The 52,183-nt window shown below is 49.6% G+C and overlaps 1 protein-coding gene, 13 non-coding genes and 1 pseudogene across 14 annotated transcripts; all 15 read right to left on the bottom strand.

Annotated features, from left to right (window-relative positions):
- Positions 1-21,528: 21,528 nt before the first annotated feature.
- On the bottom strand, positions 21,529-32,464 carry LOC121048293. The gene is made up of 2 exons (XM_040504455.1): positions 31,400-32,464; positions 21,529-21,897 (listed from the first exon to the last, which is right to left on the bottom strand). Exons 1-2 carry the CDS (start codon positions 32,462-32,464, stop codon positions 21,529-21,531), a joined length of 1,434 nt encoding a protein of 477 aa, XP_040360389.1.
- On the bottom strand, positions 27,147-27,218 carry Trnaq-cug. Its single transcript has one exon. It is a non-coding gene; the product is annotated as a tRNA-Gln (tRNA).
- Trnae-uuc lies at positions 27,225-27,296 on the bottom strand. Its single transcript has one exon. It is a non-coding gene; the product is annotated as a tRNA-Glu (tRNA).
- Positions 27,370-27,441, bottom strand: Trnaq-cug. Its single transcript has one exon. It is a non-coding gene; the product is annotated as a tRNA-Gln (tRNA).
- On the bottom strand, positions 27,448-27,519 carry Trnae-cuc. Its single transcript has one exon. It is a non-coding gene; the product is annotated as a tRNA-Glu (tRNA).
- A 156-nt stretch (positions 32,465-32,620) lies between the features above and the next one.
- LOC121048292 lies at positions 32,621-38,922 on the bottom strand (annotated as a pseudogene).
- On the bottom strand, positions 32,767-32,838 carry Trnaq-cug. Its single transcript has one exon. It is a non-coding gene; the product is annotated as a tRNA-Gln (tRNA).
- Positions 32,845-32,916, bottom strand: Trnae-uuc. The gene has a single exon. It is a non-coding gene; the product is annotated as a tRNA-Glu (tRNA).
- Trnae-uuc lies at positions 33,068-33,166 on the bottom strand. The gene is made up of 2 exons: positions 33,130-33,166; positions 33,068-33,102 (listed from the first exon to the last, which is right to left on the bottom strand). It is a non-coding gene; the product is annotated as a tRNA-His (tRNA).
- Positions 33,240-33,311, bottom strand: Trnaq-cug. Its single transcript has one exon. It is a non-coding gene; the product is annotated as a tRNA-Gln (tRNA).
- Trnae-uuc lies at positions 33,318-33,389 on the bottom strand. The gene has a single exon. It is a non-coding gene; the product is annotated as a tRNA-Glu (tRNA).
- Trnae-uuc lies at positions 33,541-33,612 on the bottom strand. Its single transcript has one exon. It is a non-coding gene; the product is annotated as a tRNA-Glu (tRNA).
- Trnae-uuc lies at positions 33,764-33,835 on the bottom strand. Its single transcript has one exon. It is a non-coding gene; the product is annotated as a tRNA-Glu (tRNA).
- Positions 38,923-39,375: 453 nt separating the features above from the next.
- Positions 39,376-39,447, bottom strand: Trnae-uuc. Its single transcript has one exon. It is a non-coding gene; the product is annotated as a tRNA-Glu (tRNA).
- Positions 39,448-39,599: 152 nt separating this feature from the next.
- On the bottom strand, positions 39,600-39,673 carry Trnae-uuc. The gene has a single exon. It is a non-coding gene; the product is annotated as a tRNA-Glu (tRNA).
- Between the last annotated feature and the right edge of the window lie 12,510 nt (positions 39,674-52,183).

Below are 52,183 nucleotides of genomic sequence, written 5' to 3'. Positions count from 1 at the left end.
CTAGGCCTAAGGACGTACAACTACGTACGCGATTTCCTCACTGGCAGGCGCGCGAGTGTCGTCGTCGGCAACGCAGAATCTCCGGAATTCGAGACGGGTCCAACGGGCACGCCACAGGGCTCCGTCGTGTCGCCCATGTTGTTCAATTTGGTCCTTCTCGGGCTCCCAGCGAAACTAGCAGAAATAGAGGGGCTGCATCACAGCCTCTACGCGGACGACGTCACCCTCTGGGTCCCCGGAGGACGATGCGACGGCCATGTGGAAACAACTCTGCAGGCAGGCGTGCACGCGGTCCAGGAGTACTTGCGGGGTACTGGCCTCGAATGCTCGGCGGCCAAGTCCGAGCTCTTACTCTACAGACCCACAAGCAGGGGTCGTAAACCCTCCTACCTGAGGATGGGGGCCGATCGGAGATTCGAGTAGTAATGGCGGACGGGGTTCCCATACCGCGCGTGAACCAGATCAGGGTATTGGGACTGCATCTGCAGTCCAACGGACACAACGGCGAGGCAGTGCGAAGACTCGGGCGTTCGGTAGACGACACAATCCGACTCATTCGCCGCATAGCAAACAGACGCAGCGGCATGCGGGAACACTGCGCGATCCGCCTCGTACAGGCGTACGCGATCCGTCGCATAACCTACGTGGCCCCTTACTTAAAATGGCTGGCGTCCGAAAGAAACAAGGTCGAGTGCATGATACGTAAGGCGTTCAAGAGGGCGGTCGGCGTCCCCGTCAATGCGAGCACGGACAGGTTCCTCGAGCTGGGCCTGCACAATACCCTGAGTGAACTGATCGAGGCGGACGACGTGGCGCAGGACGAGCGACTGTCCAAGTCCAAGACGGGCCGGCGCATCCTCGAGTCGCTCGGCATAACCTACCACACTCAATGCGGGGAGAAGACGGCAGTCCCGACCCCGGTCCGCGACCGCCTGCTCGTCCCGCCGCTCCCTAAGAGCATGCACCCCACGCACCACGTCGGGCGCCGCAACAGACGAGCGAGCGACCTTCAGAGGAGGTTTGGTAACAGCGACAAGGCAGTGTACGTGGACGCCGCGCGATACGGAGAGAGAAGGCGCGCTCACGCGATCGCGGTGGTAAACCGAACTGGCAATTGCATCGCGAGAGCCACGGTGCGCACGGGATACACGGAGGCGGCCGAAGAGGCCGCGATAGCCCTTGCACTGGTCGCGGCACCGGACGCCGCAGTCGTGATCAGCGACTCGCAGGCGGCCGTCCGCGGCTTCGCACGCGGCCGAGTTTCGCGAGGAGCGGCCCGCATACTTCAAACTCGCTACGGCGGCGGGGACACAGGTGAGCCTCAAATAACGACGTCGTCAACGTCGTCGTCCTCGCATCCCCAACCCGAAAACGCGATGGTCTTCCTCCTGTGGACCCCGGCCCACGCCGGCGTCCCGTTGGCGGGCAACGAGGCGGCCCACGCCGCGGCTCGAGGTCTCACTCGCCGAGCCGCGGCCGATACGGTGGCCGCCTCCGCCCCCGAGAGCGGTGCGGTGGCGACGGTTGGCGCGGGACGTAACAGCAGAAGAACAGCAGCGACAACCGGAATGGTCGTGGGGCGATCGACTGACCACGTTCAGGGACATCACCCAACATCACAGATTAAACAGACGCAAATACCCGCCACCACACGACAAGCTAAACGAAACAGAGGCCGTAACCTGGAGATTGCTGCAAACGCACACCTACCCCAGCCCGGCGACTCTACGCCACTGTTGCCCGAGCCTATACCTGACGGACGCGTGTAAAACGTGCGGAAACAGAGCTACGCTGCGACACATGCTTTGGGAATGCGCCGGAAAAGAGAGTATCACGGCCACTGCTCACGTTGCGGCGGACGTTAGCCAGGGAGAAAATTCGAGCTCAATCGTCGCCGCCGCGGGTCCCCTCCGGCGGCGTCGCCGCCGCTGGGAGGAGGCCCTTACCAGCGACGACCTGGCCGACCAGCTTTGGGCAGCCCGGCAGGCCGAAGATGCCGCCCCGGTCTAAGGACTCCGAGCCGTCACCTGAGGCACCACCACCTCCATCATCGTCGACGGAGGGTGGGACGGGACAGGGGGTAATCTCATTCTCCCCCATCTCGCCCGAAAGCAAAACTGCTGGGCCGATTTCAATAAAGTTTATTCTCTCTCTCTCTCTTGAAGATAGGACGGGATGTCAGGATCTTCCGATGGTACATCTGTGAGAAATTCTCCAGGCAACCTAAGCGTAGCGCCATAGACCAGCTCGGCGGAGGTGCAAGCGATGTCTGTTTTGAAGGTAGAACGGATTTCAAGGAGGACGAGAGGACGGTGGCTAACCCAATGAGCACGATCTTCTTTCGTCATCAGTGCTGCCTTGAGTTGGCGATGGAGCCGTTCAACCATACCATTGGATGAAGGATGGTATGCACTGGTGTGTACGTGGCGCACGCCCAAGATGTTGGTGAGGACTGTGAAAAATTTACATTGAAACTGTCGGCCACGGTCGGTCGTGATGGTGGACGGACAGCCAAACCGCGCGATCCATGTAGATAGGAAGGTGTGGGCGACTGTCTCCGCTGTTATGTCGGTGAGTGAAACCGCTTCCGGCCATCGCGTAAACCTGTCCACACATGTCAAAACGTATCGGAAACCTCTTGACGATGGTAGAGGTCCCACAATATCAATGTGGACGTGATCCAATCTGGCATCTGGAGGTCGAAATGCATGCAGCGGTGTCTTCGTGTGTCGAAGTACTTTGAAACGTTGACATTTGCTGCATGTTTTGGTCCATCGACGGATTTCAGCATTAATCCGGAGCCAGATGTATCGTGCCGTAACGAGGCGTTGCGTTGCACGAATGCCCGGATGACTAAGATCATGAATGGAATGGAAGATGGCTTGTCGAAATCGTTCGGCTCGGGTATGTATGGTCTAGGTGTGCCGGTTGACACGTCGCAGATAAGTTCGCAGTTGGCGAGTGGCAGTGTGACGGGTTGGAGCTGCAGAGAGGTAGAGGACGCTCGTAGCTTTTGCAGCTCGGAGTCTTCCTGTTGTGCGGAGGCCAGTTCCGAAAAACTGACAACAGGAGGTGATGAAACACCGTCAATGCGTGAGAGTGCGTCTGCTGGTGTGTTGTCCGTTCCGGCGACATGGCGTAGATCAGTGGTATACTCAGAGATGTACGAGAGGTGTCGAATTTCTCTGGCGGAGTAGGAATTGTGATTTTCCACGAATGCGTAAATCAGGGGCTTATGGTCAGTTAGCACGTGAAAAACTCGGCCTTCCAAGAAATACCAGAAGTGCCGAATGGTCGCATAAATTGCGAAGAGCTCGCGTCCAAACGTGCTGTAGCGTGTCCCCGCAGGTTTGAGTTTCTGTGAGAAAAATCCTAGCGGCTTCCACCCATTTTCGCCGTACTGCTGTAAGGCAGCGCCGACAGCAAGATCGGACGCGTCTACCATGACACGCGTCGGGGCGTTTGACATAGGGTGCACGAGTAGTGTGGCATCGGCAAGGGCTTGCTTGGCCGCGGTGAAAGCCTCCAATGCGCTGGTGGTCCATTAGAGTTGTGCCGAGGACTTGCTCGGAGCTCGGAGCAAGTCTGTGAGAGGCTGAATGATTTGTGCGCAATGTTGGATGAAGCGCCGATGAAAATTAATGAGGCCCAGAAATTCCCGCAGCTTACGTAGAGATTTGGGTTGTGGGAAGTCTCGTATGGCTTCCACCTTAGATTGGAGAGGTTCGATGCCATCGGGAGTGATGCGGTGCCCTAAAAATTCCAGTGCCGTAGTACCAAAGGTACACTTTGCCACATTGATTGTAAGCCCGTAATCACGGAGGCGTTCGAAGAGCAGGCGCAGATGTGTTGTGTGCTCCTCGTGGGATTTGCTCGCGATCAACAAGTCATCCACGTAGGCAAATACAAAGGGCAGTCCATGAAAAACTTGTAGGATTCTAGTTTGCCCCAAAGTCCTCAGTGAGGCAAATACCCACTCCGTAACTCGTCGGATGCAATAAAGTAGGTTTCGACTTACCTTGCTGATCGCTGTGAGGCAACACCCACTCCGTAATTCGCTGCTATGGCGGCTACGGCCGGGTCCGACCGTTGACTGCCGTTAGGCTCCGGTGGACGGGAGACCACACCAAACACAGGGATACCGTAGAAACGTGTTTATTGAGCTTACGCCACACGCTTTGCGCCCGTAGGCGGAACAAAAGAGAAATGAGGTTGGCGCTGCCTTAATTGACAGGATCACCAGGAGAAAGGTCCGCGCTGCCGTAACTGGCAGGATCACGGAAAAGGGGGAGCAGTAAAATAACGATGAATACTCCGTCGAGCGTAGCCCCCCCCCCCCCCCCCCCCCCCCCCTAACCAAGAGCCCCGGCCACAGGTGGGTGGCTGGCTTATGTAGCCTGCGGGAAATAGACGCGCCCGGGGAGGCCGGTAGAAGGTCACTCGAAAACGGGACGCGTCCATAATCACTCCCAAGGGTGTGCCGATGGCGCGTTCACCCAAAAGGGCAAGGGAGAACCGGCCCCTTCGGGGAATTCGGCCTCGTGGTTCCTTGTATCCGGGAGGCCGACGCCATTGGTGACGACGACTCCCACGGCCTGCTTGAAGCTAGGCCTAGATAGGGATAGAGGGAACCCTATGGTTCCCACACTCCCCCCTTCTTAAGGCTTAGGTAGGACTTGAATAAAACAAAATGTCCTACCGGCTCTTAAAAGCAAAAAGAACTAAAAAAACGACCGCGTCCGGTGCCTAGCCCCACATGCCGGGGTTCACAAATACGGTCTGCTGCGACGTTCCCGGCGTTCGCTCACCGTCGTGGAGGTGGTTCGTGGAGCCCTATGGACGGGAACAGCCGGCCCCTGGACAGAGTGTCGTCCGTCGCCGCGCGGGTCCCGAAGTCGAAGGGCGGGCAGGACCCCGCGCAGCCGTCGGTCCCGGTGGCGCGCGTAGCCGGCGGGCCGCTGGTTCGGTCCCCTGGTCCGCTGGCGTCGCGGGGCTGCTCGAGGAATCGCCAGCACCCGTGGACCAAGAACGCCGTCGAAAACCCCGGAGCCAGAAAACAGGCTGACGCAGCCCCCGAACGGCCTGAAGCACCGTCCTGGCTGGAGATCCTCTTCGTGGATGTTACAGTGGAGGCGTACTGCGGCAGAATGACATCACAATCTCACCGCTTGTGACGACTGCTCTCGCCGTGCCCCTACGATGACGTAGTGACACACGTGAGCCTGGGCGGCAGTAACTGACCAATGGGCGTTACGCATACCCTTTCCCTCAGATGCCGTATGTAGGGAAATCCCCGTACGGGATGATCCGGGAGCGAACGTTGAGGTGGCCTTGTATTTAGGTCACGGCTTGCCAACAATGGTGGCTGACGCGTTCGCGAAGGCAGCTGGTGCATTCTTTTCCCCTGCACTTCCCTTAGTGTGACATTTTGACACTTATTGGGACTGCCTTTGCGAAACTCCGGATATTAGTTTCTCCGAGTTCGCAGATTGTAGCGGGGCGCCTCGTTTTTGGCGTCGTCTCGCGTTTCGCGTGCATTCTTGCGCAAGAGTGACTTCGGGTTTTGCTCCTCGTTTTCCCTTCTGTGGTAGGGTTTGAGATCGCAAATAGGCACTGGCCCTCCGACTTTTCGTGACTCTTGGTCAGTCAGCTTGTACACGAGCGGTGAAAGTATTTCTCGCACTTCGTACGGGCCCAGCCACTTTGGTGCCAGCGAAGCAGAAAAGCCTTTGCTGGCATCGCTCAAACCGTGGTTTCGTCTGAGCACGAGATCGCCTACTTTGTAGCGGAGATCTCGGCGAGAGCGATCGTACTGAGCCTTTTGTTTAGCTCGCGCTACCCCGAGATTGTGACGGGCCTCCGAGAAGGCTTCCGTCATCCGAGTTTGTAGCGAGCGCGCGTGTTCAGTCTGTGTAGACTGCGCGTCGTTTGCCCCGGCGTTCGCCCTTAGGACACGGTCCATGGGATTCGCCAACTCTCTTCCGAATGTGAGGAAGGCGGGGGTGAAGCCTGTCGAACGATTGACAGTGGAACGGAGAGCAAACCCAATTTCAGGAATGTATGCGTCCCAGTCGCGGTGCTTTTCGGCAAATGCTGCCAGCATGGGTTTGATGTTTCTGTTACATCGCTCCGTGATATTCGCCTGCGGGTGGTAGGGTGTGGTTGTTTTGTGCTTAATGCCCAGGGCTTTGCAAGCGTCCACAAATACCTTCCCGACGAAGTACCTTGCTCGATCTGTTAGGAGAGCTTCCGGGAACCCGCATCGGGTGAATACCTCCATGAGCTTCTCCATGATCGCTCGGGCTGTCAGCTTTCGTAGTGGGAAAAGTTCTACCCATTTGCTGAAGTGATCCGTGACAACCAACAAATATTGGTGTCCTTTGGGGCTCCTCGGCAAAGGGCCGACCACGTCGCAAGCCGCCAAAGACCATGGTTCTTGGCTGTGGGTCGGCTGCATTAGGCCCGGAGGTTTGCCACCTCTTGGTTTGAAGCTTTGGCAAGTGTGGCACGTGCGGGCGTAGCGGAAGACGTCCCTTTTCATGCCCGGCCAGGTTGCGATGTGACATAACTTTGTGTAAGTCTTGGAGCCGCTCGCATGTCCGGCCAAGTGCGAGTGTTGATAGTAACGCATTACTGCGCACCTCAGACTTTTTGGCACTACCACCTTGAACACATTATCTGTGTCCTTCTCAGATGGGATATAATTCAGCAGGAGCCCATCGGCGTTCAACAGAAATTGATCCAGCGTGTCAGTACCAGTACCAGATACATCCCGACACTCGGCGTTAACTGCAATACCAGCAGTCGTACGCCCGGCGGACGCACCGCCCGACTCCACGGAGTCCGACTCACTCGAGAGTCCGTCGATCACCTTTCAACAAAACGGATCATTCTGCTGAGCTTTCAGTAGCTCTTCTTTGCTGAACACGATCCCCACTGCGCTCACTGCGTCTACGTGGTTCACGCTCTCGTCCGAGGAGGTCAGTGGTGCCGCCTCCTTTTGGGACTGAATTTCGGCTTCGCCGGGCATTGCGTGTGCCGTTGGCTCGGCCAGGCTCCCCGCGGAAAGATTTGCGCAGTCTACGGGGGCTCGCGACAGTGCGTCGGCCACAACGTTTGTGCTGCCTTTCCGGTACCGCGCGACATAGTCATATTTTTGCAGTAGCAAAGCCCATCTCGCCAACCGGCCTGCGGGTTCGCGAAGTCTTGACAGCCATATTAGGCTCTGGTGATCTGTTTCGATCGTGAATGTGGTCCCGTCGACATAAATGTCGAAGCGCTTTAAGGCAAATACAATAGCCAAGCACTCTTGTTCGCAGGTGCTGTAGTTCACCTCTGCCGGCACGAGCGAGCGGCTAGCGAAAGCCACGGGACGAAGCACACCTTCGTGCTCTTGGAGCAGGACCGCTCCCAAGCCCAGTTTGCTCGCGTCCGTTTGGATCGCGAAAGGCTTGTTCAAGTCGGGAAGCTTTAGTTCCGCGGTGTCCGCGAGTGCTTTCGAAGTGCAGCGGAAAGCTGCCTCCTGCTCGGCACCCCAACTCCAGCTCATGGCTTTTCTTAGTAGCCGCGTTAGTGGCGCTTGGAGGGAGGCGCAGTTCGGGATGAATTGGCGATAAAAATTCACCATTCCCAAATAGCGACGGAGTGAGCTTACGTCCGTTGGTGCGGGAAACTCCCGGATAGCTTCTAGCTTCTCGGCGTTTGGCGCAATGCGTCCGCAATCGAGTGTGAAGCCGAGGAAGTTGATTCGGGTTTCGGCTATTGGAGCCTTTTCCGGGTTCAGCGTGATTCCCGCGGCTTTTAGCCGGTCGAACACATCCTTCAGGTCTCTGAGATGATCTTCGAAGGTGTTCGAGTAGACGACAATGTCGTCGAGATAGGCCATTGCATGTTTCCATTTGGCTTCTCCCAGTATGCGGTCGATCAACCGCTGGAACGTCATGGGCGCTCCGCACAGACCGAAGGGCATTCTTGTGAATTCGAAAAGCCCGCGGTGACAAACAAAGGCCGTTTTCGCCTCGTCACCCCTCTCCATTTGGACTTGGAGGTAGCCTCGGCTGGCGTCTAAGGTTGTAAAATACCGTGCGCTGCCGAGGTTGGACAGGATCGAGTCAATGCTTGGTAGCGGATATGCGTCTTTCCGCGTGACGTCATTTAGACGGCGATAGTCGATGCACAGACGTGAAGTGCCGTCCTTCTTTGGGACCAACACGACGGGGAATCCCCAGGGACTGTTTGACCGCCGGACAACTCCGGTGTCGATCATTTCATCCAGTGCAACGTCAATGGCTTTTCGTTTAGCGAAACTAACGGGTCGTGCGTTTTGCCTCCGAGGGAGCGCATCGCCCGTGTCGATCCGGTGTCGCACTACATTGGTGCACCCGGGTCGATCTGTGAACACCTTGTCATAATGTTGTAACAATGCCGTCAGACGGGCTTTTTCTTGCCCTGACACGCTGCATGACTCAGTCAGCAGGGGGTGCGTTATCTCCGACGCTACGGCGCTCGCTTGCAACCGCGTCGGAGAGGGTTCACCTTGGGAGGCTGTTGCCTCGTTTCGGCTGCTGCTGCCTGCCCCATTAACCAGTGGTTTTTCTGGGGTTGGGGGTTCGCAGAAAGGTTTCAGAGGAGCGAAAGTGCCCTCTCGGTAGCCACCGCTACTCACGTCGATCACGATCCCTGTTTTGGCGAGAAAATCTCTGCCCAGGATGATCGGAACGGAAAGACCGGGGAGATGAACGAAGCGTTGCCGTCTTGCTCGATTCTCCCATCTCGCAACCAACCGGACGGTACCGCTTGAATGTGCGGTGCCGCACGCAAGTCGAAAGGTCGTGCTTCCCTCCCTCATTCGGACAGAGTTTTGCCGGAGGTGGGTCAACACTTCGTCACCGAAAAGCGATGCGCTTGCGCCCGTGTCGAGCAGCGCCTTGAACGTCCGACCAACGATCGTCAACGCTATGAATGGCGTTGGCGTGCCTGTCGGAAAGCCTATTCTGTAGGCGGACGGCAAAAGAGTATCTTGCTCCGTGCCGTTTAGAGCCACCGGGTTGGTTATCGGCGGCTTTGCTCGTTTCCCGACCGCTGGAAACCGGGGTTCTGCCGTTCTGGGCATTGTCGAACCAGGTGGTCGGCGCTGTTGCAGCGAAAGCAGCGTGGTTGCGCAACCCTTCTCGAGTCGCCTCGCACGTTCTGCTGCGCGCCGGGCCTTTCGTCCTGTGCATTTGGACGCATTGGCCGCGTTTGCTCCCGGGGCGTCGGTAACTCTTGTCTGTTCCGATCTCGCCTTTGCCATTGCGGCGCGGGTTCTGCTGTTCGCCTCTCGTAAGAGTATGGGTCGAGCGCACGATCTGAGATGTCGTACGTGTTTCGACCCGGTCCGTCGGCGTAGTGCGCGGCTTCGTGCCTCCTGTTTCGGGGCGCCGTCTCCCCATTCCATGCGCAGCGCGGCTCAAGTGCCGATGACGCAGGCGGCGGAGGTCGCTACGCTCGGGCGGCTAGAATGTCTCCCTGGATCCGCCGAGCTTCCGAGGCTCAGGTCGCGGAAGCGACTGCCTCGGAGGTACGCCGCAAAAGTCGGGTGCGCCTGTCGAATGACGCGCTCTACCCGCTCTGCATGTGGCGCGGAGGGTTCTGCTAGCTCGAAGAGCTCTTGCATCGCCCTTACGAACTCCAACAGTGACTAGTCTGGGTGCTGGGTCCGTTGCTCGAGCTCTCTCCTCATCCTGCGCTCGTAGTCAGCGGGGAGGAATTCCTGGCGAAAAGTCTTTCGGAACTGCTCGATAGTCAGCAGCTGGTTTCCGGTTAGACGGAACCATCGCGCTGCTTGGTCCACCAACGAGATTGGCAGGATCCGTTCCAGTATCTCGTTGTCCGACATTCCCATGGCCTGTTGATAACTTTTCAGGTCCTCGAGGAAGTCCGTGGCGCTCACTCGGTCTCCGTATCCTCGGTATGTCGGGATAGGGATTCTGACCGGTGGCCGCGTGGGCGGCGGGGGCCTCGTCGCTGCTTGCAACGCTCCCGTCAAGCTCTCGATAACTCGTGCTGCGTTATCTAGCAGTGGCTGGAACGAGTTTAGCGCATTTTCTCTTTGATGAGATACGCTTTCGGCTGGCGAGCTGTACACTGGCTGTGTGCCGCCGTGTGCCGCCGTGTGTCGTGTTGCGCATAAAGCCGCTGAGCTGGGCCATTGCTCACAGACGGCGGCAGTGTCTTCCGTTTGTGGGGAAGCTGCAGGCCAGTCCGTGGTCTGAAGGTCATCGCAGTACGAGGCTATATTTGCCTGTTGCGTCGCCGCGCTTTGTGCGAGCGCGGGGTTGACCTCGACAAACGCAGGTGCGCTTCGCTCAGCAGAGTGGGCTGGAGTGTCGCGGAGGGGGATGCCTCGGGCGCATTCCGGACATGTTGGGTCGCCTCCGCTTAGAAGCGAGCTCGGCTCAAAAGACACTGTATTGTGTCCGTGCGTGGCTGACCTGGCCACTAAGCCGTTGGGTGGCGTCGGGTTTCGGGCGTTCGCCTCTCCCTCCGTCCACGAAGTCCAAGGCCGGAAATTGACCTGGTTCGCTGTCATTGCGAACGTTCTGCTTTGTTTGCAGACACCGGACGGGCCGCACGTTGGGGCGCCAGATGTGGGATTCTAGTTTACCCCAAAGTCCTCAGTGAGGCAAATACCCACTCCGTAACTCGTCGGATGCAATAAAGTAGATTTCGACTTACCTTGCTGATCGCTGTGAGGCAACACCCACTCCGCAGTTCGCTACTATGGCGGCTACGGCCGGGTCCGTCCGTTGACTGCCGTTAGGCTCCGGTGGACGGGAGACCACACCAAACACAGGGATACCGTAGAAACGTGTTTATTGGGCTTACGCCACACGCTTTGCGCCCGTAGGCGGAACAAAAGAGAAATGAGGTTGGCGCTGCCTTAATTGACAGGATCACCAGGAGAAAGGTCTGCCCTGCCGTAACTGGCAGGATCACGGAAAAGGGGGAGCAGTAAAATAACGATGAATACTCCGTCTAGCGTAGCCCCCCCTAACCAAAAGCCCCGGCCACAGGTGGGTGGCCGGCTTATGTAGCCTGCGGGAAATAGACGCGCCCGGGGAGGCCGGTAGAAGGTCACTCGAAAACGGGACGCGTCCATAATCACTCCCAAGGGTGTGCCGATGGCGCGTTCACCCAAAAGGGCAAGGGAGAACCGGCCCCTTCGGGGAATTCGGCCTCGTGGTTCCTTGTATCCGGGAGGCCGACGCCATTGGTGACGACGACTCCCACGGCCTGCTTGAAGCTAGGCCTAGATAGGGATAGAGGGAACCCTATGGTTCCCACAAACTTCGTGGACGAATCTCTGAAAGGTTTGCGCGGCGTTTCTCAATCCGAAAGGCATGCGAACGAGGCCAAATGGTGTTGTGATGGCTGTCTTCGGAATATCTGCAGGCTCGATCGGGATGTGGTGAAACGCCTTCACCATGTCGATTTTGCTAAATATAGAGGTTCCTGCCAGGTGTTCGGCGAAGTCGTGTATGTGAGGCAGTGGGTAGCGATCGGGTTGTGTATGGGTGTTTAGCGCCCTGTAATCACCGCACGGCCTCCAGTCCCCTGGGTCTTTCTTAGGAACCATGTGGAGTGGTGATGCCCAAGAGCTGTTGGATGGTCGAATTATGCCTAGTTCTAGCATATGCTCGAACTCTCGTCGTGCTACTTGCAGGCGTTCGCCAGACAGACGACGAGGGCGAGCAAAAACGGGAGGGCCGGAGGTGACGATGTGGTGTGTCACTGCATGCGGTGGCGGCTCTGCCATGTTGGAGGACTTCGTGATTTCAGGAAATTCTTTAAGAATGTCTGAGAATCTTGAAGGAGGCAGGATGTTCCGGATGCAAAGGGGAGGTAGTGTTGTGGACACGCCGTTGACAGCCAGATGAGTCTTCCTGTCAATAAGGCGTCGATGGTGCATGCTGACGTCCAGATCGAAGTGTGAAAGAAATTCTGAGCCTAAGATGGAGTAGGTCACGTCAGCAATGATGAAAATCCATCGAAAGATCTTACGAAGCCCTAAGTCCAGGGTCAGAGATTGTCTGCCATATGTTGAAATGTTTGAGCCGTTTGCCGCGACGAGATGCGAACCGGGCAATGGACGTCGCCTCTCTGCATCTGTAGGTGGAATTACGCACATTTCAGCTCCTGTGTCGACGAGGAAACGGCGGCCCGTTATTCGGTCTGTGATGAAAAACAGACGGCTTGTTGTTGGGCCGATGTCACTTGCCGCCTCTACCCTGCCATTCGCACGGCTGTTGGCAGTTACGTGCGTCGCTACCGAATTTCTGGTGGTACCAGCAGAGGACGTCAGTCCGTCGTTGTGAAGGACTGCGACGTCGAGAGGATCTACTTCTCCGACGAAGTCTCGAGTCGTTTCTCTTTGTGCCGAGTGCTGTGACGGCGGTTGTCAGGGCGTCGATGCGGGCTTCAAGGGCTCGCATGGCGGAACAGTGATGAGCGTTATCCGTGACGCTTGACAGGGCGGGCGCAGCATACTCCGCGACGCGGTCAGCCATCTCGGCAAGGCGATCGAGTGGAAGATCGGTGGCTGGTGCAAGCGTCATGCGAATGCCTTGTGGCAAGCGCTGGAGAAACAACTCCCGTGGAATCGGAGTGTTCGTGTCCGAAGCTTGCTCACCTAACAGCTGGCGCATGCTATGAAGTAGCTGAGAGGGTCGACGGTCACCCAGCTCCTCTGTGTTCAGGAGCTGCTGTAGCCTTGAAGCCTCTGACTCCGTCTTCCTAGCGAGGATCGTCCGCTTGATGTATTCGTTGGCGTCGTCGGGAGGGGGAGACGCCAGCAGGGTTGGGCAGAAATACTCAAAAATGTATTTGGAAATACAAATACTGGGATACATTAAAATAGTAGCTAAAATACTGATACTGATATATATCTGTAAAGGTGTATCGCGATACGTATCGGAAATACATTTTAAATAGAGGCAAAAAGTATTTTGAAATACAAATACAGGAATACATTTTAGGGAGGGCAGAAATACAAATACAGAAATACTGATACTGCAATACATTTTTCAAATTTATTGGAGACCAAATTAGATGAAGCTTGGAGTTGGAAGTGGAATATTTTTTTATCCTGAAATTACTTTCCCGTAGGCTTGGCACTTCGCCTTGAAGGTACTGATTTCGGACGACGAGGAGTCTTCAGTGGGCTCAGAAAAACGTTCCATCAAGGACTGACCGTGGTCCCTTCCCAGACATCATGTCTGTCTGACAAGGAATGCGAAAAGACTTCAACATCTAAATAAATTCCATGCCATCTTAAATCCCATCAAGGCGTCACCACGACCCTGTCAAATAAGGACGCCCCTGTCAACATTTATCACAGGGCGTCACGGTGGAATGAACTGGTATTCTTTATCTGTAGGTCTGGCCTTGAACATGAAACTTTAACACGTTGTTGTATGAAAGGACAATACATACTTTCGTTGTAGGTTACCTCGTTGAAGATCGTGCAGGATTTTCGTCCTGGAACACATGTCTTATCTTCTGTTACGGTTGAGAAAACGATACGGTGGCATCCCTGTTGTGAAGGTCCTTCCTAATGACCCTCCGCCACCGACGCATGGATTACTATCATCGAGTTTCGCCTTCCATACTCCAAATAGAGACCTCGTGGAATGCGACCTGATATTGCCGGCAGAGGTGCGAGCTCTCCGAGAAACAGCGCGCTCGAGCCGAGTCGCAGGTGCACTAAGTCTGGGTCGGCACAGCGAGGCCACGTCTGACCTCCTTCCTGGATTTCAGATCACCAGAGCAGCGGGTCAACTTCACGTGGGCTGATGACGTACCCTTGAACCGCGCAATATTACGGGCGCAACCGCAGGCACATTCGAATATCTGTTGAGCTTCACTGCGCGAATTATCCTACTATTTCAAGTCAACCACCGGCAGGCTCGTGCTGCAACGGACTGTGACTCAGCTTTGCCGGATGGGTGTACTTTGTACGATAAGGCAAGAGAGACGGTTAGCAGCGGGCTTCCGATGCCCGCAAACAATGACTCAAGAAACATCCACCTAAGCATCTGCGGCACAAGATGCTCTGACTCCACTCCCGGCACGCCACGTGGTTCGAGTCCCCTGTGCACATCAGTTCTCAGAAGAGAGAAGAGGGTGCATAGAAAAATAGTTTGGAGAATCGGAAGGAACTTTGGTCAGCATGGTAACAATGCCCCAGCATCTCCTTGACCCTGCACTCTAAGAAAAAGTGAGCACCCCCCCTCGTCATCGTGCGTTTGGATGGCTGTAACTACCCCACAGGCTTACTTAACTACCCACTGGGCTCGAGCCATTGAGAGTTAGCACCCTGTTGGCAGGTGACAAGCATGGGGTAGTCACGTTTTATAAACTCTTGAATTGAACATTCAAGTGCATGCAGTCGTTCAATAGTAAAAGTCACTTCAAAAATCTCAAAAAGTACTTGAAACTTGTTTTCTTTGTGCGTTGGTTATCATTTATTGAAATTTAAACCGGTCGAAACAAGCGTGTGGCTCAGTTCGCCCAAACTGGCAGAAAACAGACAAGTACAGGCAACCTTGGTAGGCACCTGCTAAAACCCGAGGCAGATAAAAAGTATCGCGGTTGTCCTTTTTGGTTCCGTCGCGGGTTTTACCATGTACAGCAGTAAACAGCTGGCAGCTGGCGTCGTGCTCGAGGAATTTAACCAAATCTCTAGAAAAGCACAGGAAGCTACGCACAGGCGTGAGTTGACTTGAATGTTCGCCGGACGAGATACTCTCGTCGTCTTTTATTGTGCGGTTCAGTAAAGAGCGTGCTCTCAATAAAGGTGTGATCGGGCAGTTCTGCGTGCAGATCAGTTGCAACTGGCCTCCTTGGTTCCGCCGAACTTGCGCGCCTGTCGTACCCAATTTTTTTGCTTTCAAGTGCAGTAAAGTATAAAGCATTGAACACCACGACTGAGGCCGGACAGGACGAACGTACAGAGATATCTGGGATCATGTCCGTGTATTTCACTATTTCTCTGTCTCGAGGTACAGGATTCGCCTTCTCTGGTTCATTTGGCACATTTCATCGAGCATACTCGATAAAAAAAAATGCTTCAAACAAGGCCGGTTCAGACACTAGCGTTTGACAGCGTTGCGTCGAGAACCGAAAGCCACTCACCGGCACGTCTGCTGTGCTTCGTATCAAGCGTGGAATCCAATTCAAGGAATCATCTTGGCACGCGATATAAGCAGCAGGGATGTCCTGATTTCTTGCTGCCGCAACGCAGTCAGTCGCACGCAGTCAAACATTACTGTCTCAACCAGGATTTAGATAATTTAGCATACGTATTTCGCGTTCGTTGCAGGTGAAGGCACGGGCCCGAAAGCAGCAATTCTGCTCTGTCCTCTTGGCGCGAGCGCGAGCGCATAGAACGGATATTTAGCGAAAAGAAGAAAACTGAAATAACGCTTCGGGGAGGACCGGCGGACGGGCTTCGCTAAAATCACCTGCGCGTGCTCAGTGTACTCAACGTGTACCCAACCGCCGCTAAAGTCAGTCTAGATATGTAAAAAGAGAAAAGAAAATGCATCAGTGTGTTCAGAAAGTTGTGATTGCAGAAATTGGTTTCGATAATTAATACAATTAATTAAACAGGCTTCAGTATACTTAAAGTGTAGGCAAACGAGAAAACGAAACTGTTCAAAATTTGACGTGTAGCAACTATTCAAATTTATTTATAACCTGCAATTCACTTTTGCAATGGCCCTACATTAGAGATACGAGCGCTTTCCTAAGGGCAGTAGAGGAAAAGAATATATACGGCTAAATCTTGCACAGTCTTTTCGTATTTATGCAAAATATGACAGTGGTCACCATCCTAATCGGTCACATAAAATACAGCAGTATATAAGCTGGTACAGCTTATATACTGCTGTATATAAGCTGTACCAGCTTATATACAGCAGTATACAGCAGTATATAAGGTGTCGACTACACGTGTGTATAGGAATGTAGAGTGTCAATATGTGATGTTGTATCTTGTGATGTTTCTGAACGCGTTAGTGTATAAAATGCTGTGATGTCTGTATGTCGCGTATGAGTGAAGTCTGGCGTGGGATATGTACATACGGCATTGTCTGACGAGGCGCTGAAAGCAAGAATTGCTGGTTTCTTTTTTTCTTTAGTTTGAGCGCTGTCCGTTAGGTGGCGCGTGTCACCGCCCAATTCAAGGAGTCGCGCGTTTATGTGTCTACTTATTTGAGTGAAAAACATGGAGGCGTTCCATGGCTCCACGTCGCAGCCGTAGCAGCCACAAAGGGTTCGGTCTGGTTCGGTTCTCGGCCTCTCGTCCAAATGGGATCAGTCCCATAGCCAGTTGAATGGGTGTTCCGTGCGGTGAATAGCGCCAAGTGCGTGCACAGACGCGGTGAGGATTACCAGGGACTTGAAAGTGGATAACGAATGCTAACAGGTGAGCAGGAGCGTTGAACGATCGGAACCGACGCCGCTTAAATCGGTGATGCTTCGCCTCGCCGCTGTCAACCGAAAATGCCGGATCACTTGCGGCGAGCACAGCAAGCAGATGCTCTGTTCAATAAAGACATCATTCCATTTGTCGCTATTTTGTTTCCTTCTTTGAATGTTTTCTGGCCGCGAAGTAAATGCAGCCGGCCTCGCGAAAGCAATCGCGGACAAACCTCCTGGAATGCGCCCCCCCCCCCCCCCTTCCCTCACATCGTCGCCCATACTCATACTAGGTGCGGTGCCGGTGCTTCGAGGCGCGTTTCGGAGTGCTTTGTGCGCACGGAAGGCAGCGAACGGGCGTACGCACTTGAGAATCGTATTTTAGCAAAAAGCAGTCCAGCTCGCTAGGCCTTACTCGTATTGCTCCACTGTCGCTTGCCAGCCGCCATGTTGCTTTTGGGGGTGCTCATGTGAGCACCTGCTGATTGCGTGCCGTGTGACTGCCCATGGGGTTGTTAGTATAACGAAGGGGGGGTAGCGATATCTGTGACGGCTTCTGACTACCCCAAGTGTAGTACCCTAGGACAACCCTTTTGTTGAGAGTGTGGTGCCCTAAGAAGTAAAAAAAAAAAAAGCGTTCGGATTCTTTTTTCGGGGGGGGGGGGGGGGTGAGGGAGGGGGAGGGGGGGGAGGGGGGGAGGGGGCGGAGTATTTCTCAAGAAATGTAACGAAATACATTTCACCCTGATTGTATCGCGATACAGAGGAACATTCAAAATGTATTTCGATACAGAAATACAGATACTGGTGAAAAAAAAATGTATCGCGATACAGAAATACAGATACGAAATGTATTCCTGAAATAGTATCGCGATACATTTTTATCGCGATACTGCCCAACCCTGGACGCCAGTACGTCGTCCAGCTCATCAGCTACCTCTGGGGGAAGAGCGGAAACCACATGGTAGTAGCGGGCGGTCTGGCTTGTGATATGCCGCAGGTGGAATTGCGCTTCCACTTGGGAAAACCAGGCCCGAGGGTTTTTCGCCCAGAAGGCTGGAAGGCGGAGGTGGACGGTGGAGAAAGCTCCGTCGCCGTTGGAAGAGGTGCCAGCAGCACTCTGGTTCATGTTGGTCGGACGTTCGGAGTCACCAGTTTGTCGGCGGTGTTCTATAAACACCGGAGGAAAAATGCAGGCGTGCGAACCAGAGCTTTGGCTAGAGTCAACTTCTTTCTCTTTATTTTCCTGGCTCCCAAGCCTCGAGCGCTAGCAGAGGCTGGCGCTCGTGAGAACCAGCATTGCGAGTCTAGCGCATCTGTCTGTGTCACTATAAGCTCATCAAAAAGAGGTCTCACCGAGATTTGAACTCGATTGCTGGATTCAGAGTCCAGAGTGCTAACCGTTACACCATGAGACCCAACCCTTCCGACGCCCGGAATCGAACCCGGGCCTCCTGGGTGAAAGCCAGGTATCCTAGCCACTAGACCACTTTTTTTTTTTTTCTTTATTGGACACAATGTGCAGCATACAAATGCCATGTCAATATTCATACAAACCGCCCAAAAACTCATGGGCTAACTAAAAGTCCTTCATATGTTTACACAATTCAAACAAGTGTGCCCAGTCAGGCGCTGTGTCAGGAGTCCTGCAGTACACAGACTGGACCTGAGTTACCACATCAATAAAATGAAAACGTGCCTGTTTAACTTGCAGGTCTGCATGACGCAGTTCCATTCGGGTTTTCCATAGACTCAACAGACCCAGGACTATAAACATATCATAGGGGACCGTGTCCCCTTTATCGACTGGAAGGAAACGAATTGTTTCATGCGTTATAACCAAGTCCTTTTTCAACGTTCTCTGTAGTATGTCCCAAAAGAAGACCGCGTCCCAACAATAAATGAAAATGTGCTCTATTGTTTCTGGCGTCTTGCACAGGAGACAATCAATCGACCAAGGAACGAAAAGACCCTTTTCCTCCAACCATGGTTTGACAGGCAATGTACCGCTATGAAGTTTAAAGAAAAATGATTTGACAACGGGCGGGACAGCCATCTTTTTGACGCGACACAACACATCTTGTCCCGGACAATGGCTAAAAACTGAGCGGTACAGGGGCGTGGGAAAAAGAATTTCAACTAAATCCCTTGACAACTTCTTTTTCTTGACGCTATTAAGGTATTCCATAGAAAATCGCGATTGTAAAAATAAAGCAGCATCCTTCACTTCTTTCAAAAATCCAACCAGACTCAGAGGTTTACCACAATCACTGGTAACTAACATGGCGGGCAGGGAATTAGCTAGTTTCATCTGGATAACAGTGCGCAGAAACGGGTGGTTCTGATCACGCAGAAAACAGAAACGTGAAACTAGTTGTCTAACGTACAAGTGCGTGAGTCCCAGTCCCCCGGTCTTGACGCGGCGAAAGAGGTTGTCTCTTCGCATCCTCTCCCAGCTGGATTTCCATATAAAAGTGGCAAAAACTCTATGAAACTTTTGGATGCTTATGCGTTTACACGCCAGAACCTGTAAAACGTACCATAGCTTCGCTATGAGGAAGATGTTGCATACCGTGGCACGGGTGAAAATAGATATATCCCGAGTAACCCACGTGGCGGTCTTTGATTTTAAATCCTCCAAAACTTCGGTCCAATAGGGTGTGCTGTCCTTGTAGTGTTGTAACGGCACCCCGAGATAGGTGGTTGGAGTGCTTGTCCAGTCAATTCTTGCAAAAGACAATGGCTTTGAGGTCCAATTGCCGTGCCAGAACCCGCAACACTTCCCCCAGTTGACCGCGGCTCCTGTGGCATCACAATACTCATTTGTGATCTTCACAGTTTCCTCTATGCTTTCTTTATCACTGCAAAAAACGGCAACATCGTCCGCATATGCTGATACTTTAACTTCCACCGTGTTTAAGGTGAAGCCTCGAATACTTTTGCAGGCTGCAATTTTCAGGCAAAAAGGTTCTAAGTATAATGAGAAAAGTAGAGGCGACAAAGGACAGCCCTGTCGCACCGATGTCTTGACTTCTATGCGTCTTGATAAAGAATTGTTTATTACCAGTCTTGTACCACAGTTATCATAAGCCATGGTCACGCCTTCCAAGATTAGGTCCCCAACATTTACGTGTGATAAAATCCGCTTCAGCACGTCGTGCCGAACCCTATCGAAAGCTTTTTCGAAATCCAACTGAATCATGGCCACGCGGCTACCCCCCACTGTTTCTAAAATACTCCTTGCTACGTGTATGTTTGTTTGTATAGACCTCCCTTGTATGCCACAAGTTTGGTGATCTCCAATAAGGTCAACGATGACTTTCTGAAGGCGGCGCGTGAGGACTTTTGTAAATATTTTATAGTCTGTGTTGCACAACGAAATAGGCCTATAGCCTGTTACACTGCGTTTTTTGACTTCGTCGTCCGACTTCGGTATAAAAATTGTATGGGCCTCAGAAAATGAACGTGGCAATTTATGTTTTTTGTAGGCTTCTTGAAATACCGAAAGCAGTAAGGGGCTGACAGATTTTTTGAAACATTGATAAAATTCCGCACACAGGCCATCGGGCCCCGGCGTTTTCTGTCGCGCTAACGAATCAATAACTAGCTCGATCTCTCCTATGGTTATGTCTCCTTCTAGCCATGTTTTCGCGTCCTCGCTTAGTTGGGGCATGAGAGCAAGGAAGTCATCTAGATTTTGAAAACCTTTAGGAGGCGACCGTTCGCCAAAGAGCTTATTATAATAGTCGACAAAGCCTTGCTGAATGACCTCTTTATCCCTGCTTATTGCCCCATTAACCTCAATTTCACGGATTTCCTTTGACAACGCATATTTCTTTTCATCGGACAAAGCTCGCTTGGTGGGCTGCTCCCCCAATAGGTACTTCTCAGACCGTGAACGTATTACTGCCCCTTTGTACTTTTCTTGGTATATGTTGTCTAGCTCTGCCTTAATGTTTCGTATATCTTCCATGCTTGTTCCTGGTTTTTGGCTCTCTAAGCGGTGAAGTGCTTCCAGGTTCCGTTTTAGTTGTTTTTCGCGCTCCTTGCGTTGAAAAAGAATGTTGCTCAATCTTTCGATCGCTACCAATTTCACTTCCTCTTTTAATACTTCCCACATTTCGCCTAAGTCGCCGTCCCTTTTGCTAACGTCACGCAGTAGTCCGTCTACAGTATCAATGAACTTTTCGTCCTTAAGTAGTGTTCTGTTGATCTTCCAGAGGCCCCAATTGAACTTTGAGGCTGCGCTTTCTTTTTTCTCTATTTTAAAGCTTACGAGGCAATAGTCCGAGAAAAAAAACTGGTTGGACGCTATACTCACGCACTTGTAATAGGTCACACGATAAATAAATACGGTCAAGACGAGCGTGGGAAGAAGCTTGAAAATGGGTGTAGCGCAGACTATGCGTTGGTGCGCACGATCCGCCTACGTCATCCAGGCCACAAGAGATTACCATGTCTCTCAAAACGCTCACGCTGTTATTACTTATCGCTGTCTGCGAGGACTTATCGCTCTCATCGCAAACACAGTTAAAATCACCCATCAGAACAACTGTTCTGTCACAGTATACGTAACTGTGTAGAGACTGAAAAAACTGTTCTCTGTCTCCCGCATTATTCGGTGCGTATACACATATAACCCGCCACTGAACACTTGCCAAATTAAAATCGCATAAAATAAAACGTCCGCGATCATCTGTAGTAACATGTAAGTTCGAAAGATTGATGGATTTTTTCAGAAAAAGGAAACATCCCGCCGAAAAACCAACCGCCTGACTCACGCACACTTCATATTTGAAAAGAAAAGGCTTTAGCGCAATCGCAATGTCATTATCACTTTCCATTTTAGTTTCTTGCACTGCAAGAAAATCCGGATTCGCGTCAGATAACAAGCGTTGCAACTGGTACTGCTTCTTCCTCGAATTTAAACCACGTATATTGAGGGTGGCAAATATGAGGGCTATATTAAAATTGGCGGAGATTAAAGCAAAAACCGTGCAACTACACTGTCATTCTGACATAGAAAAAAACCCACTCACGACCCTAGTGTTCTTTTTTCTGGTCACCTCACCGCGGTTCTTCCCGAGGCTTGACCTCCACCGAGGTTCGAGGCCTTCCTCCTTGGTATTTGCCCCTCTTGGACATGACCGTTCTCCACCTTTCGAGCACCGTGTTCTGGAGCTCCGCTGGGTGCTCGTCGTCCGGTGTAGCTGATGGCGGGAGAGGCCGCTTGGCAGAGCCGTCCACGGCCTCCATTTGGACGCCGTCGTCCTCGTGGTCCGCCTTTTGGGCGGGGGCTACTGACGCCCGGTGTGCCTGGTGTTCGTCTTCTTTGCCGTCGGGTTCTTGGGGCGGCAGAGGGTGAGTAGGCCCGCTGCCTGCCGTTTCTCGCGTTGGAGTGACGTTCGCTTGGGTTTTCACCTCAGCTGGGGGTACCTGGGGTTGGGCTGAAGAAATACTTGCGGATGTTCCACCCTGACCCCGAGGTTCCGGGTTGATGGTGGTCCCTCCGGCTTCTGCCGTCGCCGCTTCCGCCTCGACCTGGTCCATGATGTGTTCCGCCAGGTCTTCTTCCGCCCCCGCGTGAGCCACGACGGCGTATGTCCTGACACACTCGCTTCTAGTGTGCCCGAAGCGTCGACAGCCTTCACAGCGGGGCACACGACACTCCTTCCGGATGTGGCCGGTCTTGCGGCACCGAAGGCAGAGCGGTGCCCGTCCTGGCGCCAGGACCAGCGCAGTGCAGCCAACGAGCCGGAGCTGATGCGGCAGGTGCTCAATGGTGACGCCCACTTTTAGGGTTAGTCTCACCGTCCTCGTGGTCGACTGGACTCCCTCGAATCCGCCGACGCGCCAGGTCTCTCGGGAAACTTCCTCGACTTTGCCGAAAGGTTCCAGGGCTCGCTTTACGCAGTCGTCGGGCAGGTAGAACGGAATCCAATGCAACTTGAGGCGCACCTCCGCCCGGTCCGGGTCGAGGATGATGCACTGTCTGCCTTTAACTTCGAAGGCCTTGACGTCAGCCAACTTCTTTTTGGCAGCGGGTGTCTTCAGGGTCGCCAGCCATACGTGGTTCATCTGAAATGAACCAAACGCAGCTATGTCCTTGAGCACTCCTGCGTTCTCCAGCCCGGCCTTGAAATCTTCGATCCGGTACGGTCTTGCTCCGATATCGGCGTGCAAAAAGACAGAATTTAGCAGATGCTCGCCCGCCGGGATCGGGGGCATGATAATCCTGTAGTCCTCGCTGCTGCGTTCATCCTTGAAACCACGGCTATCAGCGGCCGTTGATACCGCTCCGACGGAGCTCATTGCGATACGTCTGCTCGCCTCGAAAGCCAAACGACGAATCCTAGCCACTAGACCACGCCGGAACGGGAACACCTGAAAGACATTTGCTTTATATCCGAGTCGGCACGAACCCGGGGAGTGGGCACGGCGAAAATGCTACGACAATGACACCTAACATACCACTCCTGTTTGCTTTGCAGTTTCTTCTCGAGGCGAGTGACAGTGGCCTTCAATCCTTCTACCCGAAAGCGACCAACGCAACGTCCGTGATGACAAAGACAGCACCGCTGATTACCCTGGCCACCCCCCTCGATGGCGATGAATTCACCGTTGGAGCGATACCAGGATTTCTGCCGCCAGTGTCGCCTGACACGCAAGCCCCACCAGCATCGACATCAAGCACACTGCCTTCAAAAGCTTTCTCGCAGGCGTTTTCGACCAGTGGGCACGGCGAAAATGCTACGACAATGACACCTAACATACCGCTCCTGTTTGCTCTGCAGGTTAGTAGGCAAAAACTGTCGCACTCCGTTAAGGGCAATTACGTTTGTCTTGTTTTGCCGTGCCCACTGATGTGTCTGAAGCGGTCTCTTGAATTGTTGTTACTTCTTAGTGGAGACATAGAGCGTAACCCTGGTCCCATGTCTAAACCTGAAACCGATCGAGTCACTAGCGAAAATAGGGTCGCTTGTCAGCGAAATGCATTCCGGCCAAGCAAGCGTGTTGCTTCAGCTGAAAGAAATCAGGGACGAGCAAAAACGAACAAATGACTCGATAACCACTCTCACCGCGCGTGTTGAAATGATTGAAAGTGATCTCGCAAGTTGCAAATCGAAAATGAACTCGACAGACGAACTTGAGGCGAAATTCGAGTGTGTACTTTCGGAATTGGCCATTCTCAAGCGTCGTTCCGATGACGCAGAGTGTCGTTCCCGTCGATCCAACTTGCTTTTCTTTGGCATTAATGACTCGGCTAAAGAAACGTGGGCTCAATCGGAAAAGCTGGTTTTGGATGTGTGCTCAGATAAGCTTGACGTACGAATTGACCCTGCTACAATCGAACGGACTCACCGCATCGGGAAGTTCGACACCAGCAAGAAAAGGCCTATTGTTGTAAAGTTTTCCTTCTTTGAACATAAGGATGCAGTGCTGGGGTCGTGCTACAAGCTAAAAAATACGGGTATTTCTATCAGCGAGGATTTTTCACAAAATGTTCAACTTGCCAGAAAACGGCTGCATGAATTTGCTCATACCCAGGGGGTTGTTATAAACTTCGTGTCGACAAATTGTATATCGGCAGTAAGCAATTGTTGTTCGCCCATAACACAAACGAAGTTTATGAAGCCGCCTCCTAACTAACTAGAGATAGCGCGTTTGAATCTGTCCCCTCTGAGCTAAAAAAAGACGCCGGTAAGCACACGCGTAGTCTCCTTTCTTTGCCAAATGAGATTTCAGTTCTTTTTACTAACATAAGAAGCGTAGTCCGTAACCGCGATGACCTGTCAATACTTATTGATGCATCATCAAGCGATATTGTTGTTTTGACTGAAACGTGGCTGTTAAGTGCTGTCCGTGATAATGAAATTTTTGACTTTGTTAAATGCTACAATTTTTATCGGTGTGACAGAACAGATAGGCGTGGGAGAGGTGTTTTAATTGCAGTGAATAAAGCCATTGAATGTTATCACGTGAATATTGTTTCCCCGTTGGAACTTGTTTGCGTACGCCTACAGTGCGGTTATAGAAATATTATTTTGTGCGTTTGTTACCGTCCTTCCAACGCTCCTGCAAATTTTTGCTCGGATTTGCATGATGCTTTAATTATGATTTGCTCAACGTTCCCCTCGCACCCATGTTTTTACTAGGTGATTTTAATCTTCCCTTGATCAACTGGTGTGGACCGTTTCCCGCTGCATCTAGTAGCTCTCCTAATTAGTCGGATTTTATTAGTCTCTGTTCTGATTTTTCTTTTTCTCAATGTGTCACTGAGCCTACTCGGATTACTGATGCGACGGCCAATGTGTTAAACCTTATTCTTACAACTGACCCTAATCTCGCTTCTTCTATAACTTATTTACCGGGCATTAGCGATCATGCTATTTTGAATTTCAGAATGCAAGCTTCCTAGCATGTTGCTAACAAATCTACCAAACACTTTCTCGATTATAGCAAAGTAAATTTCGGTGCAATAAATAACGAGTTGGCTTGCTTTCTTAAAGAATTTCTGCCTGCGTTGTCAGAACGCACAATTGAGACTAATTGGAACATGTTTAAAAACAAAGTAAATTCTCTAATTAATTTATTCATTCCGTGTAGGAATATCGTATCTAACCATATGTGTCCCTCGTTTAATGTAACTCTTGAACGCCTTGCTAATAAGAAAAGAACGCCTTTTCCGTGCTGCAAAGTTGTCTGGCTTCGCTGACCGCTGGGAGCTTTATAAATCTGTTGGCATTGCTTATAAGGCAGCCATCAAGCAAGCAAAACTGACTTTTTTTTAATGTTACCCTTCCTTCAATGTTAGCAAATAGCCCTAAACAATTTTGGAGTGTTATGAACGGACCTAAAGGAATGGCTGTACCGCTCACTGATGTTGAGGGTATTGACATTCCCAAAGCTCAATGTGCATCCATTCTGAACGACGTCTTTGTCAAGGCGTTTACTGATAATGATGGTTTAGTTTATCTTATTTTTCCAGATTATGCTTTCTTTCCCATGGATCCGCTTCCTTTTGATTACGACGGGATTTTAAAGTTGATTGATAATTTGAAATTTTCTTCCTCGTGTTGTGTTGACAGCATTACCTCTAAATTTCTTAAGAACACTAAACACTACATGTCAATTTTTTCTTACAAAAATTTTTGAGCAGTCACTCAACCTTGGGGTCTTACCGGATGATTGGAAAAAAGGAAAGGTGGTTCCACTTTACAAGACAGGTAACAAACATACTCCTCTTAATTACAGACCCATTTCGTTAACCAGGACCCCCTGCAAACGTTTAGAGCACATTATTTATTCTCACTTAGTTAATTTCTTAGATTCAAATTCTTTCTTTTCACCCTCACAACATGGTTTTCGCAAATCTCTCTTGTGAGACTCAGCTTTTGTCTTTCACTAATGACCTACTTTCCATTCTTGACCGTGGGTCCCAGGTTGACTGCGTGTTTTTTGATTTCGCCAAAGCTTTTGACAAAGTTTCTCATAAATTGTTACTTTTTAAACTTAGCAAACTTAACATTGATCCCTATGTTTTGTCGTGGATTACATTTTTTCCTAACTAATCGATCTCAATATGTTTGTGCGAATGAAACTAATTTTTCCATTAGTCCTTTTACTTCTGGTGTCCCACAAGGTTCCGCTTTAGGACCTCTTTTGTTCCTTATTTTTATAAATGACTTACCACTGTGTGTATTATCCTCAATAAGTTTATTTGCCGATGACTGTGTAATTTATCGTGAAATAACTAACGATTCTGACGCAGCACTACTTCACTGTGTCCTGTGTGCTGTATCCGAATGGTGTAACTTATGGAAAATGACTCTTAACACTAACAAATGCAAATCCATGAGGGTTTCTCGTCGGAACACATTCCCATCACCATACTCAATTTCTAACAACCTACTGGAATCTGTGACGTCTTACAAATATTTTGGTGTTCACATTACTTCTAACGTTTCATGGAAATTACATACTGATCATATTATCGCTAACGCTAACTCTATGCTTGGATATCTGAAAAGAAACTTCTCTTCAGCCCCAATATTATTAAAATTGCTTCTGTACAAAACTCTAGTTCGTTCAAAATTAGAGTACGCCTCATCAATCTGGGACCCCGGTCAAACAACGCTTGTGACTAACGTTGAATCTGTTCAAAATCGTGGAGTACGTTTTATCTATTCTAACTATCATCGCACCGCTAGTGTATCATCTATGAAAACCTCATTGTCCCTGCCTCTTCTTTCTTTACGGCGAAAAATATCTCGTCTATGCCTTTTCTACAAAAATTTTCACTTCAACGCTTCACTAAAAGATAAGTTATTCCTTAACCCCGCATATATCTCTTCACGCATTGATCACCGTTTCAAGGTCGGCATTCCTCACTGTGAGACATCAGCATACAACGACTCGACCATACCAAGAACGTCTTCTGAGTAGAACCAACTTATGCAATCTTTAGCAGCTATCCTATCACTTGATTTATTTAAAGAAGCGATTAATCACTTTTGTTAATATTTTGTCGATTTCATTGTGTTTTAATCACTGCCTTTTACGTTTGTACTTTCTTTCGAGTGAATTCTTATATGCCCCACCCCCTCTTTAATGCCCTATGGGCCCTGAGGGTATTGAAATAAATAAATAAATAAATAAATCGCTCAAATGAGCTCATAAAAAAGAGGTCTCACCGAGATTTGAACTCGGATTGCTGGATTCAGAGTCCAGAGTGCTAACCGTTACACCATGAGACCCAGCCCTTCCGACGCCGGGAATCGAACCCGGGCCTCCTGGGTGAAAGCCAGGTATCCTAGCCACTAGACCACGCCGGAGCGGGAACACCTGAAAGACGGTTGCTTTTTATCCGCATCGGCACCAAACAGCTCAATTGAGCTCATCCAAAAGAGGTCTTACCGAGATTTGAACTCGGATTGCTGGATTCAGAGTCCAGAGTGCTAACCGTTACACCATGAGACCCAGCCCTTCCGACGCCGGGAATCGAACCCGGGCCTCCTGGGTGAGAGCCAGGTATCCTAGCCACTAGACCACGCTGTTTTTTTTTGTGGTTTTTTTGTGTTTTTTCTTTATTGCCGGCTTGGAATATAAACGTAGTTAAACAATCGCACAAAAATTGGCAGGTTAGAAGCATCCGGCCCGACCTAGCTGGCGCACATGGTTTAAAAGACTCTCAGGGCGACAAGACTGTCTAACACTGGCATCCAGTCAGGCTGCTCACTCTGTGCTTTGTACAATTCTCTTAAGTGAACAATATGCTCGATAAAGTAATCCCGCCCGGGGCGAGCATCGACGTCAGCATGTCGCACAGCCATCCTCGATTTCCACATGCTGTGCAGGGCCAAGGCCATCAACACCCAACCTTCCCGTAGAAAATGAAGGGAACGCCCCCTTCATTTTCTACGGGAAGAAAACGGATGCCATAGGGTGACACTAGGAGCCTCTTTTTTAAAGTACGCTGCATAATGTCCCAGTGGAATACCGCATCCCAGCAATCCAAGAAAATATGGTCGATAGTCTCGGGTTTCCGGCACAAGAGGCAGTTAATCGACCAAGGAACAAAAATGCCTTTTTCTTCAAGCCAGGGCTTGACGGGAAGCGTGCCGGTGTGCAGCTGAAAAAAGAAAGACTTCACGGCTGGCCTTACTGGCATCCGTTAAACCCTTTTGAGGACATCCTGGCCCGGGCCCTCACAGAAAAGAGACCGATACAAATGCACGAGGAAGACCACCTCAACTAAGTCTTTGTACAGGCGCTTTCGTGTAACTTCGCTTAAGTACTCCAACGAAAATCGAACCTTGAGAAAATAGAAAGCCAAAATCCCTTCGCGCAGAAAACCTCGCACCCGCGTACAACTGACATCACTCGAGGACACAACAAACTCAGACAATGAATTACCGAGCCTAAGATGTAATACAGTCCGCAGAAAAGGATCTCCCTGATCCCGCAGGAACATAAATCGTGACACCACTTGCCGCAGAAACAGATGAGCCCAGAGCTGGATGAGCCAGACCTAGCCCGCCACTTTTCACAGAGCGGAACAAATTTGTACGACCGGTGCGCTCCCACACCGACCCCCACAAAAAAATCGCGAACACTCGGTGGAACTTTTGAACGCTGACTCTAGACATACACAAAGCCTGGAGCACGATAAACAAATTACAAACTGTGGAGCGGGCGAACGTTGAAAGATGTACACCCCCCCCCCCCCCCCCCCTTTGCCGTTTTTTCCCGAGCCCCCTCGACTTCTTCCCTCCAGTAGTCAGTAGAATCGCGGAATCACGGTAGTGCTCAAGCGACACTCCGAGGTACTTGCCCGGCAAACAAGACCAAGTAATTATTTCAAAAACAGCTTGTGTACTTTCCCAGCTACCATGCCAGAAGCCCACGCATTTATCCCAATTAATAACACTGCCCCAAAAATTTACAAAAATTAAGTGCTTCTTTGACTACCTAGCAAACACTTTCTTTGTCGTCGCAGAAGACGGCAATGTCGTCTGCATACGAAAGTACCTTGACTTCGCTCGACAACAACCTAAAACCGCATATTCTTTCATTAAAAAGGAGTTTTAAACAAAAAGGCTCTAAATAGAGAGCAAACAACAATGGAGATAATGGGCACCCTTGCCGTACCGAGGAGAGAGCTTGAAAACTTTGAGTAACTTTCTCATTAACAATCATACTCGCAAAACACTCCGCGTAGGACATTTTAACCCATTCCAACAATAAAGACCCAACGTTCACGTGCTCTAAAATACAAGAAAGGACGTCGCGTACTACTCTATCGAACGCCTTATCCAAATCAAGCTACGCGACCTTCGAAAGCATCACAGCATTCCAAGATACTTCTTGCTACGTGTATGTTAGTTGCAATCGTTCGCCCCTTGATGCCACATGTTTGGTGGGGCCCGACGATAGATTGTATTGCACCTTGCAGCCTTCGCGCTAAGACCTTCATGACGATTTTATAGTCTACGTTTGTTAGGCTAATGGAACGGTAGGACTTAACAGACAAGAGTTTCGCGGGATCATCACTTTTGGGGATTAATACTATATGCGTTTTCCGGAAGGATGGAGGCACTGCTTTTCTATCGTACGCCTCAGCTATCGTGCAGTGCAGGACCTCCGCCACATCAGCTTTGAAAGCCTTGTAGAAGGCGGCACCTAAGCCGTCGGGACGGGGCGATTTCCCTGGATTCAGCTCGTCGATAGCCTTCTCTATTTCTCTCACGCTAATCGGTGCCTCAAGGCCGGCTTTAATTTCAACATCTAATTTTGGCATGAGTGGCAAAAGGACGCTGGCAAATCCTTCTTCCACGTGTCTGCGGCGACCCAAAAGATTTTGATATTCCACGAAGGCTAGTTCGATGGTCTTTTTATCGCGAGTCACCACGGCCCCACGCTCTATTTCTTTTATTTCATTTTGCGTCGCATATCTTTTTTCATTCCCAAGTGAACGCTTCGTCGGCGTTACACCCAACCACAGACGTTCGGCGCGGGCTCTTATCATGGCTCCTCTATATTTTTCGATATCGACAAGCTCCAGTTTACTTTTAACTTCTTTTATTTCCTTCGTAAACTTTCCGGGTTGTGCACATTCAACGCTTAACAGAAAATCTAGCTGACACTGTAGCTCTTTTTCTTTTTTCTTTTCCTGGCGGCGTAAGATACACGATCTTTCAACCGCGCTCTTTTTGACTTCATCTTTAAAGTGCTCCCAGAGTTCAACAGAGTTTCCCGACTCAGCCTCCAGCAATTTCCCAATGCTTTGTTTTACCCCGTCCATTAAAATCTCATCTCTTACTAGCTTATCATTAAATTTCCATAATTCCCAGTTGAACTGCGATTTTGTTTCCTTCAATCCGATTGAAAATATTACCAGGCTATGATCGCTGAAAGAAACGTGTTTCACTTCGTAATTCTCGTACAGGGGAACCAGGGCTGCGGAGATATACGCTCTGTCTAACCTCGCATGACTCTCGCGTTGGAAGTGTGTAAACTGGGGAAAATCTGTCTTCAACAAAACAAACCCGTCGTCCTCTAAATTGCACTCCTGCACTAACGAGTTCAAAAATAAAGCACTCTGGTCCCGAAGCGGCAGCTGTCGCGCCCTGTCTTCTATTGCGCAGACGCAGTTAAAATCACCAAAAAAAATAACGAAATCTTTCACAGTTTAGGTAAGATTCAACGCGTCAAAAAACATTCTCCTACCACTCTCCCGGTTTGGCGCATAAACGCAGATAGGTCGCCACTGCAACCCCGAAAAAGAAAAATCACAAACAATCAAGCGACCTGATTCACAAACAATCACTGTTTCTTCCACAATTCCCAAAGAATTGCGCAAAAAAAGAGCACAACCCCCTGATGTACCAACGGAGTGGCACACACATACATTGTATCCCGATCTGAAAGTTGCACCATGCGGTCCGTTTGCTCTTCGCCTTCCACCTTTGTCTCTTGGACAGCGACTACGTCAAGGTCGTTTTCCAGGAAAAGGCGGCTCAGCTGGTACTGCCGCCGTCTTGCTCCCAGGCCTCGCACGTTCAGCGTGGCGAGGCGAAGCGCTGTCTCAAGGCTTACTGCCATCAAAAACTAGATCAAACGGGCCGCATAATGCTCAGCTCAAGTCGCTGAAAAACGACGACAGACTCACAGTCCCGGTGTGCCGCCCGGTGGGTCCGACGAGAGGGTTCGCCGAAAGTTCGGGCCACAAAGCGGCGGCACGAGGATATCGTCCCCTCTGAGTCCTGTCGGTTTCCAGTTCGAGAAGAGGTGCCTAACAAAAAAAGAATCATCGCTCCTACGGGGGCGGTGTCGCCGGTGGTCGCCTCTCCGGAGGGATGTTGGGCTTAGGCTTGAGGCTGGCCCAACGCACAGGAGCCGCTTTTCGGGGCGGTTCCTCGGGAAGGGCCGCACTTACGATTAGACCTTCGTCGACGTCTTCGCGAGCCCGCTTGGGGACTGCGCCGCTGGAGCCTGCCTCCTCGACGCTCATGGCTTCCGACTCCTCGCTGGGCGTCGCCGCCACAGCCGAAACTGCGGTCTCTGTGACACCTTTCGAAGCAGGGGTATCGCCCACAGGCTGCGCCTCAGGCCGAAGGCGTCGCTCACCGCCGCTCCCGCTGTCGGCTCTGCCCCCGGTAGAAAGCTCGGTGGGCGTCGCCTCTGTGGGAGGCTCGCCACCTTCGCCGCCGGCTGCTTCTTGGGACTCGACCACATCCATGAGTAACTCGGACGTGTCCTCATTCCCCACGGGCCCCGTGACGCTTGCGTACGTCCTTACGCACTGGCTGTCTTCGTGGCCGAAGCGCCGACAAAGAGCATAACGCGGCACACGACACTCTGGGCGAATTTGGCCTTTCCCTCGGCACCGGAGGCACAGCGGCGCCCTGCCCGGTACAACCACGAGCGCCAGGTCCCCAGCGACGCGCAGCTGATGAGGGAGGGAGTCCACGGTGAGTACAGCCTTGAGCCTGATGGACACAGAGCGCGTCGTGGACCAGATGCCGGCGCACCCCTGGGCCCGCCACACGTCTCTGGCGACTTCCGTTACCTTTCCGTAGGGCGCCAAGGCTACTCGCACTTCGTCGTCCGGGACGTGGTGCAGCAGCCAGTGGAGCTTCAGACGCGTGTCCTGGTTGCTTGGGTCGACAACGACGCACCGACCCTCCTTGACTGTGAAGTCCCCGGCGGCGAGCAGTTTTTTCTTGCCCTCGACACTCTTGAAAGTGACGGCCCAAACGTGGTTGTACTGGTACGCCCCCAAGGCGACCACCTCGGGGAGCAGCGCCAGGCCAACCAGGCCGTCACGAAAATGTTCCAGGCGGTATGGCCTCATGGTCACATCGGCGTGCAAAAAAGCAGTATTCAAAATTGTTGTACCTGTTGGAAGCGTTGGCAGGATAACTTGGTAGTCCTGTTCGGCAGAAGCCATGTTCCTGTTACCGTGGCCAGCGGCCGCTGAACCCGCTCCGACGGAGCTCATGCTCACACGTCCTTTCGCTTCGGCGGCCGGAAGTGGAATCCTAGACCACGCCGGAACGGGAACGCCTGAAAGACATTTGTTTTATATCCGCAGCGCCACTAAATAGCTCAAATGAGCTCATAAAAAAGTGTCTTTCAAGATGACTAAAAAAAACACTTAAAACTGTAAAACTTAAAACTTTTCTGTTACTTCTGCTCTTCTAAAAAAAAAAAAAAAAAAAAAACAGTCTCAGGGTAAACGACGAAATGATTTGTTTTATATCCCCAGCGCCACCAAATAGCTCAAATGCCGTCATAAAAAAGAGGTCTCACCGAGATTTGAACTCGGATTGCTGGATTCAGAGTCCAGAGTGCTAACCGTTATACCACGAGACCCAGCCCTTCCGACGCCGGGAATCGAACCCGGCCCTCCTGGGTGAAGGCCAGGTATCCTAGCCACTAGACCACGCCGGAACGTGAACACCTGAAAGACATTTCTTTTATATCCGCAGCGCCACCAAAAAGCTCAAATGAGCTCATAAAAAAGAGGTCTCACCGATATTTGAACTCGGATTGCTGGATTCAGAGTCCAGAGTGCTAATCGTTACACCATGAGACCCAGCCCTTCCGACGCCGGGAATCGAACCCGGGCCTCCTGGGTTCGATTCTACGTTTACGGCTACGTTTACATGGCCAGGTATCCTAGCCACTAGACCACGCCGGAACGTGAACACCTGAAAGACATTTCTTTTATATCCGCAGCGCCACCAAAAAGCTCAAATGAGCTCATAAAAAAGAGGTCTCACCGAGATTTGAACTCGGATTGCTGGATTCAGAGTCCAGAGTGCTAATCGTTACACCATGAGACCCAGCCCTTCCGACGCCGGGAATCGAACCCGGCCCTCCTGGGTGAAGGCCAGGTATCCTAGCCACTAGACCACGCCGGAACGTGAACACCTAAAAGACATTTCTTTTATATCCGCAGCGCCACCAAAAAGCTCAAATGAGCTCTTAAAAAAGAGTTCGCACCGATATTTGAACTCGGATTGCTGGATTCAGAGTCCAGAGTGCTAATCGTTACACCATGAGACCCAGCCCTTCCGACGCCGGGAATCGAACCCGGGCCTCCTGGGTGAAAGCCAGGTATCCTAGCCACTAGACCACGCCGGAACGTGAACACCTGAAAGACATTTCTTTTATACCCGCAGCGCCACCAAAAAGCTCAAATGAGCTCATAAAAAAGAGGTCGCACCGATATTTGAACTCGGATTGCTGGATTCAGAGTCCAGAGTGCTAATCGTTACACCATGAGACCCAGCCCTTCCGACGCCGGGAATCGAACCCGGGCCTCCTGGGTGAAGGCCAGGTATCCTAGCCACTAGACCACGCCGGATTTTTTTTTTCTTTATTGCCGGTTTGGAACATAAACGTAGTTAAACAATCGCACAAAAATTGGAAGGTTAAAAGCATCCGGCTCGGCCTAGCCGGGGCACGTGGTTTAAAAGACTCTCAGGGCGACAAGACTGTCTAACACTGGCTACGTTTACATGGATGCGACAGCGGCGCATCGGATCCAGTTAGCGAATCGGATCCACTTTAACCACTACGTTTACATGGATTCGGATCGACCAGCAGCGGCACCTGGTGTCGAAGGTCACAACGCAAACCTCGTGACCTTCAGATTGTTTCCGAGGTGTCCGGTTTGCCTGGCGGCAGGCAAAGCAAAGCTCCCGTAATCCCTCGCTCGAGCACTCGATCCGATTCGCTAGCGTATACATGGACACTCTCGATTCGGATTGACCATCTCAAACCACCCCGTCCCAGCGGATCGGATCGCATCTTATCCGATTCGATCCGAGCTGTTTACATGGACCGATTCGATTCGTTAACTGGATTCGATGCGCTGCAGTCGCATCCATGTAAACGTAGCCACTGGAATCCAGTCAGGCTGTTCACTCTGTGCTCTGTACAATTCTCTTAAGTGAACAATATGCTCGATAAAGTAATCCCGCACGGGGCGAGCATCGACGTCAGCATGTCGCAGAGCCATCCTCAATTTCCACATGCTGTGCAGGGCCAAGGCCATAAACATGTCGTAGGGAACGCCCCCTTCATTTTCTACGGGAAGAAAACGGATGCCATAGGATGACACTGGGAGACTCTTTTTTAAAGTACGCTGCATAATGTCCCAGTGGAATAGCGCATCCCAGCAATCCAAGAAAATATATGATCGATAGTCTCGGGTTTCCGGCACAAGAGGCAGTTAATCGACCAAGGAACAAAAATGCCTTTTTCTTCAAGCCAGGGCTTAACGGGAAGCGTGCCGGTGTGTAGCTGAAAAAAGAAAGACTTCACGGTTGGCCTTACTGGCATCCGTTTAACTCTTTCGAGGACATCCTGGCCCGGGCCCTCACAGAAAAGAGACCTATACAAAGGCACAGGGAAGACCACCTCGACTAAGTCTTTGTACAGGCGCTTTCGTGTAACTTCGCTTAAGTACTCCAACGAAAATCGAACCTTGAGAAAATGGAAAGCCAAAATCACTTCGCGCAGAAAACCTCGAACCCGCGTACATCTGACATCACGCGAGGACACAACAAACTCAGACACTGCATTACGGAGCCTAACTTGTAATACAGTCCGCAGAAAAGGATCCCCCTGATCCCGCAGGAACATAAATCTTGACACCACTTGTCGCAGAAACAGATGAGCCAGTCCTAGCCCGCCACTTTTCACAGAGCGGAACAAATTTGTACGACCGGTGCACTCCCACACCGACCCCCACACAAAAATCGCGAACACTCGGTGAAACTTTTGAACGCTTACTCTAGACATACACAAAGCCTAGGGCACATACCAGACTTTAGCAACGATAAACAAATTACAAACTGTGGAGCGGGCAAACATTCAAAGATTTAGACCCCCCCCCCCCCCCCCCCCCCACTTTGCCGTTTTATCCCGAGCCCTCTCGACTTCTTCCCTCCAGTACTCAGTAGAATCGCGGTAGTGCTCAAGCGGCACTCCGAGGTACCTGCCCGGCAAACAAGACCAAGTAACTCTTTCAAAAACAGCTGGTGTACTTTCCCAGCTACCATGCCAGTAGCCCACGCACTTATCCCAATTAATAACACTGCCCCAAAAATTTACAAAAATTAAGTGCTTCTTTGACTACCTCGCAAACACTTTCTTTGTCGTCGCAGAAGACGGCAATGTCGTCTGCATACGAAAGTACCTTGACTTCGCTCGACAACAACCTGAAACCGCATATTCTTTCATTAAAAAGGAGTTTTAAACAAAAAGGCTCTAAATAGAGAGCAAACAACAATGGAGATAATGGGCACCCTTGCCGTACCGAGGAGAGTACTTGAAAACTTTCAGTAACTTTCTTATTAAGATTCACACTCGCAAAACACTCCGCGTAGGACATTTTAACCCATTCCAACAATAAAGACCCAACGTTCACGTGCTCTAAAAATACAAAAAAGGACGTCGTGTGCTACTCTATCGAACGCCTTTTCGAAATCAAGCTGCAACATGGATACGCGACCTTCGAAAGCATCACAACATTCCAAGATACTTCTTACTACGTGTATCTTAGTTGTAATCGTTCGCCCCTTGATGCCACATGTTTGTGGGGCCCGACGATAGATTTTATTACACCTTGCAGCCTTCGCGCTAAGACCTTCACGACGATTTTATAGTCAACGTTTGTTAGGCTAATGGGACGGTAGGACTTAACAGACAACAGTTTCACGGGATCATCACTTTTGGGGATTAATACTATATGCATTTTCTGGAAGGATGGAGGCACTGCTTTTCTATCGTACGCCTCCGCTATCGTGCGGTGCAGGACCTCCGCCACATCAGCTTTGAAAGCCTTGTAGAAGGCGGCACCTAAGCCGTCGGGACCGGGCGATTTCCCTGGATTCAGTTTGTCGATAGCCTTCTCTATTTCTCTCACGCTAATCGGTGCCTCAATGTCGGCTTTAATTTCGTCATCTAATTTTGGCATGAGTGGCAAAAGGACGCTGGCAAATGCTTCTTCCACGTGTCTGCGGCGACCCAAAAGATTTTGATAATATTCCACGAAGGCGCGTTCGATGGTCTTTTTATCGCGAGTCACCACGGCCCCATGCTCTATTTCTTTTATTTCAGTTTGCGTCGCATATCTTTTTTCATTCCCAAGTGAACGCTTCGTCGGCGTTTCACCCAACCACAGACGCTCGGCGCGGGCTCTTATCACGGCTCCTCTATATTTTTCGACATCGATAAGCTCCAGTTTACTTTTAACTTCTTTTATTTCTCTCGTAAACTTTCCGGGTTGTGCACATTCAACGCTTAAAAGGAAGTCTAACTGACACTGTAGCTCTTTTTCTTTTTTCTTTTCCTGGCGGCGTAAGATACACGATCTTTCAATCGCGCTGATTTTGACTTCATCTTTAAAGCGCTCCCACAGTACAACAGAGTTTCCCGACTCAGCCTCCAGCAATTTCCCAATGCTTTGTTTTACCGTCCATAAAAATATCATCTCTTTGTAGCTTATCATTAAATTTCCACAATTCCCAGTTGAACTGCGATTTTGTTTCTTTCGATCCGATTGAAAATATTACCAGACTATGATCACTGAAAGAAACGTGTTTCACTTCGTAATTTTCGCACAGGGGAACCAGGGCTGCGGAGATATACGCTCTGTCTAGCCTCGCATGACTCTCGCGTTGGAAGTGTGTAAACTGGGGAAAATCTGCCTTCGATAAAACAAACCCGACGTCCTCTAAATTGCACTCCTGCATTAACGAGTTCAAAAATAAAGCACTCTGGTCCCGAAGCGGCAGCTGTCGTGCCCTGTCTTCTATTGCGCAGACGCAGTTAAAATCACCCGAAAAAATAACAAATCTTTCACAGTTTAGATAAGATTCAACGCGTTCAAGAAACATTCTCCTATCACTCTCCCGGTTTGGCGCATAAACGCAGATAGCTCGCCACTGCAACCCCGAAAAAGAAAAATCACAAACAATCAAGCGGCCTGATTCACAAACAATCACTGTTTCTTCCACAATTCCCATAGAATTACGCAAAAAAAAAAAAGAGCACAACCCCCTGATGTGCCAACGGAGTGGCACACACATTCATTGTATCGCGATCTGAAAGGTTGCACCATGCGATCCGTTTGCTCTTCGCCTTCCACCTTTGTCTCTTGGAAAGCGACTACGTCAAGGTCGTTTTCCAGGAAAAGGCGGCTCAGCTGGTACTGCCGCCGCCTTGCTCCCAGGCCTCGCACGTTCAGCGTAGTGACGCGAAGCGCTGTCTCAAGGCTTACTGCCATCAAAAACTAGATCAAACGGGCCGCATGGTGCACAGCTCAAGTCGCTGAAAAACGACGACAGACTCACAGTCCCGGTGTGCCGCCCGGTGGGTCCGACAAGAGAGTTCGCCGAAAGTTCGGGCCACAAAGCGGCGGCACGAGGACATCGTCCCCTCAAAGTTTTGTCGGTTTCCAATCCGAGAAGAGGTGCCCAACAAAAAACGGGTTATCGCACCTACGGGGGTGGTGCCGCCGGTGGTCGCCTCTCCGGAGGGATGTTGGGCTTAGGCTTGAGGCTTGCCCGACGCACAGGAGTCGCTTTTCGGGGCGGTTCCTCGGGAAGAACCGCACTTACGATTAGACCTTCGTCGACGTCTTCGCGAGCCCGCTTGGGGACTGCGCCGCAGGAGCCTGCCTCCCCGACACTCATGGCTTCCGACTCCTCGCTGGGCGTCGCCGCCACAGCCGAAACTGCGGTCTCTGTGACACCTTTCGAAGCAGGGGTACCGTCCACAGGCAGCGCCTCAGGATGACGGCGTCGCTCAACGTCGTTCCCGCTGTCGGCTCTGTCCCCGGCGGAAAGCCCGGTGGGCGTCGCCTCTGTAGGAGGCTCGCCACCTTCGCCTCCGGCTGCTTCTTGGGACTGGACCACATCCATGAGTAGCTCGGACGTCTCCTCATTCCCCACGGGCCCCGTGACGCTAGCGTACGTCCTTATGCACTGGCTGTCTTCGTGGCCAAAGCGCCGACAGAGAGCACAACGCGGCACACGACACTCTCGACGAATGTGGCCTTTCCCTCGGCACCGAAGGCACAGCGGCGCCCTGCCCGGTACAACCACGAGCGCCAGGTCCACAGCGACGCGCAGCTGATGAGGGAGGGAGTCCACGGTGAGTCCGGCCTTTAGCCTGATGGACACCGAGCGCGTCGTGGACAACATGCCGGCGCACCCCTGGGCCCGCCACACGTCTCTGGCGACTTCCGTCACCTTTCCGTAGGGCGCCAAGGCCACTCGCACTTCGTCGTCCGGGACGTGGTGCAGCAGCCAGTGGAGCTTCAGCCGCGTGTCCTGGTTGCTTGGGTCAACAACGACGCACCGTCCTTCCTTGACTGTGAAATCTCCGGCGGCGAGCAGTTTTTTTCTTGCCCTCGACACTCTTGAAGGTGACGGCCCAAACGTGGTTGTACTGGTATGCCCCCAAGGCGAGCACCTCGGGGAGCAGCGCCAGGCCAACCAGGGCGTCACGAAAATATTCCAGACGGTATGGCCTCATGGTCACATCGGCGTGCAAAAAAGCAGTATTCAAAATTGTTGTACCTGTTGGAAGCGTTGGCAGGATAACTTGGTAGTCCTGCTCGGCAGAAGCCATGCATGTTCCTGTTACCGCGGCCAGCGGCCGCTGAACCCGCTCCGACGGAGCTCATGCTCACACGTCCTTTCGCTTCGGCGGCCGGAAGTGGAATCCTAGACCACGCGGGAACGAGAACACCTGAAAGACGTTTGTTTGATATCCGCAGCGCCACCAAAAAGCTCAAATGAGCTCATAAAAAAGAGGTCTCACCGAGATTTGAACACGGATTGCTGGATTCAGAGTCCAGAGTGCTAATCGTTACACCATGAGACCCAGCCCTTCCGACGCCGGGAATCGAACCCGGGCCTCCTGGGTGAAAGCCAGGTATCCTAGCCACTAGACCACGCCGGAACGAGAACGCCTGAAAGACATTTGTTTGATATCCGCAGCGCCACCATATAGCGCAAATGAGCTCATAAAAAAAGTGGTCTCACCGAGATATGACCTCGGATTGCTGGATTCAGAGTCCGGAGTGCTAATCGTTACACCATGAGACCCAGCCCTTCCGACGCCGGGAATCGAACCCAGGCCTCCTGGGTGAAAGCCAGGTATCCTATAGCCACTAGACTACGCCGGAACGGTCGCCCTAGACTGTTTGCTCGCCTTTTCCCACGCGACAACACAACACATGCGCACGCGACCAATCTGAGCTGAAGCCGTCTCCGTGGTTTCAGTTTTGCTTGCTCCCTCTTTTAAATCTAGGCCCTCTAAAACAGAATAGATACACGGAAAAATGGATGCATAGCGGCAGTTGGACGGTGTCTTGCGCCACCTAACCACGTTTTTTTTTCTTACTTCAGATTGTATTGTTTAAGCCTCTTTACTCAAATTGAACATCTATCGTTTTATTTATGTGAAATAAAATCCCAGGTTCCCTTTTTCTTCCTTAAAATGGAAACCAAATATCGCAAAATGCCCCTTTTTTGAGATATACAAATATTTATTAAAAAAAGTCGCGGTGTTAGGTTGTGCTTTTAACAAGAAAAAAAGGCATGCGTGAATGTAACTTTGGTTTTGTGTGACATTTAGGGTGGACAAATTATATTTGTGCCATAAAATTGGATCTTTAGTAGTCTTGTGCGAATAGTGGATTTTGTGCTCGAAGCGAATTCGAAGCAAATAGTGGTTTTGGCAGAATATTTTCGAATCGAATATCGAATAGTTTTTCCACGCCTTTCACTACCATAACATAATGCTCAGACAAAACCCCAGCGAAGCTTGTGAAGGTTGTTCCACTTATTCATTTATAAGCCTAGCTTAATCTATCTATATTTATGAAGTAAACAACAAGTTTGACATAAAATGAATCCAATGGAAATGGATAAACTATACCCAAATGAGTGAATTTACAAATCTTAAATATTCTTTCTTTAATTTCGAGTTAAAAAATAACGACTCGCGCATGATGAACGCAGGTTGTAAGGGCATCTCTGCCCAACATATACTCTTGCAAAACAGTCAGTTTAATTTTAACTTTAACTGCAATGTAGATACTGTAAAACCCTTAATGTTCACGAGCCCTTAATTTCCGCGAATATCGCGAATTAAAAAATTCGCTATACTTAAAGGCACGCGAAAATTTCGGTCTTCAAGAATTTTAATGCAGGTATCTGGAATTCGCGAACTTTAGTGGCCGCGATATGTCCTCTGTGACCGATTCGCGAAAAATAGGGGCCCCGAAAATAAAGGATTTTACAGTATACACATTCACAAAGTTTACATTTATTTTCATGTACAGCCGGCACGCGTGCACCATCCCGCTTTGAATGTATGGTTTTCGTCCAAGCACGCAACTGCGATATTCATACTTTTCCAAATGTTTGTCGCGGCGGGTTACTCCGTTGAGTGCGCTTTTTACTAAGCACCCATGTAATGCGGAGAAGCAAACACCGCGGAGCTTGCTTCTGTGGGTATTGTTTCTCCGTAGTGCCCCGGTGCTCGGTAAGAAGCGCACTCAACGGGGCTAACCCACCGCAATCAAAACTTCGAAAAACGCGAATAGTGAAGTTCTTCTCGAAACGAATATCGAATAGAGTATTATTCGGAACTACTATTCGGAATTTCGAATATTCGCAAAACCCTAATCTTTAGTGCCCAACATCCAACAACAACTGCTTTTATTTTTTTTTCACCAGAATTTGTTTACATTTTAGCTTTTGTTTTGTACAAGATGCATATTCTGCATCAGGCGCATACTCTGCACATATAATAATCTCATTCGCAGCACACTTAGAAAAAATCCTACAAATAAAATCACTATTTAATATTCGATTCGATATTCGGCTTTTTTTTTCTTGATTCGATTCGGTATTCGATTCGAAAACTACTATTCGGTATTCGCACACCCCTAAAAATTATATTAATTGCGGGTAAAGCATATGGTGCTATTAAAATCGTTACATTTGACAATCGGCAAAACTTCAAAAGTCGCCGCCAATCCTTTCTAACCAAATGCCCCCCCCCCCCCCCCCCGAATAAACAAAGAAACAACACACACAACAACAAAAAAACGCAATCCGCACCTCTTTTTTTTTTTTAATTACCAATTTTTCCAGAACATTTAGTTTCTTTACTTTTTACGCAACTTCGTATTGCCATTTTCAGCCTCTCCAGTTCGAAGGAACGCCTACCGACTTGCACATCTGCTCACTGCAGCACGTTTCCTTGGCGTTAGAACCCGTTGAAACAGTAGCGAGCTTAGTATTGCGTACACGAGCGAACGCAAGCACTAATGTGTATGCGTTAGCTTTGCGTGTGCCACACTGCGCGTGCGAGGAGCCCGAAAATTCCGGTTTTGAAGCATGGCGACAAGGCGCATGCGCAGCGTGAAACACGCAACTCTAACGCAAACGCACAGCGCTTACGTTTGCTTCTAAACGCAATGCTAAAACTCCAATAATCTACGACCCCAGACCGGCTACAGTACTACATCGAGGCAGTGAAAAGTGTTGTTTGCATTCGGAAATGACATTTCGCGAGTCACGATCGCGAGCAGTTCCGCTGCGCCCGCTGAGCAGGAGAACCGGGGGACCCACATCGCAGAAAGTCCATCCTTGTAATAGTGGTACCCTTTACAGAGTTTAATTTGTTTGCCACCAATTATGACGCAATTACAGCTTTAGAACAAGCGGAGATGTGTGCCCGGCAGCTCTCAACTTGATGTCGAATTCGTGAAAGCTTCCAGGGCATCAACATTCGCATACTTCTTCTAAAATTTATTGACTGCATTAGACCACCACCAAGCATTATCATCGTCCGATCGCATTTCTGTGGCATAAAGAACTATTCCATGACAGACGAACAACGGAAAGCGCTGCGTAACTTGTGAAAAAGAACTCAATTCACAACAAAATGTCATATGCTTTGTATCTCTAAAAACCGTTTTTGAGGAAAATATGTTTCTATGGAATGAAAATTTAGCAAAATTTATGATTACCCTTAAGAGATATGTAACCTCAATTAATTTCAGCAACTGCAAAAAAAAATTCATGCTAAAACAAGTTGCATCGTGAAAGTCGCATGGTGAATCGCATGACCAGTTATTACAAGCCCTCCTCTCTCAAGTGACTGTGTGGCGGTTAAGAAACAACAGACAATAATCTTCGGTAGCGGTGTCGGTCCGGAAAATATCGTCACTGCAACGATATAAAAAGACACCAAAACTAAAACATTTATATAAGGCGGTTAACACAGAAGAGCCAATAGAAGCCCGCTATTCGGCTACATGATCGCGGCTTTTCCCGTGCATTGAACACAACTAATTATATATTAGCTTTTTTCTAGAACAGTCGACCTTTAATTCCTATCTAGTTTCGTCTCCTTTTTGGGTGTGCCTTTTAATACGCTGAACTGACTTCTTACATTCAAAAATGGTCGGCAGGGCGTCGGGTTCAGGCGAGCCTTCTTCAGACACAAACCCATATGTACATTGTTTTCAAATTCGCCGTCCGGAACACATTCCGAACAAAACACAGTGTACTTGCTCAAACTCGTCTGCTTGCATAGCGGGAACCGATCCCTTTGAAATCTCGGTGTCGGAGTGAAAAGGGGTGTAAGCGGGAAGGACAACTGCGACGAGCGGTGTTCGTCCAAGCCGACGGCTACACATGAGTATACGGCATCGCGCAAGAGCGCGAGTCAGTTGCTTTGATGCCCCGAGAATTCTGCAAAGCTGGGAACAATCAAGGGAACAATCAAAAAGTCAGGCGAATGAGTCAAGAGCACAACTGCTCAGCTGATAAAAGCAAGCTCGAAAAATCAGTAGAGCAGCCTATTTATAGGGAAGGGTGGCCAGCCGCGTCGGAATCCCCAGCCGGATATCGGCTCACGGGCTTCCTCCTCTCTCCCCTTTCTTTCTGCTTCAGAGGGGCGTGGCTTTAGCGCTACTTTGAATGCGCTTTTCCGGTTAATCCGCGCATAAACTTACTAAAGGAATACAATATTCGTGATGAGTGAGCTCTAATTAACAAGGTTTGAGTGTTTCTTTCATATTTAAAACCGCTTCAGAATTTCTTTAATACCCCCCCCCCCCCCCTTCCCTCGTTTTCCATCCTCGCTTCTTGAAAAGTGTGGACAAGAGCGCTGCGAGGAACAACACAAGTCCTTGCGCATTGGGCCTTTACCATTCCACATAACTTGTCCTGAGACTACCGCATTGCGTCCGTCACCTAAAGAGCTACTAACAAGTTATTGCACTTAAAATTACTTTAAATAATTATCCTTGACGTTAAATTACATGCGCGTAATACAGTCATCCGGCTCACAATGAAATATACTGTCTTTTGGGGCCCTTACATAAGTTGTAGATACAACAATGAGGAATGGTGTAAAGAAAGACTCAAAGTTATTACTTCAATAAGTTTTAACGACAAAATTGCCTATTGAAGGACCAAACATACTGTACTTAATTGTTCTCACAGACTGTGCGGTGAAGGGATAGATTGAAAACCTATATTCATACGCGTATCAACATTGACAACCTCTCTAGCGCCTCCTCAAAAACTACCTCTAGAGCTTCGCATTCACGAAGCATAAATAACATTCGGCTTGGCACCAATTGCTGTAAAAGTTTTTTTTTTCCTCGTAAGATATCGGATTGTAGGAACAACGGCTCCTGTCTTTGCGTTCATGGGGCACTCAGCTAGTTAGTCCCAGAGGCTATCAAATGGTCGTGTTGTTGCTACGAAGCGGATCGGGAGGGCTAAGTAGCCTTCCTTCGTCCTATTTTATCTCCTGCAAGAGATGACGCTATCAAAAGACGCTGTTCTCCCAAGAGCCGATTGCAATTAAGACGTCTCCTGAGCAGACAGTCCCAAGTACGCATGCGTGGCATGGTCGCGTGGCGATTAGAAAAGCAGGTGGAGAGGCGAAAAAGCTTTGAGACCACCGACTCACCGCCTCGCAGCTCGTGTGGCAAACGCGGACCCTAAACCACGAGATCGCAATCGATCAGTAGGAAACACCTTCAAAAGGACGCGCAGATATATGGTGTTTTGACGACCGACACCGGCGGGGACGATAACTGTCGGCCCGCCCTCCTTGCACACCGCGTGGCGCGGACAACTGTCTTGCCACCGTAGTTAGCACTCGCGTTATCGATAGACGTAACTTATTTTGGATTTATTTAATGTTCAAAAGATGTCGAAGTGAAACTCTGCTCCTCAGTTATTTATTTATTTATTTATTTATTTATTTATAATACCCTCAGGGCCACAAGTGGCGTTACAGAGGGGAGTGGGTTTACATGAAGTAGTTGGTGATGGCGTCCCGAAATCTTCCACTGTCGGTGATGCCGATGAGGTTCTCGGGGAGGTCATTCCAGTCCACAATCGCAGATGGTAAGAGCGCCTTCTGGTGTGCGAGGGTGAAGCATTGTGGGCGGGCGAGCTTACAAGGATGGTCAATTCTAGCCGAGATGTATGATGGGGGGGTTTAAGAGAGATTGTTTAAAGATGGGCGTATAAAATACCTTGTGAAGAAGTCAAAGGCGAGAGATCCTACGACGTGAAGGTAATAGCGGAAGGTCAAGATGAGCTTTCATTAACGAGACACTCGAAAAACGGGAATAATCAGAAAAAATGAAGCGTGCAGCTCGGCTCTGAACAGATTGAATTGAATCAGTTAGCGTTGATTGATGAAGATGCCAAATTGAAGACGCATATTCTAATTTGGGACGGACAAGAGTAACGTACAGGAGGCGCTTAAGGTTATTGGGAACAGATCTAAAATTTCGACGGATGTAGCCTAAACTTCGATTAGCAGATTGTACAATGTTGGTAATATGAGTATTCCAAGAGAGGTTAGGTGAAAGATGCACGCCGAGGTATTTATAGTGGTCTGTATATTCGAGTATAGTCCCATCCAAAAGTAGCGTAGGATTAGTAGGATTAGTTTCTGCTAATGAATTAGAAAAACGCATGCACTTACATTTGTTAGTATTGAGAGACATTTTCCAATTCTGGCACCAGTCGGTTATTTTGAGAAGGTCAGCTTGCAAAATTAGAAGGTCATCTTCAGTAGTAATCTTACGGTAAACAACGCAGCCGTCAGCAAACAGGCGAATAACAGAGGTGATACGCAATGGGAGGTCGTTAATATAAATGAGAAAAAGTAGCAGTCCAAGCACGGTGCCTTGAGGAACACCAGAAGAAACAGCAGAGACGTGAGACGAGGCATTGTTAGCGTAGACGTATTGACGGCGATGAGAAAGAAATGATTCAATCCAGATTAGTACATGAGCGTCAATATTTAGCGTAGAAAGTTTGAGAAGTAGAAGTTTATGAGGTACTTTATCAAATGCTTTAGCGAAATCGAGAAATACAGCGATAGTGGGGTATCCGGAGTCGAGATTCAAGAACTAGGTCATTAGTCAGATGAAGAAGCTGTGTTTCACAAGAAAAATTACGGCGAAAACCGTGCTGCACGTCACTGAAGAAAGAGTTAGAATCCAGGAATGAAACCAAATGCTTGAAGATGATGTGTTCCATTATTTGAGACGAGATGCAGGTAAGAGATATCGGTCTATAGTTGGCTGGTGATGACCTACTACCGCTCTTGTGGACCGGAATGACCTTCCCAAACTTCCAGTCCTCAGGCACGACTCCCGTCTCCAGAGATTGACGAAAGATTTTTGTTAAAAAAAAGGCTAGACGTTAGATTAGTGTTATGGAGAATCTTGGAATTTATGCTGTCAATTCCACATGACGAAGAAACTTTTAAGGATTTAATAATGTTTACGATTCCATCGTAATCAATAAGAATAGGATCCATTGGGAACGATATACTGGAGACGGGAGGGTAAACATTAATGATGTCTGAACGGGAGAACACTTTAGAAAAAACATCATTCAGCACATTAGCGCACAAGTTCTCTGGGACAGGGTCCCCTGAATTTGAAACAAGTTGTAAAGAACACTCGTCTTTTGGGCGAACAACATTCCAAAAACGCTGCGGATTGGCAATCAATAATGATGGCAAAGTCGTACGATAAAAAATGTCTTTACATCTATTCAACTCAATTTTGCAAATGTTAGCGCAGTCCTCATATGTCTGCCATGATTCGGGTGTACCGGCTCGACGGGCAACTCGACAGAGCCTTTGCTTTTTATTGCGCAGCGATTTGAGGCAGCGATTAAACCATGGATTCGAAGACTTCGTTGTTATATCAATACAAGGTATATATTTTTCCACTAAATCACATAATTTATCTTTAAAGAGACACCAGTTTACGTCCACACTTCTACTCTCAAAATTAGTATTAAAAGACACAAAATATACGGACAGACTGTTGCAGAGCTGCTCATAATTCCCTTTCTCATGCAGCCGTATACTCTTTTGAACGCGCAACGGTTTCTGGATTTCCACGCATATAGGGCAGTAAATTACCCTATGATCGCTCACGGCATCAAAACAGGTTAGAGGTGATTCTACAAAACCCGGATGAGTGGTTAGCACGAGATCTAAAATACTAGAACAGGAATCCGTCACCCTAGTAGGGACGGACACAAGTTGAAAAAGATTAAAATCCAAACACATGTCAAGGAAGTCCTTGCACAAACCATTCCCTTTAGGACAAACGGGGACCGCAGAGTTCCAATTAACGCATGGAAAATTAAAGTCACCGAATAAAAAAACAGGGTGCGCCGGATAGAGAGCAAACAGGGTAGACAAGTCGTCGTGCAGACGGCTGGTGAACGAATGGGATTCCGAAGGAGGTCGATAACAAACGCCTACCAAAATAGATTTGAAACTGCATTGTATTCGTACCCAGACAATTTCGAGGCACGAAGCAATCGGGACAAGGGTGCTTTCATTACTTTCATCGACCCCGATAAGGACACCGCCTCCACGTTGATCCTCCCTGTCACGCCGGTAAATAACCAGATTAGGGTGCTCAGGAAATATCTCACTATCTTTAATTCCAGGTGATAGCCATGTCTCAGTTAAGACGATGACGTTAGCATTACACGAAGAAATAAGAGAACATATATCGTCGCGTTTATTCAGGATACTACGTGCGTTCGTGTACAATACATTATTACCGCAACTTGATTTTTGGTTATGAAGAAAGCCACCCCCCGGCGCGTCCTATCTGTGGATTTCTTTTACGGACAGAGACTGAGAATCATAACTGTAAGTCCTGGAACCAATGTGGAACTTGTCGAAACGAAGCTTAAATGATACGTTCTGCGCCCTGGCAAAGTCGAGAAGAAACTTCCGCGCAGTCGAACATTCGGCGAGTAGTCCTCCGACAACGAGTAGGGGGAGCCCTTCAACTTATGGCCACAAAGAAGCAACTGTTTTTTTAATTTAAATTAGGCGAATTTCACAATTACTGGCCTAATTTTTCCTTCCCGATAACCACCCACTCTGTGAGCCCGTTCAATATCAGCGTTTCCCAAGGCGACACCAAGTCTGTCTTTCACGACGGTGATTATATTTTGCTCGGACGTCTGCCATGACTCCCCAGCGTCATCCGGCATTCCGTAAAAAAGAAGGTTGCAACGACGCGAATGATTTTCTAGGCTGTCAATACGACTCAATAAATTCGAGGTAGTAGCAACCTGTACATTCAGCGTGTCCTCTAAGTCGTTTATGGCGGATTTAGCCTGACCAATATAGGATATCTCGCTTTCGATTGAGGCAATCCTGCTGTCGAGTGAGGAAAGGGCGCTATCCAGCTCTTTTTGTCTTTCCAGTATGGTTTTTATGTCCGATTTTATAGCCGCTTGTCCCTCATGGAGGCTGGAAGAGTTAGAGTCGATCTTTTGTAAGAGAGCGAACATTTCGTTGAATTGTTTGAGTTCAGCGGCAGACATCGGCCCCGGATTCAGCTCGACATCTCCGGAAAGCATCAAGATATGTCTAATCACATCGACAGAGTCGCAAGCAATATCAGCAAGCACCCCTGGGCATGGGACATTATTTATATTTTGAACACGCATTCAATGGACAAGCCCGGTCCAGTTCACTCGATCGTGCACCAGGTGGGATCCGGGTTGCAGAGGGTTCAGATATACTTCACGGATATATCTTACGTACATTAGTAATTTCGATTTATTTGAAAGTTTCCTCCGCCAGCTCAGCGCCACGTGACAAAACGGGCAGTAAAATTGGCAATTAAATAAATACACGCATAAATGAATAAATATTTTTTGTAGAAATTTCGGGTGTTACAGTGCTAAAAAGGAAAGGTTCATTCGCGCGATTTAAATAGTACAAATACTCACTTTAGTCTAACTAACATAAATGTACGTATTTAACCACAAACAAGAGCTCGGTATACAGAATTCAACAGGCAGATCAGAGACGTGCTTTCAGCCTTAGCAAACTCTCTCTTCAGCCTTAGCGGCTTCTTAGCCTTGGCAACTGCTGCAAGTATGACGGAAATAAGCGATCGCATATCGCTTTATCGTAAGCCAGTAAGAAAATGACACGTGAAACGTCATGCACGCGATGTCACAGCGCGGAGTGTTTACTTTTTTTTATATAATCATATGTTTATTTTCAGCCCCGTTATTTACCAAGATGTGGCCGCAAGATGGAGCCATCCATAAAATGGAGCCATCGGCCCTCCCGAGCGCTTTGAGGGAAACTAGACGCACCATAATTTTTAAAAAGATTTTTTTTTTTTTTTTTGGGGGGGGGGAAGGACATTTGTGAAACCATATCATATTAAAGTAAAAATAAACCCCTAACTCTAGGACTCTAAGTCGTAATTGTCATATAAAGATCGATCGGCTGCATGGAGGCAGGAAGCTTCTGGAGGCGACGTGACGGTACCAGGGGGGAAGCCAGAAGTGTGGAGGGACAGGCCCCCGATGGTGACCAAAACAGCTGTAGTTTTGGTCATCGTCGGGGCGTCTTTTTCCACACTTCTCTTGTCACCCGAGGGTGACCAAATGAGCTGTGGTCTTTGGTCATCATTTGGGGCGTGTTCCTCTACGCTTTTGTCTTCACCTCTGGTGCCGTCATGTCACCTCCAGAATCTTCCTACCTCGATGATTGGCTGCTACGAATATACAAAACGCGCACGAACTCGCTCGAGTCCCTGTACCGCCCGCTCGTTCAAAATAACCGCCACTGAGCCCATAGTTGTTTCGCTTCCAGGTGGCGGCTGTCCCCAAGTCGGTGTTGCTAAGCAACCGCTCGAGCGCGGGACTAGATACAAAACCCCGCCGCTACCCGGGATCCACGCAGAGGGCCGCACAATGTCGAACCCCGACAAAGCGAGCGTTGCAGCCACGGGCTCCGACCCGGGCAGTGTCAGGTCGACGCTGGAGAGCCAGGAGGGCACCGTCGCTCGTCCTAGGACACGGAAGGGTGAGATATACGGCCACTAAAGTGAAGAAGGGATCGAGCGATTTCCTCGCACGAAAATGTCTTTGTACGTACGCGTGTTCCCTTGTGCGCATCCGTTAAGCATCGGCACAGTCGAAATGATGTTCATTTGCAGTAGCACCAAAATGTTGAGATACAATAGTAAGGGTGCAGGCGAGCTGGTGGATGTTAACCTTGTTGAATATACCTGAGACTGGGGTAGAAAAGAACATAAAAGTCGAAGAAACAGAACGGGACAGGACGACGTCTGAGACGTCGTCCTGTCCCGTTCTGTTTCTTCGACTTTTATGTTCTTTTCTACCCCAGTCTCAGGTATATTCACATAGTTACTAAAATGTTGACGCCCAGCATGCGCCGAGAAAGTGAGGGAGAGGAGGAAACGAGAGCGAGCGGGGAAGTCAGAACGCCGAGCTCTGGTTTGGGGGAGGGGGCATGAGGAAATGAAAACAGGAGAAACCACAGAAGGAGAAGGAGAAACAGCACCTAAATTGTCAAAAAGTACACTCATATAGACCCGACACCGAAATAACGTTCATCTTTATGCTTGTTATCTTCACGCTTATTTTACTTCCTGCTCGGACGTCTGCGAGTAATCAGTCTCTCGGGTATAACTACGCCCGTGGGGATTACCTCGGTCCTTACAACCACCTTCGCAACGTAGTCTGGAGCGTTATTTCACTCTGTTCCAATATCGATAGCGCAGTTCAAGGTCTAACAGACATCGTAACTGCAGCCATGAATAATTTCATTCCACGCAGAAGTAGTCGAACTAGCAACGATCCTTTTTGGTTCTCCAGAGAGCTACGTGATACGTTGCGTAAAAAAGCGAGGTATCATAGAAAGCACGAGAACACCGGTATAAAGAAATGGCAGAATCTGTTTAAAGATTATCGTTCAGCGGCCAAAAAGCTGATACGGCGTGATCGGGAGAACTGGCGAAATTCAGTTGAACGCGATTTAAAACGCGATCCTAGTGCTCTGTGGAATATACGCAAGGTACATGGCGACATCTAGTCGATCGAAAACTATTGCATTGCAAGACGACTCTGGATATACATCTGAGCCGTCCTATGTCTGTGATCGTTTTGCTACGTTCTTCTCTTCCGTCGGTAACTTGATTACTCCGAGCACTGTTATGACCGATGCTCCTCTTGAATCTACCTGGAGCTTGGCAGTTCCGAATCTTACGCTTGAAGATGTGCTTTCCGCAATAAATGAGCTCGCTTCAAAAAAGTCATGCGGTGAGGACGGAATTTCTGCTTTCATCGTAAAGGGATGCAAGAATATTTTTGCCCCTGTGTTGCTACATGTTCTTAACATGTCCTTACAGGCCAATGTATTTCCTCAAGGATAGAAGAATGCAGTGGTTGTTCCTATACATAAATCTGGTCGCACTGACTGCGTTAATAACTATAGACCAATTTCTCTTCTTTGCTCTTTTTCTAAGGTATTTGAAAAGGCAATGTATAAACATATTTATTTTCATTTTAAGTCGTCACTTTGTCTCAACCAACATGGTTTTTTTTTAAGGGCGTTCAGTGGCGTTCAGTGTTTAACCTTGTATCATTTTTGGAACACACTCTACCTAAGATCACGTCCCGTGGGCAAGTTGATGTTATTTATTTCGATTGCTCTAAAGCTTTTGATTTCGTAGATCATAAGTTGATACTCGCCAAATGTTCAGCGTTGGGCATGACTATCTCGTTTTGCAGTTGGTTGTTTAGTTATCTTTGCGAAAGACCTAACAGAGTGCTGTATGAACGGTGTTTTTCTGCCTCATATGTTTTAAATACTGGAGTGCCTCAAGGGTCCAATCTGGGGCCGTTGTTATTCAACATTTTTCTGAATGATTTGGTAGGCAGTGTGCAGCATTCAAAGGTGCTGCAGTTTGCAGACGATGTTAAGATTTATCGCGAAATTCATTCAACTACTGACTGTCTAAAGATGCAAGACGATGTTCAGGCAGTTCTAAACTGGTGCTTAAAAAATAATTTAGTGCTTAACCTCAGTAAGACCAAGGTTGTTTCCTTTACCCGTAAGACAAGCTGCATTGAGTATCCATATACCATGTTAGGTTTAGCTATCGCGAGGTCAGGTCCTATTCGTGACCTGGGAGTACTGTCTGATTCCCGCCTTTCGTTGACTGAGCATGTTTCGAAAGTTGTGAATGATTCTTATTAGGTGCTAGGCGTTATTTCTCGAATGACGCGGAATTTTCGTACTTACGCTTGCATGATTCATCTATTTC

This window comes from Ixodes scapularis, unplaced genomic scaffold, assembly GCF_016920785.2.
Source record: "Ixodes scapularis isolate PalLabHiFi unplaced genomic scaffold, ASM1692078v2 PGA_scaffold1__304_contigs__length_218370807, whole genome shotgun sequence".
NCBI lineage: Eukaryota > Metazoa > Arthropoda > Arachnida > Ixodida > Ixodidae > Ixodes > Ixodes scapularis.
This window is presented reverse-complemented; position numbering and strand designations above follow the sequence as displayed.

What these genes read in the sequence shown, in the direction of transcription:
- LOC121048293 (XM_040504455.1), bottom strand. Translation starts at nt 32,464, where the DNA reads ATGAGCTCCGTCGGAGCGGGTTCAGCGGCCGCTGGCCACGGTAACAGG. An exon ending in ACGTCGACGAAGGTCTAATC is followed by an intron (nt 21,898 to 31,399) that starts GTAAGTGCGGCC and finishes GCCCAACCCCAG; the next exon opens with GTACCCCCAGCTGAGGTGAA.